The 72,089-nt window shown below is 36.1% G+C and overlaps 3 protein-coding genes across 13 annotated transcripts in view; 1 reads left to right on the top strand and 2 right to left on the bottom strand.

The window, feature by feature from the left end:
• Positions 1-8,270: 8,270 nt before the first annotated feature.
• On the bottom strand, positions 8,271-36,359 carry LOC131165912 (B3 domain-containing transcription factor VRN1-like). 9 transcript variants are annotated; one of them, XM_058124076.1, is made up of 11 exons: positions 36,087-36,337; positions 35,871-35,994; positions 29,481-29,545; positions 28,350-28,411; positions 15,088-15,200; positions 13,231-13,933; positions 10,621-10,692; positions 9,880-10,085; positions 9,450-9,711; positions 8,946-9,151; positions 8,271-8,782 (listed from the first exon to the last, which is right to left on the bottom strand). In XM_058124076.1, the coding sequence occupies exons 5-11, from the start codon at positions 15,193-15,195 to the stop codon at positions 8,495-8,497; spliced, it is 1,845 nt and encodes a 614-aa protein (XP_057980059.1). In that variant the 5' UTR covers positions 15,196-15,200; positions 28,350-28,411; positions 29,481-29,545; positions 35,871-35,994; positions 36,087-36,337; the 3' UTR covers positions 8,271-8,494. The 9 variants fall into 9 exon arrangements, with proteins under 9 accessions (XP_057980059.1, XP_057980066.1, XP_057980061.1 ...); XM_058124083.1 differs by lacking the exon at positions 29,481-29,545 and having other exon boundaries at positions 13,231-13,698; positions 13,825-13,933; positions 36,087-36,308; XM_058124078.1 differs by lacking the exon at positions 29,481-29,545 and having other exon boundaries at positions 10,621-10,686; positions 13,255-13,933; positions 36,087-36,327.
• Positions 36,360-55,675: 19,316 nt separating this feature from the next.
• Positions 55,676-68,675, top strand: LOC131165913 (putative threonine aspartase). Of its 3 annotated transcripts, XR_009139691.1 has the most exons (12): positions 55,676-55,992; positions 56,388-56,438; positions 61,545-61,665; positions 61,876-61,960; positions 62,829-62,910; positions 63,105-63,234; positions 64,217-64,383; positions 65,666-65,829; positions 66,911-67,034; positions 67,111-67,215; positions 67,968-68,114; positions 68,378-68,675. XR_009139691.1 is itself a non-coding variant. In XM_058124084.1 (11 exons), exons 1-11 carry the CDS (start codon positions 55,852-55,854, stop codon positions 68,049-68,051), a joined length of 1,254 nt encoding a protein of 417 aa, XP_057980067.1. In that variant the 5' UTR covers positions 55,734-55,851; the 3' UTR covers positions 68,052-68,339. The 3 variants fall into 3 exon arrangements, 2 of the variants coding, with proteins under 2 accessions (XP_057980067.1, XP_057980068.1); XM_058124084.1 differs by lacking the exon at positions 68,378-68,675 and having other exon boundaries at positions 55,734-55,992; positions 67,968-68,339; XM_058124085.1 differs by lacking the exon at positions 68,378-68,675 and having other exon boundaries at positions 55,734-55,992; positions 64,226-64,383; positions 67,968-68,339.
• Positions 68,676-71,620: 2,945 nt separating this feature from the next.
• The window catches only part of LOC131165914 (bifunctional protein FolD 4, chloroplastic), a 4,504-nt gene continuing 4,035 nt past the window's right edge, over positions 71,621-72,089 (bottom strand). The window contains exon 5 of the mRNA XM_058124086.1: positions 71,621-72,089. This exon is cut by the window's right edge and continues 1 nt beyond it. Coding sequence (XP_057980069.1) covers positions 71,920-72,089 — 170 coding nt within the window. The 3' untranslated portion in view covers positions 71,621-71,919.

Below are 72,089 nucleotides of genomic sequence, written 5' to 3' on the forward strand. Positions count from 1 at the left end.
TCCTTTTTCTCCCTCTTTATTATTTAATCATTATAATTTTTTCGGGTCTCTACAGGGTAGGCTAGGATGGGTGGGCAATCGTGCGTAGTTATGTCATTTTTGACTTATCTTGGTAGGTCAGCCAGCATTAAGTCCAGCCTACGGATCGCACAACCCGAGTCATGCGGGGTTAATTCATGATTTGTAGTTATACATCTAGGGTAAGATTTCAGTAATATACAGATTTAACAGATGATTTAAATGATACAAAAATTTATTATGATATAGTAAGATTATGTTTAAAAGTACAGATTTTCATGTGTTATCAATTACAGCTTGAAGATATATTACAGTTATATTATTTGCAGTATATGTTTATAATATGATAAAACTCACATTGTCACACACTGATATTAGTCTATTTTCCTTCCTGAGAGGTGTCTCACCCCAGCATTATAAATATTTCAGGAAACCCCGACAGACGAGTGGAGCGAGTTTCATGATAGAGGAGTTCATTGGTATTACCTCAGTTGCAAGGTAAGTACCAGAGGTCGGTGGTAGGATGGATTTTTTAGATATATTTGTATATATAGAAACAGTGAAACTCTGGTATTGTATATAAGTATGTTATAGTTCCGCTGCTTAGATGACATGTATGTATAAACAGGTAATTTTTCGGTACCTATGGGTCCGGGTTGACTTTGACTATGTTCTATGGTATCAGAGTATTAATAGCATGTGGAAAAAAACTATAGTAGAAATTTGGGGTCGTTACAGTATATGTCTAAGTCTTTTACGAATGAATTATTTTTTGAGCAAAAGTTATATTGGCTTCAGATGGTGGAAGGTTCAGATTTGAACCAACGCATCAATGCATTCAATCAAATTATAAGTGATTTAATACAGGTTGATGTGAAATTCAAGGAAGATGACAAGGAACTAATGCTATTGAATTCCCTACATGCGTCTCACACGTATGAAAACTTGGTTACGACTATAACATGTGGTAAAGAAACCCTGAATTTGGAAGAGATAACAAGCGCATTGTTGGGCTTTCACCAAAGAATGAAGGTCAGTGATGAAATTTCACATAGTGAAGGGGTTGTAGTGAAGGAAAACCATGAACTTGGGATAGGAAAATTCAAGAATGGTTCAAATCATAATAAGTATCGATTGCATTCCAAGAAGAAGAAGGATATCCGATGTTTTAAGTGCGATAAAAAGGGGCACATAAAATTAGAGTGTCCGGAATGGAAGAAAATGAATGATAAAAATAAAGAAGGATCTTCAAAATCAATGAATATAGTTGAAGAAGGAAACTCGAAAAGCAGTAATGGTGATATGCTTTCTGTTTCATCAAGGTCGGATCGTCTCACGGACTCTGGGGTCCTAGATTTGGCATATTCCTATCACATGACACAAAATGAAGAATAGTTCAGCACCTACAGATTAGTTAATTCTAGTTCCATTTTGATGGGAAATGATGTTTCATGTAAAATAATTGGAATAGGAAACATTAGAATTAAAATGTATGATGGTGTTGTAAGAACCTTATGTGATGTAAGGCACATATCGGATCTATGAAAGAGTCTAATTTCATTGGGCACTTTGGATTGTGACGGGTATAGTTACAAGTCTGAAAGTGGGGTTATGAAAGAGTGTAAAGGCGCTCTAACGGTGATGAAAGGGCATAAATTAGTGGGAAATATCTATGCACTGCTGGGCACTACAGTTGCAGGTGGAGCTGCAGCCGTAGATTCTGAGTAAGATGAAACTATTTTGTGGCATATGCGGTTGGGGCATATAGGTGAGCATGGGATAAAGGAACTTCATAAGAGAAATATTTTGAAGGGTATGAAAACATGCAGGTTGAATTTCTATAAGTTTTTTTTCTTGGCAAACAGAATAGAGTGCAGTTTAAAACAGTCATTCACAAGACAAAAGGTATTCTTGACTACATTCACTCGGATATTTGGGGGCCAGTGAGAGTAGCATCACAGGGTGGACATATGTGTTTTGTGAGTTTCATTGATGATTACTCATGGAAAGTCTGGGTGTACTTCATGCGGCACAAGTCAGAGATGTTTGCTAAGTTTAAATTCTAGAAAGCTGAGATAGAAAACTAGACCTGGAGAAGAATTAAATGCCTCTAGTCAGACAATGAGACCGAGTACACTGATTCAAGATTCATGGAGTTTTATGAGCAGCAGGGCATAAAGAGACGTTTCACTATTTGTCGGACACCACAATAAAATGGTGTGGCAGAAAGGATGAACCAAACTTTGGTTGAGAGAGCTCAGTGTCTCGGGTTGAATGCAGGGCTAACGAAGAATTTATGGGCCAAGGTTGTGAGTATGGCATGTTTCTTGGTTAACCGATCACTAAGGGCATCACTAGAGGGGAAAGATGCAGAGGAGGTATGGACAGGTAATATGATAGACTACTCCGACTTGAGAGTATTCGATTGTCCAGCATATATGCACATTTCTAGTGAGGAGAGATCGAAACTTGATGCAAAGTTTAGCCGCTACATTTTTCAAGGGTATATCAAAAAGGTGTGAAAGGGTTCAAGTTATGGGATCTAATGGCAAACAATGTGGTGATCAGTAGAGATGTGGTTTTCGATGAGAAAGCCATGGTGAAGCGTACTCAAGGAGAAGATGAAGAGAAACAGAAGCTAGAAAACTGTAGCAGATATGAGCATGTTGTGCAGGTGGAGTAAGAGACTCAAGGCAATGATTACAGTGTCCAAAATGCATGGACTTCTAGGTTGGGAAACCAGTAGATTGACAATGTTCCCATACGCAAATCCAAACGCACTATCAGACCACCGCCAAGGTATGCAATTGATGATCTGGTATCTTATGTTTTCATTACTAGTTGTAAAGATCCAACTACTTTTCAGCCAAGAGAAAATTAGATGGATGGGTTCTATGGTAGAAGAAATGCATTCATTGCTTAAGAACCAGACGTGGGATTTGGTAGAGCTTCCATAAGGGAGGAGGGCTATAAATTGCAAGTGGATGTATAGAAAGAAGGAAGTTGTTTCAGAAACGGAAGAAGAGAAGTTGAATGCATGGTTAGTAGAATAGGGATATTCACTGAATAAAGGAGTTGATTATAATGAAATCTTCTCACCTGTGGTTCGACATACTTCCATCAGGTAATATTGGGATTAGTGACACACTAGATATGCATTTGGAACAAATGGATGTAACGACTGCATTTTTCCATGGTGATTTGGAGGAGCAGATTTATATGGTACATCCAGAAGGATTCAGTAAACCCAGGTAAGAGCATTTGGTTTGCAAACTAAAGAAGTCTCTTTACGAGTTGAAAGAAACAGTCTCCAAGGCAATGGTACAAACTTTTTAATTCCTATATGATCTAGATAAACTACAGGAGGTGTGATTATGATTACTGCATGTATATAAAGAATATTGATGATGGTTCTCTCATTTTTCTATTACTTTATGTTGATGACATGTTAATTGCTACGAAAAACATGACTAAGGTAAATCAATTGAATACTTTGTTGAATAAAGAGTTTGACACGAAATATCTTGGTGCAGCTAAGAAGATACTTGGGATAGAGATTTGTCGGGATAGAACTACAGGGAGATTGTAGTTATCTCAGGGTGATTATGTGGAGAAGGTGTTGGATAGGTTTAGCATGACTGGTGAAAAATCGGTAAGTACATCATTAGCGAATCACTTTAATTTGTCTACCGATCAATGTCCAATGACGGAAGATGATATTCGAGACATGTCAAAGGTCCCCTATGCTAGTATTGTGGGTTGTTTAATGTATGTTATGGTATGTACAAGAACATGTGTTCAATGTGGTAAGTAAGTTTCTTTAAAATCTAGGTAGACAACATTGGAATGCTATCAAATGGATTTTCAGATACTTGCGGGGTGCTTCTCACTATGGCATCATGTTCGGCAAGCAACAAAGTGATCCGTTAGTTGTGAGATTTGTTGATGCAGATTATGCAAGGGATATTGATGATAGGAGATCTATAATAGGGTATGTATTCACCTTTGTGGGAGGACCTATTTGTTGGAGGTCCATGGTACAATCTCTGATGGTATTATCAACAACTGAGTCGAAATATATGGTAGTCGCTAAAGCTGCTAAGGAAGCGTTGTGGCTTAGAGGTTTAGTCAAAGAGTTGGCTATACAGTAAGGTAGAGTTCAGTTGAATTGTGACAAATAGAGTGCCATCAATTTGGCAAAGAATCAAGTGCATCATGCGAGAACTAAACATATAGGTGTGAGGTTCCACAGGATCTAGGAGTTGATTACTTCAGGTGAACTTATACTTGAAAAAATTCACACTTCTGATAATGCAATAGATATCTTGATGAAGTCATTTACTACGAAGAAGTTCAAGCATTGCTTGGACTTGTTGAATGTCTCCAGTTGTTAGACAGGAGGCGGTCCCAACCTATTGTCCCAAGGTGGAGCAGTAGGTTTATGTTTTTAGTTTTCTCCTAAGGGGCATATATCTGCCAAGGCGGAGATTGTTGTGATATGTGGTCCATATAGTGAGTGGAAATCATACATAAAGAGAAAACATGGTTAAAACAGAATGCTGGTGTCTGCAAGGAAAATTCATCGATGGTTACCCTGTTACCGTCAACGATTTGGTCTAGTTTTAGAGAGGTTTTGCTCTCGATATTATATCGTCGATGGTATGTCTGCAAAGCATCGATGGTTTGGCTCAGTTACCAGTGCTGACTTTTAAATTTTTGAATTGGTACATTAGTTTTGTTGGGGTTTGGAGGGAAAGTCTTTGGGAACTTTATATATACGTTGTATATGTTGTAACTAAATATTTGATCATGTCTTTGACAAAAGATAGTAAGAAAATACTGACAATTGCTCTCGTGGATGTAGGCATTTCAGAACTACGTAACTATTTGTGTCTTTGTTATTGCTTTCATTATAATCTGTGTGATTGTTGTTTGTGTATATTTCACAGTTGAGTGTTGCGTTGTAAGATCAAATTATTTTGTTGTGCATTCGTTTTTTCACAACATATTCACACCATCAAATTTAGTTTTTTAACTCCATTTAAACATTACAGTATTCTCCAATCATGCTTGAAGAATTTAGTCATTTCACCCCAAAAATTAACTAAAAATTGATCATTTGGGTCTAACCATCAAAACCTACCTTGGCACATATTGGAGTTGATGAATTCAGAGAGAGACTTGAGAGAATTCCTTTTAGAGCTTCTTGTGATTCCTTTTTCCCCTCTTTCCCTTGAATGCCTACCTAAAGATGTAGGTCTTAGCTTCCTGTCCGAATAATCCTTCTCAAGTTCCTTTTTCTTTGTTTAGAGTTATGCCCGAAGAGCCCTTTTCTTTTCAAATCCTTCTTTATCTGAACCAACTTTTCCTCATTTTTGAACTCTCTATGCCGCTTTCTACCTTGATACATTTTCTCTACTCTTCTGCTTCATGGCTTCTCTCTCTTCTAAACTCTCTCTTCCTAATCTCACCCCTTTCTTTATGCACAACTCCCTTTTATAAGAAGGCTCCTAAGCTATTAGAATTCTGCTTAGCTGTAAAATTCTCCCACACTCTCTCTTATTCTCTACGCATTCGGTTGAACCAAAATTTGTTTATTTCCTTTTTAAATTTATTATTTGGGGCTTGTAATCTATCACTTTCTTCTTCTTCTTCTTCTTCTTTTTGTAGTGTTGCCAAGAGTCAAAGGGGTTCCAACAAAAGAATATGCTGCAACTGGGGACTTTGCTAGGGCAACCAAAAGGAAAACCGAAGGTAATGAGCTAGGCCACCAAGGGTGATTGGGTCTGCATAAGCAAGGAGCTTATGCTTTCTTGGCCCAAGCTTAGTCACAGGTCCATAATGGGCCTCAAATTAAGAAAATAACTCGTATCGAGGTTCAATCAAAGCATAGGCCCACTGTGGGCCTCAATTTTCAAAAATAACAATAATAAGCCCAAGTTTGGGCTTTAAACCATGAACAAGCCCATTGTGGGCCTCAATTTAAACAATAAGCCCAATTCTGGGCTTTAAACCAAGAATAGGCTCACTATGGGCCTCAATTTAAACCTAAAAAAAAAAACACCCTAAGCATAGGCCCTCATGACCTCAAAGTGAGACAATCTAAGATATGGGCAAACTCGAAACTGCGGTGTTGGTATGTGCAGGTGGATGCGGCTAAAAGGAATCCAAGTGATCAAAAGACACCAGGCCCAAGACAATTTTTTCTTTTTTTGGATTACGCACCGGGTATCCACATGTCCGTTTTACGGTCCACGTGACTAATCTCATGCCCCTTGAAGTTGACCCCACAACTCCAAAGAGAGGGTAAATTCAGGAGTCCAGGGGCGGAAACAAACCCGGGAGGGTTTGAACACCTGACCTCGTGAAAGGCACTCCCGCAGCCTGCACTACCACCTGAACCACACCCTAAGTGTCAAGACATTTTTTTCTTGGATGTATGTTTTTTTGTTCTTCCTCTTTTTTTGGTGGGGGGGGGGGGGGGGAATTCAACATAGATGGGTGATTGCAAAAAACAAGCTACGATATAAACCTAGTGAATGAGTGTTTTCTTTATGGCAGTTGAAATGAGCGAATTGAAATACCGGCAAATAAAGTCATCACTATGCAAAGACGTTAGAAGGTACCTTCTTTTCATATTTTAAAATTATTTTTTCTAACAAACTAAGTTTGTTGATTTTGACAAAACTAAATCATTTCAATAGAGAACAAGCTCCACTTTGTTTATTTGAAAATTTTAAATTAAAAAGGGTGAAGCAACAATGTGATTTTGCTATATAATGGCAGGACAAAATAGGGTGTGTGTGTGTGTCTATATTTCCAAATTTATTTATCATTTTATTTCAAACCAAATGATTATATGAATAATAGGTACACATATCCACAAACCATTATTGTGACTATCTAATTTAATATAATATATACTTACTTTTTCATTTGCTTTGCTCATGCATGCCGTGAGATTCTAATTATCTATTTATTTTGATAAAATATACAAAAAGAATCTTCCACCTGCTTTAACAAAATGAACTTGAGCATTGATGTTTAATACCGGGCAAATGAATGTGCTTACAACTTGAATCCACGCTTAATGTAATGATATCAATCTAACTCTGGTAAATTACTATCTCTTTCGACAGGAGCAGCTCTTCCGAATATGGGATCTAGACTAATGATTTAATTAACAAATTGAGAAATGAACAGTTAAATCAAATCCCAGGGATTGAAAAGAGAGAGAGAGAGAGAGGTCATGCTCAGGTCTATAATCTATATATACATATAGGCGCATAAGCTTTATTGTGTGCAGGGGTACTGAGTATTGACACAATAACTAGTAACTATAAATAATATTAACTTTATTATATTAAAAAAAAATTAGGAGCCCCAAAATTTTTAGGACCGTAGGCAAGCACCTCAATGACTTTAATGAAAGCCCTATCTTTTAATAAATTAACGTCACAATTTTATCTTATAAAATGTGTCTCACATAACTGAAATTGAACCATCTTTATATATAGCTCTAGATTTTCTTAATATGCATAAAGGCAGTCTTGCCCATTTTTTATGAGAGAGAGAGAGAGGGGTCTCTTTTTAAATTGTCCTTTATAAAAAGTAAAAATGACAAAGGACTCTTTTAATTGTATCCTTTACAAAAAGTAAAAATGACAAAAACAACTCAATATCCAAGCGGTTAAAATTAAAATAAAAATTTTATTTTTACAAAATATAAATTATATTATTTTTACTTATAATTATTAATTAAAAGTATGAGAAGAAAATATTATTTATGTTAATTAAAAACTTTAGCTTATTTGATTACCTATTAATTTTATCAAATATTATAGTGTCAAACGTTGAGAAGGTTAGAATAGAAAAGCAACATACATTAGTTTGGAATAGAAAAGCAACATACATTCAAATATTAGTCATTAGAGATGCAAACAATTAAAATAGTTCAAACTTTCGGTGACTAATTCAAATTCAATTTAGAATTAATTCGTAAAATTATATTTGAATTTAGTGTTAAACATTTAATTTTACCAAACATTCCCTTTAACTAATGCATTTATTAAAATGATTATTTACTAATAATAATTAATTGTTATTAATTTTTTATTAGGTGTCGAGCTAATTTTGAATTTAGATTTTTATCTGGATAATAACGTCTTTAAGTTGCATAATAATTAATTAATTAATACTTAAGTAGTCTCATACTGTGTCCAACTATAGTTTCAAGGATTAACAAGTTGATATGGCAAGGAAATCTGGGGGCACTGCACCATTGCCAAAACGAAAAGCACAAAAACAAATTAAGTGAAATTTGCTAAGGAAAACTACTACATGAGCTGAAAGGAACAGAAGACAGATTTACCACCAAACTCCAGTACAATAGCTAGGGGGTAAAATTCAAAGTTCTATTTCTAGCGATCAGACTTACCAGACTCATTAACCACAAATATGGATCATGTACTCTGATTCAAATTTCCAACTTCTGCACAGTTGGGAAACAATTTGTGCCGTCTTCACAAGCTCGAAACATGACAACCTTCAGTGAATTATCAAGGCCCTTACTCTGTTCGAACACGCAAATATCACCAACTTTCAAGTGATTATCTAGCACAAATGTCTTCCAACCAGAACTCAAATGTGCTCCACATGGTCCAAGAGTGTATTTGATAGGCCAAGTTCTCCCATCCGAAACCTGAATAGTTACTTCCCCACACTTTCTGCTAAAAACACCCTGGACAGATCTCAATGGAAAACGCTGCAATATAATAAAGGGGGAAAGGTTTTAGTTCTTGAACCAAATAAAAAAAAGTACAACAAAAGGGAAAATTGAATATTCTATTCTCAAAGCAACTCACTTATCTCACTCAATATAGATATCATAAAGTGCCATGATACTACCATTTCTGCTATGAGCTTACCAACCAACATCCAGTACTAACATAAGACGGTCGCAGTGTAACTATATGGAAGGGATTTTCAGGTTTGAAAGCATTGGCTGCTTGGAGGGCTGTGAATTCTTCCTTGACAGTAGCTGGCCCGCTCCCTTCTGGGTATTTTGCTTGTGGGGATCTCGACTCCTTGTCTCTACTTCCATTGTCTTCCTCATTAACATATTTATGTCCACCTGTAAAAACCCACAAGACAATGCAACAGTGCCTTTGCATCTCTTGAATCCAAATTGCAAAAATATAAAGCCTTTGGTGTGCACGTTTTCTAAATGTAGTAGCATTGATTTTAAGATATAAACAGGTAATCTAATGGATCAGTCTCCTATCAGAAAACGTATGAAAGCCAACATGAGCTGAAAGGAACAGAAGACAGATTTACCACCAAACTCCTGTACAATAGCTAGGAAAATTCAGAGTTCTATTTCTAGCGATCAGACTTATCAGTCTCATTAACCACAAAAATGGAGCATTTACTCTGATTCAAATTTCCAACTTCACAAGCTCGAAACATGACAACCTTCAATGAATTATCAAGGCCCTTAATCTGTTCGAACACGCAAATATCACCAACTTTCAAGTGATTATCTAGCACAAATGTCTTCCAACCAGAAGTCAAATTTGCTCCACCTACTCCAACAGTGTATTTGATAGGCCAAGTTCTCCCATCCGAAACCTGAAGAGTTACTTCCCCACATTTTCTGCTAAAAACATCCTTGACAGATCTCAATGGTATACGCTGCAAAATAATAAAGGGGAAAAGGTTTTAGTTCTTGAACCCACAAAGATTCAAACAATAGTACAACAAAAAGGAAAACTGAATATTCTATTCTCAAAGCAATCATTTATCTTACTTAATATAGATATCATAAGTGCCATGATACTACGATTTTTGCTACAAGCTTACCAACCAACATCCACTACCAACATAAGATTGTCGCATTGTAACTATATGGAAGGGGTTTTCAGGTTTGAAAGCATTGGCTGCTTGGAGGGCTGTGAGTTCTTCATTGACAGTAGCTGGCCCGCTCCCTTCTGGATACTTTGCTTGTGGGGATCTCCACTCCATGTCTCTACTTCCATTGTCTCCCTCTTTAACATATTTATGTCCACCTGTAAAAACCCACAAGATAATGCAACAGTGCCTTTGGATCTCTTGAATCCAAATAACAAAAATATAAACATTTTGTACAACTAAATGAAGACTTCTGCAAAGGTTTTCTTGGTTAAATCTGGAAATCTGTCGTTGATTTCAATGACACTATTTATACATACAACTAACATATAATTACAGAACAATTCAACTAAAACATAAAACTATAAAATAATATGAATGTATTTAAAATACATAAATTAAACCTAAATTAATTGAATTTCAAAAATTACAAGAATTTCCCACGTTAAAAAAAAATTAGGCTACAATATAAACATCTAACGTTCTCCCTTGGTGGTTATCCATCACTTGGGTTTTAAAAGGCTAGATGTATCATCTAAGGAACTGAGCCACCATTGTCAAAATTTTATGCATGCTTATTACAAAACGGTTGTACTACAAATGCATGATCATGATCATGATCACAATCATACTGCTGACAACAAATGCATGATCATGACCACAATCATGATAAATTCCGCAAATGCATTATACCTGCCAAAAAAAATACAGCAGTCAATGATTCAAATGCCAAACTCCATTTGCCAAAAAGCCAATTGCCTATACCTTAGAACAATGCCAGCGGTAAACAGATTATTCGAAGAAAAAGATAATAAAAATTAAACATAATAAATTAAAAACCCAAGCAAACAACTAGTACGTTAAAACAAATGGCCAGTCATCCCAAAGTCTTCTGCCAAATCAGTATTTTAGAGTCAAAAATTAAAGGAAAAAAAAAAAGCTTTAAACCAATTTTTGAGAATGCATCTAGCACAACATGAAAATTCAAACAGTTAGATTGTAAAAGGGTAAGCTCAACACGAAAAACTAGCAATGCAACTATCATAATCCCATCCCAGATATCTCAAAATATTATGGAATAAAATGATCAAGTTCATGTAGAAAAGTACGGAAAATGACTATCAATTTTCCTATAAATTTATGCCATATGTAAAAGTTAGAAGTGCAAATCGTTTTGTGGAGAAATGATCATTTGAAAGCATGACAAAATATTCTAAAAATAACAATGTAAACCTATATTTAAGTAAATATGAGAATATAACATATTATTTTGTGGACAAGAATCTACTTTCTAAAAGTAAACAAAAATTTTTAAAATAATGAAGTTCAAATAAAAATATTGATAATGTTACTTTGTGGATAAAAATATTCTTGCCTTTTAAAATTAGGACAAAACAATCCTAAAAACTGATGAAATTCAGCTAAATATACACCATATATAACAGTACATATGGTGTAAGTTATTTTTATTTTGTGGATAAAAACATCTTAAATTCTATAAGTAGGAGAAACCATTTTGTACCATTTTGTGGTACAAAATGGTTTTACCACAAATGCATGATCATGATCACAATCATGCGGGATGCATTGATTAACATAATCTTATTTAATCATTGTCTTCTTATTCTTCTGTATCTTTTAAAGAGTTATTTTCAAACTCAAGTAGTTTAGTTAGAATTAACCCTATGTATGCAGAGGCCTTAAATTTGGATTTATATTTGGATTTGGATAAGATGCAATATAAAATTGTACTCAAATTTGTCCAAATTCATCCAAATCCAAATCCAAGGTTTGAAATTCATGCCCTCAAATGCAGCGAAAGTTCTTAATAATCTCTATACATAGGCTAGCAAAGATGATGTAAAGGTCTTATGCTAAATTCACTCCAACAATAATATATTTTAGTTTTACATTGCTTTGGCTAGGAGTCATAACTTGCCTCCTCTGCTGCGCATCCTCACTCTTACTGTCTCTCTATGTTCTTCTCTTTCTTATTCCTTTCACACCTCATCTCTAATTCCTGTCCTATTTTCTGAAGGGTGTTAACATAACCTAGTGCCTAACTCAGGATCCGAACAATTTCTTGCAGGCTATCTTCAGCAGAGAGAGTTTATTATAACACAAAGGCTCCTACTCTGGGATCAATGAACGCTCACCAACCTTATTAGAAATAGAAGCATTTGAAGACTTAAAACTCGTGTTTAGTGAATTAGGCCAGTATTTGTTCAAATCAGCAGAAGGATGTTTTGGTGACAAAGGTCGAGATGCATGGAATAGGGTTGCCATTGCCAAAAGCTTATGCATGCTTATTACAAAGGCTGCTAGTCTTTTAGTACAATGGATGCACACCTACCTTATCAGAAACAGAAACATAAACATTTGGTGTATCAAATATTTATGTAGCAAGGACTTGATGCATATCCTAAAAGAAAAACAACAGGTAAGATTGCAAGTATCAAATTCCGAATGGGAGAAGCATCTTTCTATCGCACAATAGGTGGCTTCCATTTGGCTCAATTGTAGATTGATATGGGGATGGAATAATAAAAGAGTCTAGCCTGCACAAGGATGCAATAGTTAAATTGTTTTAATGGAATGCAATTGTTGTGACAAATTCAAACTAGGAAGAGAATTGACATTGTTAACACCCTCCCATGCACAACACAAATAAAGACAGCATCCTCAGGGTCATGATAACTGAAGAGCTGAGTATATAAATAAGGGTTGGAAGTTTTTCTAGACAGCCTTTCCACTGACCCTTGCAGTCCTTTATTTCAGATTCCAAGCCACAACCTCTTTCTTCAGTTAGACACGAGGAGAAGGTTACAGACACAAGAACAATGGTTGGTACTTGCTTGATTGCTCCCTCTTTCTGAGTTTCTATCCAGGCATCAATCAGAACATATTCATTTGTTTTTTCAAATGTTTGCTATTTTGTTTACCAAACCATTTAAGGTTAATCAAATAGAAGTGTTGGAAGTTGGAAGGATGGGACTAATTGGGTTAAACATAAGCCTAGAGCTCTGATCTCTTAGCAACAGAGTGAAGACTCCTGTTTATCTTATTTGTTTGGTGTAAAAAATCGTCATATCTTTCAAAATGAAACTATAGGGGTCTTGATGATTGCCAACGCCATTTTAGAAGATAATTTGATCAGATTTGGAGATGTTTACAACTCTTACAACTTTTCATATATGCATTCCTGAACATGCAGTGGCAGAGCATAGGCTGGACTCATTATGCTTTTTAGCCTCCAACTTTCTAGATTTACTGATCTTTCCAGTTAATAAATTAGTTATTTACCAAAAATATATTGAAAAAAACCACCTGCCAAATCTTGCATGACCTGATGTCCATCCAAGTCTCTCTTTGACCCTGCGAGTTTCATCCCATTAGCTTGAAGATCTTTCTGTTGAAAGTTCATAACTGGATTTTGAAGAGCAGAAGCATTCTTAATTTCACTAGGAGGTTCAGTTTTTATCATCCGAGAACAGGGAAATCGTGATGGCTGTTTTCCCAACTTTTTCTGACTTGTGGGGAAATCTTCTAGGATTTCAACAGATAAATCATCTTCAATTTCCTTTAGTTTAGGCGCTTTCAACTTCCCAACAAAAATGGATTCTTCACAGTGACTTTTCTGGCACATTGGGAATTCACCCAGGATTTCAACAGAAGCATCATTCTCAACTTTCTCCATGTGTGCTCCCAATTCCACGGCATTATCAGAATCTTTATGGTCCGTATCACTGAATGGATATTCTATCTCTGAAGCTGTCATATCACAAATAATTACAAGAAAACGGGAAAACCCTTCATATTTGAATATTAGAAAATGTCCTTGACTTATAGAGTAATACTTGGAGAATTCTCGCCAACCATTTTGTAACCAAACCCCACCATCACATTTCATCAGTTCCACTTTCCAAATAGAGCCATTTGGAACCTTGACGAGTACAGGGTTTGAAAGTTTCTTTCCATACTTCCTAACAAACTTTGGTGGAAACCGCTGAAAAAGAAAAACAAATTATTTAGATAAAATTGACGGAAAATACAAGCAAGTGTGAGCATGCAGTCATATAACCATAACTAACGGACTGTAACAACATTGTAGTAATGTTTAGCCCACTAATTCCCTTTGTTTTACTTAGCAGAGGATAGATACTTAGGCAAGTTTTGGATTTAACCCCCACAGCCATGCAAAAGTGCCTGGAAGAGGTTAAGGAAGATACCAACCTAATCACTTCATATGTCACTGAATAAGACTTCATCTATAAGTTGTGTGAAATAGCTCCAGAATAAATTTTATAGCAATCCATGGAGTACATTGAAGCTGGCAAGATTCATATAATCTTATTAGCCATAAAGCTTGTATAGGACTAGTTCAAAACCCAGAGTAGACCAGCCAAAATGTTGGTCCAGGTGATATCATGAAACAGGTAGACCGGGATCGACCCAACCGATACCAGGCAGCTCAGTAAAAAGGCAGGGTTGACCTTGTTCCTTATAAAAAAATTTATGTGAAATGCAGGGAAAGTCAAGGTCAAACCCTGCACCCTTTTGGAAGGGAAACCAAAAGCTTACTACCACACCCAATTTCGAAAGACACAATATATATATATATATATATATATATATATATATGCATACATATTATTTTCAAAAAAAAATTAGAAATAGGAAAAGTAGTAAATATTAGTTTAGGTTTTGCTGTTATTTATTTCTGTTTTAATTAAATAATATAATGTTTAAAAAGTATCTTTGTAATTTATATATGGATATACATACACTTAGTAATTTGTATATAGATATACAAACATACATGCATACAATACATACACATACATACACAGATATTAAAATCTTATATTATCAATTTAAATATTAAATATATGACAAATCATTCCTACATTCATTAACAGCAAAACCAATTTTGAATATAAACATAAAAACATAGAAACAGCAACCAGCTGCTCCAAATCAATTCTAAAACTCGACTTTTTTGTAAGGGAAAATTGATTCTTGATTAATTAGCTGTCTAACCCATTATGCAATAGCTTCAAACACTCAAAAAGGGTTTATAAAAAGATCTAGAGGGGGGTGGGGGGGGGGGGAATGAGGAACACTACATCTAAAAATAAAATAGAAAGGAAAATAGCTTACAAGTTTTCCATCTCGAACGTCGTCAGGACTGATGATTTTAAAAAAGTTGAATGTTTCCCCAGCCGGTAAATTTGACCGGTCACCGTCTCTGCAGCTGGGAGGAGGCATTGATCCTGTGCGGGTAAACAGAGTTGTGATGGCGTATTAATTACGATTGACTGATTTGCATTTAAATGGAGTTATAATACCGAATAAAATTTAATTGAATCAGCCAGAGTGGTCGGTTAAAGGTGAGTAATTGCAATTGAAAGAGTCCCGAAGTACGAATCAAAATCACAATAATAATGGCGTATTCCCAGGTGAAGAAGGAAGGAAGCTTCAGCATTAACACTATGATTCAGTGTATTAAAGATGGTAGATAGCTCAAAACCCCTCATCACATTAATTAATCGACCCTCTGCTTTCATGGTCCAATTAGAAATCTTCTCCTGTGAAAAGTTTCTCTGCGGTCAGCCTCCTGCAACTTTACCTCTCCTCTTCCAGTTGCCTCTTGCTTTCCCAATTTCCTCCACTCTTCCTTTCTTCGGTTAACTATTAATCTTTTTTAAGCTAGCTTCTATAACCTAGGTCTCATCTTTCAAAAATGCAATCCCGTTAATAATTCATTAATTTTTTATTTTAAGTTTTTTACTTTTAGCTTAGTTAATTTTTTTTTCTCTCCCCCTTAACATTTACTTTCTATCACACTATGAATTAATTATAAATTAAAGAATGAACAACAAATATGTATTTATTATATATATATATATATAAAGTTATATAAATTTTATATTTAATAATTCACATAGCATACTATTCTTTATTTTAAATATTTTTCACGTATTTGTGTATACATAACTTTATAATAGCATTTGATGTATATGTTTGAATTCTATAATTTTAAATAAAATAAGAATTTTATAAATAACTTCCAATTTTCATACTATAATATTTGTAAACTTATTACGATAAAATATTATTAATTTATGCTTAAAATTTCTAAATTTTATTAACAATTGTAAAAATATCTTACACAAAATTATTCGTATCTAGCTACGTACACATGCAATGTATGTTACATGTTTACTGTACATATATGAACATACAAATTCATCAAACTAGTTATTTTTTTATTCTAAAACAAATTTTTAGTTGAATTACCAATTGCAGATTTGTATCATTTTTAATGATATACTTGCAACAATAAGAAATTTCAAGAATATCTTAAAATGATAAGGAAAATAGTTCAAATATTATCTTGGTGTCCCTAATAGTTATTTTTTATTTCAACTAACTAATAATTACTATGAAAGGTGTATATACCTCTACTACTACTACTACTACTACTACTAGTATTATTATACTCTCTTCGTGCATTCCTCTGTAAAATGTTGACAATCGCCTAGTTAAGGAAATCGCACCGAAGAGTTACAATAAAAAGTTATTTGGACGAGGCAAATTACTTGTTGCCCAAGCGAATGTCAAGTAGCTATCCAGGTCATAGAGGCTAGCAAAGCAACAATGGTAGTCATCAGGTAAAAATCGCCCAATCAATCATGCAACAAGGAAGGTAAACATCAGGCAATCATATCAACTATAATAAAGTTTTAGGGGGGAAGAGCTGTGTGGCTAGAGAAGGCAAATGAGAGGCTAATGAAGAACAGAGGAAGGGAGGAAGAGCTGTGTGGCTGGAGATGGTGAATGAGAGGCGAACGAAGAAGGGAGAAAGGAAGGAGGAGCTGTGCGGAAAAAGATGAAACCGTAGGAATAACAAAGGAAGACAGACACCCAACAACAGAGATGGATGACGACGATATGTTTGACTGGGGCAGTATCTGGCCCAATTTGTTAGAAGAACAAACACACGCGAGAGATATGAGTCATCAGCAGCAAAAACAGAGAAGCACCCGCCAACACTGCATGCAGATCGGCAACTCATCGGTAGAACTTTGCTTAACAACCAGATTCAAGGAGAAGCTCCTGTCAATCACAGCAAGAGGAAGAGGCTTTGCCAGATTCATACTGATCCATGATGAAGTGATACCATGGCTAGTCTCAGGTCTGCAAATGGTTGAACGAGAGAAAAATGAAGGCAAGGAAACGATTACAAAAGGCTGCAGAAGCAGAATATACTGTTGTCAATACATACGAAAATTCAGTCATCCCTTTTTGAGGATTACGGTGAAGATGAAAAACAGGGGGATTTTTTTCATCGACTTCAAGATGGACAACCAAATGGAAGAGAGTGCAAAATTGAGAGAAGGAATCAAAAAGAAGGAAAATGCAAGTAAACCAAAACATACAACGATGAGTTGCAGAACGAGAAAAGAAGAGTGCACAGATACAGGGAAACACACAGACATAAGGACCTATGCCCAAGTCTCAACGAAAAGAAATTTTCACACCAAAGGAAAATGCAAAATCACCTTTGAAGAGTCGGGTATTTTCCTGAATGACGACACGCAGAGCACCAACAAGAGAATCAAATTTCTCAAACATTGCTTGATAGGAAGTTTCAGAGACAGCTCATGGGAAATACAAAAAATAAGGGAATGGAGTATTAACAGTTGGAAAATAAAAGGCAACTTGGAAATCAAAAGATTAACATTTGATCGACTTCTCTTCATTTTGATAGTGAAGAAACAACCGAAGAAGTGTGGCGGGTTGGATCAAGGAACATTCAAGGCAACCCTTTGTGTTTACAAAAATGGAACCCAATTACGATGTGCCATAAACCTAGGGAACTCAGCAGTTAAAAATGGATCAATATAAAAGGTTTCTCATTTCAGTTGAGAAGTCAAACCACATTGGAGGCGATTGCATTAATTTGCGGGGTCCAAATGGAGGACTCTACGCATGTAGACTGGTTAGGAGAAACCGTACGAATCAAAGTGAAGATAGTGAAAGCGGCACAACAAATTCCGGAAGAATCCTTCATAGCAGACGGGGATTCTAGTTTTAAGGTGAATATTGAAGAGGAAAAACATCGGCCCGTGTACAAAAGAATCTCACGGACTCGACGCAATCAAGACCCGGAGACAAGATGCGTAGAATTCCCAGAATCCATAATCATCAACGATACAAATGCTTGCAGTGTGATTCATTGCAGCAGTGAGGGAGATCCAAAATTCATCCTAAAATCTGTATACTGTGGGGAAGAAGAAGATGAAGAATTTGGGAAGAAGGAAGACGAAAGTGTGATTCACGCAAATAAGGCGCGTGCTCTGGAGCAGCTGCTAACACAGCCTCGGGAACAACGCCAGTGCATGAAGCAGATTTCAAATTCAAAAAATCATGGCTCTAGCACATTGGAAAATGCTAACAACGGGAAAGAGAAGGGAATCCAATGGGAAGCTGGGAAACAAGAAGACAAAATACAGCTGGCCAGCATAAAGCAAGACATGGGAATTAGGCTTGGCCCTGCACTCTGGAATAACAGTGAAACACGGAAATGTTGGCCAACAGGAGCATAGCAAGCCCAAGCTTTGGAGGCCCAAAAGAAAAATGGGGGAGAAGATACATCGCCCGAACAAAACGAGTCCAGCCCGTCTGCAGTCCATCCAAGCCCAGCCCCGCAGCCACGTGCTGCCCAGCCCAGCCCTTGCTGCACCTAATACCGCTGCTACCCGAACACAGCAAGCCCAGCCACATGGCAGTACAACCCAACACAGCGCAGTCCAGCCCCTGCTGCTGCTGCCTGAACACAGCAATCCCAGCACCTCCGCAACCCACTCCACCCCTATGCAGTCCAGCCCCAATGCTGCCAAGTGCAAACAAAAATTCTGGAAACACAGCAAACAATCAGCCGAGTACTCTAAATAATTGCAATTTTGAATTATTTGTAGATTTCTCTGGCTATAATTTTAATGCAGATGATACAAAGGAAATGGATTGGGTCATAGATAAAGCAATGGAGGTTAGTGAAGATGTGGGTTGTAGACAAGAGGATTGCAACGATGAGCTAAGAAGGTTATTTACAGAAATTGAGAAGAAGAAGAACTTCACGGATAGGCAGGTTGTCTCCTCATGAATCCTAAAATTATTTCATGGAATGTTAGGGGATTGAATAATATGGTTAAGAGAAGTAGAATTAAGCTCATGTTGGAAATGTGGAAACCAGATATGTTGTGTTTTCAGGAAACCAAAATGGAAAACATTGGAAACAAGGAACTGAATTCAATCTGGAAAATAGTCAGACATTGTGCACATCCTTGGACTCAAGAGGGTCTTCTGGTAGAATTATAGTGGCATGGAATTCTTCTAATTTTAAAAGCAAGGAAATCATCAGAGGCAAGTTTTCCATCACAATTGTCTTTCAGAATGTACTAACAGGTTAGGAATGGCTGCACACAACGGTTTATGGCCCTCATGGTACATTGGAGAAATCTGCTTTATTGGCCGAATTGTCAAGTCAAAAGAAAAATTTTCCATTACCTTTGTGCATCTGTGGCGACTTCAACAAGATCAAATTCCCTAACGAAAGAACAGGTTGCAGTAAAATTTCCAAACCCACGAGTCATTTCTCTGATTTCATTTCTAAATGGGAGCTGATTGACTTACCGCTTAATGGGGCCGAATTCACCTAGGCCAACAATCAGGACACCCTCATTATGTCCAGGAGTGATTGATTCCTCATTTCTACAGATTGGATGATAAACTTTCCCCATCTTTGTCAAACGGCTTTGACCCGATGCATTTCTGATCATAACCCTGTCATGCTGGATTGCGGGGGTATGAAATGGGAAAAAGCCCCTTTCAGATTTGACAACAGTTGGCTAATGATTGATCACTTATAGGGGAAAATGGAGGATTGGTGGAAGTCCATGAATTATAGCAGCTCAAGTTTGTATGTTTTGGCAAAAAATCTAAAGAACATGAAGGTTCATCTGAAAAACTGGCGTAAAGAATACAAGACATTTGAGTCACAGCTCAAAATCTTAGGACTATCAGAGGTGGATTATTAGAATAGAAAGGCAGAGCATCGCCAGTTCAGCGAAGAAGACAAGGCCAAGAGAGAGGAAGCATATAGAAAGCTCCTTCAATTGCTTGATCGAGAGGAAGAGTCACCGAGAATCAAGTCAAGAGAAATATGGTTGAAATCTGAAGATAAGAATACCAACTTTTTCCACAGAATGGCTTCATTACACAGGAAGAGGAATCTCATCACAAGGCTGGTTATCCAAAACAAGGTATGCACAAACCAAGAAAAAATAAATATCGAGATCACAAAATATTTTCATGATCTACTTCAAGAGCCCTACAGATGGAGGCCCAGAATAAAGGAGGATGGGATTGCTTCTTTGTTAAGTCGACAAAGGAAGATCTCGAAATATTCTTCTCAGAATGCGAGATATGGAGAGCCATTGCATCATTGAATGGGGATAAATCACCTGGCCCAGATAGGTTCACCATCTCCTTTATTCAAAAATGTTGGGGATTCTTAAAGGAAGATTTCACTGCGGCTTTTAAGGGATTACACACCGAAGGAAGATTTGAAAAAAGCCTTAACGCCACCTTCATTGTCACTATTCCAAAAAAGGGTGGAGCCAAAAACATCAAAGATTTTAGACCAATAAGCCTTGTTGGTAGTTTTTACAAAATCCTTGCAAAGGTTCTTTCTGACAGACTTAAAAGAGGTTTTGGCCTTACTCATCTCCAAGCAACAAATGGCCTTTGTTTCAGGAATACAAATTCTCGACGCAGCCTTGATAGCAAACGAGGGGATAGACTTTCTGCATAAAAACAAGACTAAAAGTTTTGTGTGCAAGCTTGATATGGAAAAAGCCTTTGATCATGTCAATTGGAAATGCCTTATTAACATCCCCAGAATCATGGGATTTGGAGAAAAATGGAGTAGCTGAATTGAGTGATGCATCTCGACGGCTTCATTCTCGGTGTTGATTAACAAAAAAGCAACTTGTTTCTTCAAGAGCTCAAGGGATTTTAGACAAGGAGATCCATTGTTTCCTTTTCTCTTTGTTGTCGCAATGGAAGCTTTTTCTCAAATGATAAACAGAGGTTTGGCTATCAATATTTTGAAGGGAGTTAATCTTCACAATCCGTCTCAATCTACCACATTATCTCACCTTATTTTTGCAGATGATACCCTGGTCTTCTGCAAAAATTCCTCTTTAGAAGTCTGAAATTTACGGGCTATCCTTCTTTGTTTTGAGGCAGTTGTGGGCCTAAAGGTTAACCTATCCAAGAGTTGCATCTTCCCAATCAGAGGAGTTGAAGGTGCAGAACAAAAAGCTAGAACGCTTAAATGCAAATTAAATTCCTTCCCCACATCATATTTGGGTCTCCCACTTGGAGCCAAATCAACCTCAACGCACATTTGGGAACCGGTGGTGGAAAAGATGGAGAGGAACTTGGCCACCTAAAAATCAAAGTTCCTTTCTTTGAGAGGTAGACTGACCCTTTTAAACTCTGTGCTTTCTAACCAACCCATTTACTATATGTCTATGTTTCCCATTCCAAAAAAGGTGGTTCAAGTTATAGAAAGAATTCAAAGAAACTTCTTGTGAAGGGGAACAAAGGAAAGCTTCAATTATCCCCTCGCCAAATGGAGCACAGTTACTCAATCAAAAAAGCAAAGTGGATTGGGAATCAAACAATTAGAGAACACGAATAAAGCTCTGATGGGGAAATGGATATGGAGGTATAGCAGGGAAGACGAAGCTATCTGGAAAGTGGTGATTAGCATCAAGCACAAGTATGACATTGTAGACTGGTACCCAAAGAATAATGGCAAAGGCACAAGCTGGGGTCTTTGGAAAAATTTCAGCAAACTAAAATCCACCATTTGGGAACATATGATGATCAATGTAGAAGACAGGAGAAAAACAAATTTTGGTTGGATAAATGGGCCACAAGAGCCACTCTTCAAGAACTCTTTCCGAGCCTTTTCTAGGTGGCTTGTCAAAAGGATGCTAAGGTGGCTGATTTATTGAGATTCCCTAACAGTAGTCCTTTTTGGGATCTAACATACGACAGAAATGTGAGGGGTAAGGAGATCAATAAAGTTTTTGAGTTGTTCAAATTGCCTTACGATGCCAACATAAATAGGGGGGAAAAAGATTTGTGTTCCTGGACCCTCACTGCATCTCAAACATTCACGGTATCTAGCCTCTACAATCAACTAGCAAGCAAGAACAATTGCAACAATCTTAGAATCCCATACAATCAACTATGGAACCCTTTCATTCCTTCAAAAGTGAGTGTCTTTTGCTGGCTTGCAATCAATAATAGAATTCTTACAATAGACAATTTGCAAAAAAGAGGCTGGATGATGGCATCTATGTGTGTATTATGCAAGAAGAAACACGAAGGAGTTGATCACATTTTTATACATTGCCAACAGATTTGGGCTTTTGTGTGTCAGAAAATCAGCAGTCATATGATCATGCCGAACACCCTGAAATCAATGTTTTTAGCATGGAATTTTTCAAAATTTAAAGGGTTTGTCAGAAGGTTGAAAGCAGTTATTCCGGTAGTCATCTGTTGGGAAATTTGGAAGGAAAAGAACGAAAGAATTTTCAAGGATAACTACTCCACAGTTGTGAAAGTGTATGATAAATGTTTATCAAATCTATATCTTTGGAGTAGGTCAAACTCCCTTTTGTCTCATCTGGATTGGGGAGAGTTTTCATGTATTTGCTATGATTTAGGAGGGTAATTTTTCCCACCACTCCCCTCTTTGTTCTTCTCTGTTGTTCAGGAGGATTTAAGCTTCTTGCTTGTCCTTCCTTTAATAAAGTCATCCAACTTTAAAAAAAAAAAAAAATTTATAATAGTTGGACCATTAGTGTTATGAAACATTCTCATTCATTATTAGGTTTTAATGTTTAGAAACATTCTCTATTAGTAGGATTAAATATTTTGAATTTACTATTTGTAACCTTAGAATCGTTGTTGGTATGATTTCAAATAGGTATAAATAGGTGTATTACCTAATCAATCTCTGGGTCCTAACGGATTTATGATTAGCCTTTTCCTTAGGTGTTGGGGTACCTTTAGATTTGATTTCGTGAGGGATTTTGATGAGTTTTTTAACCATGGAAGTTTCACAAAAAGTCTCAAGCCCAACTTCATTGACCAAATTTCAAAAAAAAAAAAGGAGTTTGGGATGTGAGTTATGTTGGAGCAGGACACATGGGGCAGTGTGCAGCCCATACTGCTCACATGCTGCCCATGTCTTTTTCCGGCAGCTGCCCATGTCCATGACCCATGCTGCCCATGTGATGAACATTCAACCCATGCCTGCCCATGCTTGCGGATGAGCACCCATGCTTGCAGATGTGTGCCCATGCTTGCAGATGAGAAGCACATGTGAAGGCCATATATGAGTATGCCCGAATGCCTATAAAAGGGCATGCTTGCAGTTCAAAGATATCATCCCAAGATCAATGTAATATTCTGATAAATATTATATACCCAATTTTGTATATTATCCTGTGATAATTTATTGGATGTATTTGGGTTCTGCATTCGAGAGTGTGAGCTACCATTATTTTGTACTCTACTATTTTTTAGTTGATACTTCTTATCCGTCTTCGCCCGTAGAGTAGGCACACTGCTGAACCACGTAAATTTCTTGTGTCTTGTGTGTGCCATTTTTTTTATTTATTTTTACCATTAATTTCTCATGATCATATACAACTCCAAATTTCGATGCTGCCAAAAATATTATTTATTTCTAGGCCAAATTCCGCAACAAACTAGTATCAGAGCTATTTTAGTTTTTTTATATCTATTTGGAGTTTTTCCAAAAATATCTACCAAATATGAGATCAAGAAATTTGATGGCAAAATCAATTTCAGTTTATGGTGTATTAAAATGCATGTCATTTTGGCTCAATAAGGACTGCAAAAAGCACTTTGGCCACGAGAAAAATTGCCTGAAGAAAAAAAAAAAAACCTATAGCAAGGCTCCAACTGCGACCACAACGGCAGTCTCGACTGCAACGACCGTTCTGACGAAAACAGTGTCGACTACGAAGCTAGCAGAAGTAGACGAGAAGGCTCGTAGTGCAATTATTCTCAATTTATCAGACAAGGTGTTATGCGAGGTTGTGGAAGAAGACAATGCGTTGAAAATGTGGCAAAAGCTTGACAGTCTTTACATGACTAAGTCTCTCACCAACAGGTTATACCTTAAACAAAATCTTTACACACTACGAATGAAAGAAGGTATGTCTATTAAAGAACACATTGATGAATTTAACCGGGTAATTATGGATCTAAGAAATGTTGAGATTAAAATTGATGATGAAGATCAAGCCATTATTTTATTATGTTCATTGCCCCATTCATATGAGCATTTTGCTACTACTTTACTATATGGTAAAGACTCCATTAATATGGAAGATGTTAAGGCATCTTTAAAATAGCAAGAATTACAAAAAAAGGTTTCTAGCAATAATACCAAAGAAATTGAGGATGGTCTTATTGCAAGGGGGAGGAGTCAAAATAAGGGATCTGTAAATAGAGCTGATCTAAATCTATATCGAACAAAAATATTGAATGCTTCTATTGTCACAATAAGGGGCACACTAAGTGGAATTGTCCTAAACTTAAGAAAAATAACAAATCAGATCAAAAGGATAATAAGAATGAAAATTCTTCCGCTGTTGCCGGAGTTGTAGAAAATAAATCTTCAGATGTTGAATATGTTCTTTCAATACCATTGTTAACTCTAGCTCGGAAAATGAGTGGACTCTTGATTGTTCCTATCACATGTGTCCCAATAAAGACTGGTTTACCACATATCAATCCACAAATGGTGGTACCATCTTAATGAGTAATAACATGGCATGTAAAATTGTTGGAATAGGTACAATTCAAATTAAGATGTTTGACAATATTGTAAGAACTTTGACAGATGCGGCATGTTCCAGAGTTGAAGAAGAATTGGATTTCTTTAGGTACTCTTGATGCTATTGGCTGTAAGTTTTCAGCTCATGGTGGAATATTGAGAGTTTTGAAAGGTGCACTAATTGTGATGAAATGAAATAAAAGAAATTGTCTTTATTTTTTGCAAGGCAATACAGTTTATGGCTTTGCTTCAGTTTCTTCATCAATTGACTCAGATTCAGACACTACTCGGTTGTGGCATATACGCTTGGGTCATATAAGAGAGAGGGGCATGATCAAATTGAGTAAACATGGTTTACTTTGTGGACAAAAGACAAGTAAACTTAACTTTTGTGAAAATAGTGTTTTTGGTAAATATAAGAGAACTAAATTCCGTACTGCAGTACACGGGACCAAAGAAACCGTGGGTTATATCCATTATGATCTTTGGGGTCCTTCACAAGTTCCCTCTCTCAGTGGTTCTTGGTATATACTGACTTTTATTGATGATTTTTCCCATAAAGTCTGGATTTATACCTTGAAGAATAAAAATGATGTGTTCCGGAAATTTAAGGAGTGGAAGGTTATGATAGAAAATCAGACCGGTAAAAAGGTGAAACGTTTACAGACTGATAATGGTTTAGAATGGAAGGTTATGATAGGAAATCAGACCGGTAAAAAGGTGAAACGTTTACGAACTAATAATGGTTTAGAATTTTGTTCAGGAGAATTTAATGAGTTTTGTAGGAACGAAGGCATCGTTTGACACCGTACGGTCAAGGATACTCCACGGCAAAATGGAGTTGCAAAATGCATGAACAAAACTCTTTTGGAGAGAGCACATTGTATGCTCTTTACTGTAGGTCTGCCAAAGAAATTTTGGGTTGAAGCAGTCAACACAGCCTATTATCTAGTGAACAGGTCTCCATCGACTGCTATTGAATGTAAGACACCTGAGGAGTTATGGTCAGGTAAACCTACTGATTATTCTTATTTAAAAATTTTTTATTGTCTAGTCTATGCTCATGTTAATGAAGGGGAATTGGAGCCTAGATCCAAGAAATGCATCTTTCTTGGATACGAACAAGGGGTGAAAGGATACAGGTTGTGGTGTCCAGATCCTAAGTCACCCAAGTTTCTAATCAGCAGGGATGCCACTTTTGATTAATCCTTTATGCTTCACCGGAGAAAGGATTCTTCTGATACAAGTTGCAGTGAAAGTGACAAACATCAGGTGTAGTTACAGTTTGATGTTTCAAAGACAATGCTTGAAGCACTGACAGATCAGCATACTAAGGAGGAGGAGGTGCAACATGAAGAAACACCATCACCGCAACAGGACAGTATTGCTGTTCAAAGACAGCGCATGTAGATTAAGCCACCCTAGAGGCATACTTATGCAGATTTAGTTGCTTATGCTTTGTCTATGACAGAATTCATCGAAGAGGATAAGCCTTGCACGTACCGTGCTGCTATTATAACCAAAGAATCTGCTAAATGGATTGTTGCCATGAGTGAAGAGATCAAGTCTCTTCATCGAAATCAGACATGGGAGCTAGTTAAACCACCGAAGGGTCAAAAGATTATTGGCTGCAAATGGGTTTTCAAAAGAAAAGAAGTAATTCCAGGAGTTAAGGATGTTAGGTAAAGGCATGTTTGGTAGCAAAAGGCTACCGTCAAAGGGAAGGTGTAGACTTCAATGAAATTTTCTTACCTGTGGTAAAACACACTTCGATTCGTGTTTACTTGCTTTAATTGCCTTATATGATCTGGAGCTTGAACAGCTCGATCTAAAAACTGATTTTTTTTCCGGTGACCTTGAAGAACAGATTTACATGCATCAGCCTAATAGTTTTATTGTCCAGGGAAAAGAAAACCATGTTCGCTTGTTGAAAAAGTCATTGTAGCAATCTCCAAGACAATGGTATAAGCGGTTTGACTCTTTTATGATTGATCATAGTTATTGCAGAAGTAACTATGATAGTTGTGTGTATTTCAAGAAGCTCTCTGATGATTCGTTCATATATTTATTATTATATGTTGATGACATTTTAATTGCTACTAATAACATGTCAAAAATTTCTTAGTTAAAATCTCAACTCAACTCTGAGTTTGAGAGGAAAGACTTAGGAGCAGCTCAGAAAATTTTGGGCATGGAAATTTACCGAGACCGTCAAGCTGGAAAACTTTGTTTATCTCAAAAAAATTATATTGAGAAAGTGCTTGAGCGGTTTGGGATGGAAACTTCCAACCTAGTTGTACACCACTTGCTACGCATTTTCGCTTATCAACAAAATTGTCACCACATACCAATGAGGAGAAGGAGCATATGTCACATGTTCCTTATGCTAGTGCTGTTGGCAATCTTATGCATGCCTTGGTATGTACCCGACCTAACATTTCACATGCAGTTAGTGTTGTTGGTAGGTACATGGAGAATCCATGAAAAGAACATTGGCAGGCTGTGAAATGGATATTGCGGTACTTACTGGGCGCTTCAGATGTTGGTCTAGTATTTGAATGTAGCAACGTTGACACTTCTAGAAGTGTCGTTGATTTTGTGGACTCTGATTATGCAGGCGATTTGGACAAGAGGAGATCCCTAACTAGTTATATTTTCACCATATCAAGATGTGTTGTTAGTTGGAAAACAACTTTACAACCAACTATTGTACTTTCCACTACTGAGACAGAATATATGGCAATGACTAAAGCAGTGAAAGAAACCATTTGACTTAGAAGTTTGGTTTTTGATTTGGGCTTACAACATTTAACTGTTGTTTACTGTGATAGCCAGAGTGCAATACATTTGGCCAAAAACCAAATGTACCATGAGTGGACCAAACACATTGATGTCAAGTTTCACTTTATTCATGATAATGTATCCAACGGTTTTATCAATGTTGAAAAAATTGGTACAACTGATAATCCAGCAGATATGATGACAAAGCCTGTTAGGACAATCAAGTTTAATCACTGCTCGAACTTGATCGGTGTTCGCAAGTCTTAATTCTTGGTTGGAATTTTTGGTGAAGATTGAAACAGTGGTTTTGTTTCTCCCTTATGAGGAAGTTGTGGATTACAGCTTTCACCCCATATCTACTAGAGGGGGAGAATTGTTGGTGCGGGACGCATGGGGCAGCGTGCTGCCCATGCTGCTCACATTGTAAAGACCTCAAATTCCTTAATATAGAATGTAACATAATAAATAGAAAAGTCAACCCGAACCCGTGGATAACGGGGACACCTATCAATCACAACGGAAACCTAAGCAGTAGTAAAAATAATATCTCAATCATCCAACCATAAAACATAATACCAGAGTTTACTACATCATCAAAATACTGTAAATATATACAATCTCCAAAAAGTCAAAATAACACTAGGATCATACAACAAAAATCTCCTTATCCTAATTCAACGCTTACCCTTAGTAGGGAAGCTCAACCCACTCAACGGCGGCCTTGACCCGCCAATCCCTCTGGGTTTCCTGAAAATCATTTAATGTTCGGGGGTGAGACACTTCTCAGTAAGGGAAAATAAACTAAATACAGTTGTGTGACAACATGAATATATATTGCAGTTATACATACTCAGTACTTTTCATATATCTAAAAACATACCTCATAACATGGTGGAATAATTATATACTTTCATATTTGCTAATAAATCATATCGTTCATAAAACGTCTGATATAACTGATAATACTGAAAACATACCTAGGATGAATAGTTAGCTGATGTCAACTATTACCCCCCATGACAGGTTGTGCAGTCCGAAGGCGGGACCCGACAATGGTTGGCCGACCACTGCCGAGTCAAAAATGTCTGTAAGTACGATGGACCCGCCACACCCTGGTCCGGACTGCCAAGTGGACGTCCACACTTTACTGAAAGTCATATCGACTATCCATCTCCCACCCCTTCGTGGGGTGGTTAGTACTAATATGATCATAAATATCTGATCTATAAAGCTACGGTACCAAGCTCCTGAAACTGAACTAAACTAACATTCAGGTTCTGATAATATATAATACATGATATCTTTCATAATTTCATAAATACGGCCTCGCGCCGAACATTTCATAAAATACGATCTCGTGCCGTTCATTTCATAAATACGGCCTCGTACCGAAAACATACATAAATACGGCCTCGCGCCGAAATCATACATAAATACGGCCTCGCGCCGAAATCATACATATATGTATATCATTCTGAAAATAATCAATTTATCATATATTTTCAACATCATAATGTACTGTATTCTTTCATACTTTCTCAAAACATACTTCATCAAATTATTATCTCATGATATTTTTCCATATAAAATAATATTCATGTCACACATTTGCTATATAAAACCATACATTGTATTCTAAAATCATGGTTTTTGACATCTCATACATATATATTCATTTCAACATATTAGCAGTATTTTCCCAAATGTGCAATTCCTTTGTAATATACAGATATAACATATGCTTTTCTAAAAATAAATTTACTCATAAATAATAATAATTTGCATGGAAAATAACTGTTTTAGTTTATTCCCGTACCTGACTACTGAGAAAAGCCCCTATAAAGTCTAGTCTCACACCCGTAAGATTTCCTTATCAATACCCTGAAAATGAAAACTTGCAGAATTAAACTTTCAGTATTTTCATGTGTATATCATTTTCTATAACTATCATAAGACCAAATTTGGCTTAAAAAGTCTTATCTCAACTCAGGGATGATTTCCAATTTGCTTTCACCAATGATCCGCTCCGGCAGATTTGGAGAGAACTTTCCCAAGAGTGTCGTGGTAGCTTCAGATTGTCGAACCGGCAGAAATCCCGCCCAAAATCGAAGAGAGAGAGAGAGAGAAAGAGAGAGCCGAAGGGAAGAGAGAGAGGAGAGAGATTTCTTAGTTGTGAAGTAAAAATCCGAATTTTTTGATATTTATAAGACTGGATTCGTCGACGAACCACGTCATCTTGTCAACGAGTCCTTCAATAATTTCGTCGACGAAACCCACTCCTCGTCGACGAAATTCAGACTGCTCAAAAAACTCTCTCGATATTTCCTCGTCAACGAATCCCCTGTGTTCGTCGACGAGGCCTCTGATAATTTTCTTTCCTCTTTATTATTTTAAATACCATTTTTATTCGGGTTGTCACACACATGCTGCCCATGTCTTTTTCCTACAACTGCCCATGTCGATGACCCATGCTTCCCATGTGATGAACATTCAACCCATGCTTGCGGATGAGTACCCATGCTTGCGGATGAGAAGCACATGTGAAGGCCATATATGAGTATGCCCGAATGCCTGTAAAAGGGCTTGCTTGCAATTCAAAATATCATCCCAAAATCAGTGTAATATTATGACAAATATTGAATACCCAATTTTGTATACTATACTGTGAGGATTATTGGGTGTATTTGGGTTTTAGGTTCAAGAGTGTGAGCTGCCATTATTTTGTACTCTACTATTTTTTGATGGATACTTCTTATCAGTCATCGCCTGTAGAGTAGGCACACTGTCGAACCACGTAAATTTCCTATGTCTTGTGTGTGCCATTTTATTTATTTATTTTTACCATTAATTTCTTGTGATCATATACAACTCCAAATTTCGATCCTTCCAAAAATATTATTTATTTCTAGGCCAAATTCCGCAACAAACTGGTATCAGAGCTATTTTAGTTTTTTGATATCTATTTGGAGTTTTTCCAAAAATATCTACCAAATATGAGATCGAGAAATTTGATCGCAAAATCAGTTTTAGTTTATGGCATATTAAAATGCATGCCATTTTGTTCCAACAAGGACTGCAAAAGGCACTTTGGCCACGAGAAAAATTGCCTAAAGAAACAAAAAAAAAAAAGACAATTGCAAGGCTCCAACTGTGACCACAACAGCAGTCTCGACCGCAACAACCATTCTGACGAAAACAATGTAGACTGCGAAGCTAGCAGAAGTAGATGAGAAGGTTCGCAATGCAATTATTCTCAATTTATCAGACAAGGTGTTATGCAAAGTTGTGGAAGAAGACAACGCGTTGAAAATGTGGCAAAAGCTCGAGAGTCTTTACATGACGAAGTCTCTCAATAACAGGTTATAACTTAAACAAAATCTTTACACGCTACAAATAAAAGAAGGTATGCCTATTAAAGAACACATTGATGAATTTAACCGAGTAATTATGGATCTAAGAAATGTTGAGATTAAAATTGATGATGAAGATCAAGCCATTATTGTATTATGTTCATTGCCCCATACTTGTGAGCATTTTGTTACCACTTTACTCTATGGTAAAGACTCCAAGAATTAAGGAAAAAGGTTTCTAGCAATAATACCAAAAAAATTGGGGACAGTCTTACTGCGAGGGGGAGGAGTCAAAATAAGGGATCTGTAAATAGAGGCCAATCTAAATCTAGATCGAACAAAAATATTGAATGATTCTATTGTCACAAGAAGGGGCACATTAAGTGGAATTGTCCTAAACTTAAGTAAAATAACAAATCGGATCAAAAGGACAATAATAATGAAAATTCTTCCGTTATTGCGGAAGTTGTAGAAAATTAATCTTCAGATGCTAAATATGTTCTTTCAGTCATTGTTGTTGACTCTAGCTCAAAAAATGAGTGGATTTTTTATTCAGGTTGTTTCTATCACATGTGTCCCAATAAAGATTGGTTTACCACATATCAATCAATAAATGGTGGTACCATCTTGATGGGTAATAACATAGCATCCAAAACTGTTGGAATAGGTACAATTCAAATTAAGATGTTTGATGGTATTGTAAGAACTTTGATAGATGTTTGGCATGTTCCGGAGTTGAAGAAGAATTTGATTTCTTTAGGTACTCTTGATGCTATTGGCTGTAAGTTTTCAGCTCAACGTGAAGTATTGAGAGTTTTGAAAGGTGCACTAATTGTGATGAAATGAAATAAAAGAAATTGTCTTTATTTTTTGCAAGGCAATATAGTTTATGGCTCTGCTTCAGTTTCTTCATCAGTTGACTCAGATTCAGACACTACACGGTTGTGTCATATGCGCTTGGGTCATATGAGCGAGAGGGGCATGACCGAATTGAGTAAACGTGGTTTACTTTGTGAACAAAAGACAAGTAAACTTGACTTTTGTGAAAATTGTGTTTTTGGTAAACATAAGAGAATTAAATTCCATACTACAGTGCACAAGACCAAAGAAACCGTGGGATATATCCATTCTAATCTTTGGGGTCCTTCACAAGTTCCCTCTCTCAATGTTTCTTGGTATATATTGACTTTTATTGATGATTTGGATTTATACCTTGAAGAATAAAAATAATGTGTTCGGGAAATTTAAGGAGTGGAAGGTTATGATAGAAAATCAGACCAATAAGAAGGTGAAACGTTTACGGACTGATAATGGTTTAGAATTCTGTTCAAGAGAATTTAATGAGTTTTGTAGGAACGAAGGCATCGTTTGACACCGTATGGTCAAGGGTACTCTACAGCAAAATGGAGTTGCAGATTGCATGAACAAAACTCTTTTGGAGAGAGCACGTTGTATGTTTTTTACTGCAGGTCTACCAAAGGAATTTTGGGCTGAAGCAGTCAACACAGCCTGTTATCTAGTGAACAGGTCTCCATCGACTGCTATTGAATGTAAGACACCTGAGGAGTTATGGTCAAGTAAACCTGCTGATTATTCTTATTTAAAAAATTTTGATTGTCCAACCTATGCTCATGTTAATGAAGGGAAATTGGAATCTACAGCCAAGAAATGCATCTTTCTTAGATACGGACAAGGGGTGAAAGGATACAGGTTGTGGTGTCCTGATCCTAAGTCACCCAAGTTTCTAATCAGTAGGGATGTCACTTTTGATGAATCCTTTATGCTTCACCGGAAAAAGGATTCTTCTGAGACAAGTTGTAGTGAAAGTGACAAACATCAGGTGGAGTTACAATTTGATGTTTCAAAGACGATGTTTGAAGCACCGACAGATCAGCCCACTGAGGAGGAGGAGGTGCAACATGAAGAAGCACCATCACCGCAATAGGATAGTATTGTTGTTCGGAGACAACGATGGCAAATTAAGCCGCCCCATAGGTATGCTTATGCAAATTTAGTTGCTTATGCTTTGTCTATGGCAAAATTCATCGAAGAGGATGAGCCTTCCACTTACCATGCTGCTATTATAAGCAAAGAATATGCTAAATGAATTGTTGCTATGACTGAAGAGATTGAGTCTCTTCATCGAAATCAGACATGGGATCTATTTAAACCACCGAAGGGTCAAAAGATTATAGGCTGCAAATGGGTTTTCAAAAGAAAGGAAGGAATTCCTGTAGTTGAGGATGCTAGGTAAAGGCACGTTTGGTAGCAAAAGGCTACAATCAAAGGGAAGGTGTAGACTTCAATGAAGTTTTCTCATCTTTGGTAAAACACACTTCAATTCGTGTTTTACTTGCTTTAGTTGTCTTATATGATCTGGAGGTTGAACAGCTCAATGTAAAAACTGTTTTTCTTCTGGTGACCTTGAAGAATAGATTTACATACATCAGCCTAATGGTTTTATTGTCCAGGGAAAAGAATACCATGTTTGCTTATTGAAAAATCATTGTATGGGTTAAAGCAATCTCCAAGACTGTGGTATGAGCAGTTTGACTCTTTTATGATTGATCATGGTTGTTGCAGAAGTAATTATGATAGTTGTGTGTATTTCAAAAAACTCTTTGATGATTCGTTCATATATTTATCATTATATGTTGATGATATGTTAATTGCTACTAATAACATGTCAAAAATTTCTAAGTTAATCTCAACTCAACTTTGAGCTTGAGATGAAAGACTTAGGAGCAGCTCGAAAAATTTGGGCATGGAAATTTACCGTGACCGTCAAGCTGGAAAACTTTGTTTATCTCAAAAAAATTATATTGAGAAAGTGCTTGAGCGGTTTGGGATGGAAACTTCCAACCCATTTTGTACACCACTTGCTATGCATTTTCGCTTATCAGTGAAATTGTCACCACATACCAATGAGGAGAAGGAGCATATGTCACATGTTCCTTATGCTAGTGTTGTTGATAATCTTATGTATGCCATGGTATGTACCCAACCTAACATTTCACATGCAGTTAGTGTTGTTAGTAGATACATGCAGAATCCAGGAAAAGAACATTGGCAGGCTATAAAATGGATATTGCGGTATTTACAGGGTGCTTCAGATGTTGGTCTGGTATTTGAACGTAGCAGCGTCGACACTTCTAAAAGTGTCGTTGGTTTTGTGGACTCTAATTATGCAAGCGATTTGGACAAGAGGAGATCCCAGATTGGTTATATTTTCACCCCATCAGGATGTGTTGTTAGTTGGAAAGCAACTTTACAACCAACTGTTACACTTTCCACTACTGAGACAGAATATATGGTACTGACTAAAGCAGTGAAAGAAGCCATTTGACTTAGAGGTTTGGTTTTTGATTTGGGGTTACAACAAAATTTAACTGTTGTTTACTGTGATAACCAAAGTGCAATACATTTGACCAAAAATCAAATGTACCATGAGCGGACCAAACACATTGATGTCAGGTTTCACTTTATTCATATTATTGTATCTAACGGTTTTATCAATATTGAAAAAATTGGTACAACTGATAATCCAGCAGATATGATGACAAAGTATGTTACAACGATCAAGTTTAATCACTTCTCGAACTTGATCGGTGCTCGCAAGACTTAATTCTTGGTTGGAATTTTTGGTGAAGATTGAATCAGTAGTTTTGTTTCTCCCTTATGGGAAGTTGTGGATTGCAGCTTTCTCCCCATATCTGCTAGAGGAGGAGAATTGTTGGAGCAAGATGCATGGGGCAGTGTGCTGCCCATGCTGCTCACATGCTGCCCATGTCTTTTTCCTGCAGCTGCCCATGTCCATGACCCATGCTGCCCATGTGATGAACATTCAACCCATGCCTACCCATGCTTGCAGATGAGTACCCATGCTTGTGGATGAGAAGCACATATGAAGGCCATATATGAGTATGCCCAAATTCCTATAAAGAGGCATGCTTGCAGTTCAAAGATATCATCCCAAAATCAGTGTAATATTATAATAAATATTGTATGCCCAATTTTGTATACTATCCTGTAAGGATTATTGGGTGTATTTGGGTTTTAGGTTCGAGAGTGTGAGTTGCCATTATTTTGTACTCGACTATTTTTTAGTGGATACTTCTTATCCGTCTTCGTCTGTGGAGTAGGCACACTGCCGAACCACGTAAATATCCTGTGTCTTGTGTGTGCCATTTTATTTATTTATTTTTACCATTAATTTCTCGTGATCTTATATAACTTCAAATTCCGATCCTGCCAGAAATATTATTTATTTCTGGGCCAAATTCCGCAACAAGTTATTTTAGACCTATTTGCATGTTGGGCCCCTTATATAAAATTCTTGCCAAGACTTTAGAATCAAAAAGGTATTACCATCTGTCTCTCCTAATCAACAAGCTTTTATTTCTAACAGGCAAATCTTGGATGCTTTGTCAATGGCTAACGAATGTATCGATTTCTAGAGAAACAACAAGACCTCTAGTTTAACTAGGATTAACTTCAAAAATCATAAGGACTCAAACCTTATGACTAGATCAAGGAGTTCTTTTGTTCACGAATCAACAAACAACCATCAGAACACTCAGAACACAACCTTTGCCTGATTAACACACCCACACACACGCGCACGCACATACACACACACACACATATATATAACCAAGCACAAGTCTAAACCTCGCCAATGTTTGCGAAGCACATTGGATTTTGAAGAGGTTATGAGCAATACAGGGATCAAAATCTAGAATAATATAGGTTACAATTTAAGATATTGGATAAGAAACCAAATCAGATTCAAGAAACCTTAAGACATAGTCGAACTAAATTAGAAAAGAAGAGGGGAAGAGAGTCCGAGAGCTCACCAGAAGAAGATTATTGAGCCTTGTGTTGATATGGGAGGTTCATAAATATGGTATCATAGAAAACTAGGCTCTCATAGCAGCAAGAGCACGCGATAATGGTGGAAAGTAGTGGATCTTCATCAATCTGCAAATGAATAAAAGAGAGCAGAGCAGATCTCAGAGTAGTTAAGGGTTAAACTTTATTAATCAGAAACCCAAAGAGAGAGTGAGTCAAACCTCATTGGTGTGAAGATCTAGGTTCAACGGTGATGGTAATTTTCAGTGAAAGTGAACTTGTATATAAATATGGTACCTAAGAAAGAACTTAGACCGGAAGATACCAGGAGTAAGCGTGCTCGTAGATCAGGAAGCAAGTCCGACACTCGTATTGGAAGGGACAGGTATCTTATCTTGATTACGATTTCGCCCTTAAAAACGAAAGCACCGTGGAGTGACGAGGCTGCATCGAAGAAGTCGAAGCGCATGGCGGGACGTGAGATGGTGATGGTCAAAGGCGTTAATTTTCGTGCGGTCGTTGTGATAAGGCTAGGGTGTGTACACGTCGGATTGACGGTCCCCGAAAGAGTTTGAAGAGTTTTTTCCGTTTAACTTTTTTTTAAAAATATATATTAAATAATACTATATTCTGAAAAATATTTCTCAGAATGACTCTAACGTAATATCGTTACTTAGTGAGATTTGATTGAAAAAGTTAGACGCGTGACAAATCTCGCTAGTTTGCCCAGCGAGATTTGCTTCAAAATACTAATGGCTCACCCACCCGTCATTGGACGCGTGGCAAATCTCGTTGGTTCATCCAACGAAATTTGTTTCGGAATACTAAGGGCTCATCTACCCACCATTGGACGAGTGGCAAATCTCATTGGTTCATCCAGCGAGATTTGTTTCGTCCTTGACACTGCCATTTCTCTTTCACTTTTGTGCTCGAACAAAACAACCCTACACGCAAAGAAAACAGAGAGAATGAGAGGCTTTGCAGGTGACCGTTCGGTAGGTTGCCATTGGTGCAGGTGACTGTTCGAGCTCGAGTATTTTATAAAACTTGAAGGAATGGAGTTTGTTATTCTTATCCAAAATCTTTTTTATTTTCATTGATTCTTCAAATTAATTTTCACTACCTATTCAATAGTTATAGATTTAGAATTTACTATTTTGCTTTAGATTTTTTGTTTGGAAGTTGCATCCGAAGCCCCATTGAGGTAAGGTCTTTATTTCATTTTTTGTATTTTATTAACTTACAAAAAAAATTTTAAAAAAATACAAAACTATCTGCAAGCTGTGTTTATATGATATATATATATATATGCACACACACGCACGCACACACACACGCTTTTATGTTGAAGACGATCTGTAGGAAGCAAACGATATGCAGATCATTACCATCTGCAGGGAAACAATAAAATGCATGTAAAAAGCTTTTTTGTATTTTATTAAATTACAAAAAAAATGAAAAAAAACCTAGGATCTATCTGTCTGCAAGTTGTGTTTATATGATATATATACACACGCACATATTTTCAGCGATAATCTACTTTGATAAATTCAGCGATGTCTATTACTTGTGTAATGTAGGTTTTATAACTCAATTTAATTTATATTGCATTGTGTTGTGTAATGTATAGAACAATTATCAAATTAATAAAAATGTTGATAAAATTGTTGTTACTGTGTAAACAATTTGTAAAAATGCACAATAGTGAAGCAACAATAATAAATGTGTGGAACGATAATGTGTACATTATCTGGCACAAAAACCAATATAAAAAATAAAAAATAACGTGAAGGTTATCATTGTCTATTAGTAACATAAATAATAGTTAGTGTTATGTTTGTTAATGTAAGTATGTAATATATAACAATGAAATTAGTATAATAAAAAAAGACACACATCAATATGAGTGTGTATGTTATTGTAACAATGTGATGCAATTAAGTAATAATATTCAATGAAATGTAATAATATTATAAACAATATGCTGAATTATGCAATTTAATAAACAAATGTGAATGATGAATATATGATAATAAAAATAGCATAAAATTAAATATCTGAACATCGTACTTGTGATAAAATGTAAATGAAGAAATTGAAATGCAATTGACTTTCAATAGGATGTTAATTTATCAATAATATGACGTGAAAAAATAGTACAAAAAATTTTATTGAATTAAAACTAATTGTGTATATACAGGGAAAATATATATTTCAAAAATGAGAATAATATTTTAATTAGCATATACAAAATGAATAAATGTAAAAAATAAGAAAAAAACGTAAGATTAATAAAATCGTAAATGTGAATATTTATTGTAAATTTGTAAATAATGGATAAGAAAAACACTATATGTAATGTAATCTTACAAATGATATATGATGCAAAATAGAAAATAAGTTTGAAATAATGTTTCAACAAAATTTAATACACATAATAGTGTTAAGTTATCAAACAATAATATATATATATATATATATATATATATGTGTGTGTGTGTGTGTGTGTGTGTGTGTGTGTAACATATATAATGTAACTTTATCTAAACATGTAAATTTAACCTTGTTTAATGATACAAATGTGGGTTAGCAACAAAATGTAGTGATTAACTTTTTTTTTGTCACTTACTAGTTTATTGCAAATTCTTTTTTATATTCATCGCTTTGTTTGTTTTTGTGTTCACATAGTATTAAATTACAAATTTTCACAATTCTTCATCTTTCTTTAGTTGCTTTTACACATCATTTATTATTATAAAATGGGTTTTTTTTCACTTTTTTCTTGTTTACTACTCTATCATTCGCATATTTTCATACTCATTATTGGTTTCAATATCATAACGGATACCCATAACCTGCCGTTGGAAGTCTAACTTGTAGTAATCCTAAAAATAAAAAAATTTAAAAATTTAAAAAATTAAAATTAAAATTAAATTTAAATTTAAATTTAAATTTTAAAAATATTATATTATATAATTAATAATAATAATAATAATAATAATAATAATAATTAATATATATATATATATATATATATAAATCAGGTTTCCTAAAGGATCACGAAACAAATTATACTTTATTTTATTTCTTCTTCTTCTTCTTCTTCTTTTTTCTTTCTTTCTTTCTTTCTCTGCGTCAACACTCTCTTCAGCTCCCCTCTCCCACTCTCCTCCATCTCGTCTCTATTATTTGGCCGATTGGAAATCTGAAAATACCGTTGGGCTCTGCTCATCGCCATCAACATTTCTATTGGGGCGGATCTGTCGTGGGAGCGGCGTAGGCATATCTCCTGGGTTAAGGCCAAATTTCAAACTTATCTCAATTTCTCTTAAACTATAAGCCCCATTAACGAACAAAAATTTCCAGGAGACTCGTGGGGAGATTCTCTACAATCTAGTCGGAGTGGGTTTTCGAATTGGAGTTCCGAGGTACCAATCCTAAATCGGGGGTAAGTTTGATAATTTAGGCTTTTATTGTGCTATTTAGGGTATTCAAAATTTAGGAAAATTTTAGGAAAAATTATTCTAAGAATTATGATGAATAATATGGTGAAATTTGAATTTTAGGGTTTAGGGGTTTTTGAACACCTAGGGCATAGGTCGGAGTGTTAGTGGGCTTTTTCAAGAATCATGTAAGGGGATTAAGTTAAGTCAGCAATTTTATGAAATTTGAATCAATTAAATTGTTATGTTTATATAAATATACTTATTTATTTATTAATTCATTTGGGAATTTAAAGAATATTTTGGAAACCAACCGTTCAAAATGGATTTTACAAACCTTAGATATATGGTATGGTATTTTTGAATAAAATGAACGGTGGAAAGCTTGTTTGTTTATATGGATTTGTTAAAATGTGAAAAATTGTGTGGTAGATGATTTAATTTGTATAAAATATTGTATATCTGGATTTGAGATTTTGAAATACTGAATTGTCTGTGAAATACTGAATTGGTTGAAAAATACTGAAAATGTTTATGAAAATACTGGAACTGTTTATGAAATGTAGGTGTTTGAATTAATGGCCGGTGGCCGGGTATTGTTTGATTGGCCAAGGGCCAGGATTATTATTTGATGGCCGAGGGCCGAGTTTTAAATGATGGCTATATGCTGGGTTATATTTTGTGGCCGAGGGCCAAGTGTTTGGAATAACAGGAAATATATATGAATTAATATTTTAAATGGTGATTTCTATTATCTAAATTGCATGATATGTTTTAGGAACCCTGGGGACCAGTGTATTGTGAGCACGATATCGTTGCTAGTTAGACCACGTGCACCCACGCTGTTTGGATAGAAGTGTAGGGTGTCCAACTGACTGCCTGCGTGAAGTTGAAGTAAGGACGTCGGACCTGCAGCTTTGCTGTGGATGCCTGCAGATGTGTTTGCAGAGGATGTTGTTTTTAACTTTGTTTGGGCTGATCACTCAGGCTTAGTCCAACCTTCGGGCCACACAACCCGTGCCATGGGGATGTAAATGGCGTGTTCGTCACAGGGAGTGTCTTATATGCATATCTGTTAATTTATGTGAATACGGTTAATTAATAAGATAACTTTGAGGGCTTACTAAGAAAGGTGAGTGCCCTAGTAGCAGTAATGATACTAGAGCAGAGGGAAGCTACTTGTATGGGCGGGTAACCTCGACTAATTGTGTGTGTGAGTGTAAAATAAGAATATTTTCATAAATGTGTTTATCTGTTTAGTAAACTGGTTATTTTCTGTACACTAAATGCATGCTGGCCACACATTGACATTAACTTAATCTTTCTCTTACTAAGTTGTGCCTCACCCCTACTTTACAAACTGTCTTTTCAGGGAATCCTAGAGATCGGGTCTAGCAAGCTAAAGGAGCCGGGCTAGTGGTGTAAATTTTATGTAGGTAGTGTGTAGATAGAGATTTTATTTTTGTTTAGTTTTATGAGATGTAATTATGTGAAAATAGATATATTCGTGTATAAATATAGTTAGAACTCTCGTAATGTAATTCGAGGATTTTATATTTTATTTTCGCTGCATATGTATGTTTTATATTTGATGAATAAGGTATCAGGTATACTGACGTCACTAAAGTAGCACTCTAGGCCCACATGGTGGGTCGGGGTCGTTACAGGTGATATCAGAGCTTAGGTTTGCTAGGTTCTACAGACTTTGAGGATTGATAATTGCCGGAGTATAGGTTGATATGAGATAGGGATAGGATTGGGTAGGTTAAGATGAGCTTTAGTTTGGAAGCTTGGAGGCAGAAATCTATTGACGGACTTCTGAGATTTTCTAAATCAGTCGCGAGTTTTAGAAAACCATGGTAAATCCATCGATGGTTTCGTTTCTAAGTTGAGGGACTTGAACTCAGAAAATTTGGGTTGGAATGTTAGGATGAGTGGGTATGTGTGTGAAGTTAATGTTGGGATGGAGATTTTTACCTCAAGGGTTTGTGATAGAATTGGAGTATGAATTATTAAATTAAAACTTATATATTATATCAATTTCATTATTCCATATTTGCATTAATTATGTTAAAGGTGAAATTTCTAGGTCGGGTTATATTCTATTTACACATTGTTAGATAGTGCCATTATATTATTTGATTCAGGTGCAACCCACTCATTTGTGTCTCGGGAATTTGTTAAACTATGTGGGTTAGAGGCTCAATTGTTAGAGACTGACTTAGGAGTGGGCACACCGACAGGGTTAGTGTTAATATGTAGCAGGGAGATTAGAAATTATCCAGTAGAGATTCAGGGGAGAGTGTTGCCTGCTAGTTTGATAGTCCTTGATATACATGGTTTTGACATTATTCTGGACATGGACTGGCTAGCATCCAACTACGCAAGCATTGACTGTCGCAGGAAGGAGGTGGTATTTAGACCCCCTGGGGAGCAAGAGTTTGTGTTTGTCGGGTCGTGTGTGCTTTCGGCACCACGGATCCTTTCGGCTATCCAGGCGAAGAGGTTACTTTTGGGGGGATGCTGGAGTTACCTAGCAATGGCGAAGGAAGCGCCAAAGGAGGAACTCAAGTTAGAAGATATCTCAGTGACAAGGGAGTTCTCTAATGTTTTTCCAAAGGATTTACAGGGGTTGCCTCCTGATCGGGAGGTGGAATTTGCAATTGATTTGATCCGAGGGACAACACCAATCTCCAAAGCCCCATTCAGAATGGCTCTAGTTGAATTAAAGGAGTTAAAGGAGCAATTACAAAAGCTTCTAGACAGGGGGTTTATCAAACCGAGTGTATCGCCCTGGGGTGCCCCGGTGTTGTTTGTGAAGAAGAAGGACGGGTCGATGAGGATGTGCATCAACTACCTAGAGATTAATAAGGTAAAGGTGAAGAACAAGTATCCATTACCCCGAATTGATGACCTGTTTGATCAGCTTCAGGGTACGCAGATTTTCTTTAAAATGGATCTGCAATCTGGATATCATCAGGTGAAGGTTAGATCAGATGATGTACTGAAAATTGCTTTTCGAACTCGGTACGGCCACTATGAGTTCTTGGTTATGCCATTCGGGTTTACGAATGCTCCAGTGGTATTTATAGATATGATGAACAGGATATTCCACAAGTACTTAGAACAGTTTGTCATTGTGTTCATAGATGATATTTTGGACTATTCAAGGAGCCCTGAAGAGCATGAAGCTCATATGAGACTAGTACTTCAGGTGTTCAGGGAAAAGAAGTTATTTGTTAAATTTAAGAAATGTGAATTCTGGCTAGAGCATGTTGCATTTCTGGGTCATGTGGTATCCAAGGAAGGGATTTCAGTGGATCCGAGCAAAGTAGAGGTTGTAGTTGACTAGGCAAGGCCGAAGAATGTGCAGGAAGTCAGAAGTTTTCTAGGTCTTGCCTAATACTATTGCCAATTTTTTGAGGGATTTTCCAGATTATCAGGGTCTTTGACATGACTCACGAGGAAGAACGTGAAGTTTGACTGGACCGACGAATGTGAGTAGAGCTTCCAGGAAATGAAGCAGCGTCTAATCACTGTCCTAGTGTTGGCCCTTCCATCAGGTGAAGGTGGATTTGTAATTTACAATGACGCATCACAGAAGGGACTTAGTTGTGTTCTAATGCAGCAGGGGAAAGTTATTGCGTATGCGTCTCGCCAGTTGAAAGAGTACGAAGAACTATCCTACGCACGACTTGGAGCTAGCATCTTTAGGTTGAAGATCTGGCGACACTATCTTTATGGTGTAAGGTGCGAGATCTTTACTGACCATAAGAGTCTCAAGTACTTCTTCACTCAGAAGGAGTTGAATATGAGGCAGCGCAAATGGCTCGAGTTGATAAAGGACTATGACTGCACCATTAGCTATCACCTAAGAAAGGCGAACGTGGTAGCCGATGCATTGAGCCGAAAATCTGGGGGTACATTAGCCTCAAAAGTTATGGCTTCGCACCAGATCGTGATGGACCTAAAAAGGTTAGGTGTAGAATTGGTAGAAGGGAATGATCAGGCATTCATTTATAGTCTGGTGGTTCAATCGACTTTGCAGGAGAAAATCATAACAGCTCAATTGAAAGATGCAAAGTTGATGAAGATTATAGAGAAGATACAGGATGAGCAGCACACAGACTTTAATGTTGCTAAGGATGGAGTTCTCAGATTGCACACTCGATTATGTGTTCCAGATGACGCAGAGATAAAGAGGACAATTATAGAGGAAGCTCACTGTTCTCTCTATACTGTTCACCTAGGTAACACGAAGATATATAGAGACTTGCAAGAATCGTTATTGTGGAGTAACATGAAGAGGGAAATTGCTATATTTGTGGGTCAGTGCTTGACATGTCAGCAGGTGAAGGCAGAACACCAGAGGCCAGCGGGACCACTTCAGCCACTGGACATCCCTACGTGGAAGTGGGAGTATATCTCAATGGACTTTGTATCGGGGTTGCCTTCAGCGTTGCATGGGCAGAATGCCATATGAGTAGTGGTTGACAGATTGACGAAGACTGCCCATTTCATTCCGATTAGAACCAGTTATTCCATGGATAAGATGACAGAACTCTATGTTCAGGAGATAGTCAGAATACATGGCGTGCCCGTGTCCATCGTTTCAGATCGGGATTCGCGGTTCACTTCTCGTTTCTGGAAGAGTTTGCAGGGAGCATTTGTAACACCCTCAAAAATTCATATCATTTTATATATATATATATATATATATATATATATATATATATATACATCTGTGTATTCACAACCATACCTAAGCAGCGGAAACACATATCATACAACCATTCACATATTTATTATTCAATACCAAAATCCAGTATATACAGACTTTAACCATACAAAAATACCTCTCCAACATCATCTACTCAAAATATACACAACTCAGTCAAAAACTCACCCTATGACTAGGGTAATCAACTACTCTCTATCCGCGAGCCTGATCTACTCACCTAACTAACTCACCTGAAAAATGTTAAATTAATAGGGTGAGTCGACGCTCAGTAAGTGGAAATATGCTATTACTAGTGTGTGACAACTAAGTTAAGAATACTTGAAAATAGCAACTGAACTGTAATGCAATAAATAATTTGTAAAACATATATTTCTTTCTCAATTTAAAATATACTTTATCATCTGTATTTTCTACTTTTCATACTGATAATATCATACTATACTCATCATATACTGTAAAACTGTATATATATACATATCTTTGCTTATTCCCTGGGATTCTGTACGTCATGATTTGACCCCTCATGACAGGGTTACGTAACCCGTAGGCAAGACTTCATCTGGTCGGCCCTCCAGATAAGTCAATATACTCTACACTACCTTAGTCCGGCCAAACTACATCCTCTCCTAGGCTCGAAACTAGCTACTACCTCGTCAAAACCGGCCCCCTTTACCCAGTGAACTGGGGAGTTGCAACCTCTTCGAGCACGGCTGACGGTACCCGCCTACTATCTGAGATATGTGGTTGCACTCTATCTGTATATGGCAACGGCACCGTGCTCTTTAATCTATATCTGTATTGTATCTGTCTATAATCTTTCCACAAGGATTTGATACTATATACATATATACTCTTTTACTATTTTCGCCATATTTCCAAAATTACCATAATGCTATCTTTCTGTATTGTAATTACTATAAACTCTGTATACTGTATCTGTAGCATCTTGATGTAGTGACCCGAAGAATAATAACATTTTAATAATAAGAGGGAGAGGAAATAGATACAAAAATAGAAGGAGGCCGTAGACTTCATCGACGAACGCTCCGTGTTCATTGACGACATTGCATTTTGGTGATAATATTAAATAATCATAAATTCAGGAAATTGCCCAGCTTCGTCGACGAACATAGGGTCTCGTCAACGAAGGTCTTCAGAATTTCGTCGACGAACACAGGGCTTCGTCGATGAAAAAATACCGAGAGATGGTTCTGGTTGTTCTGAATTTCGTCGACGAACACAGGGTCTCGTCAACGAATTTTGTGAAGGGCTCTTCAACGAGGTGACGTGTCTCGTTGACGAACCTGACCCTATAAATAGTGGAAACCCGAGATTTTTTACCATTTTTCACTGAGCTCTCTCTCTCTACGTCTCCCTCTCCCTTCTCTCTTCAATTCCGGCCCCACCAATCGCCGGATCGATGATCCGAAGCTACCACGACACTCCTGGCGAAGTTCTCTGCAAGACCACTGGAGCGGATCGTCAGGAAAATGAAGTTGGGTTTCATCCCAAATTCAGGGTAAGGCCTTTTAGTCTCCTTTTGGCCTTGTGGTAGTTATAGGAAATGATACAGGCAGAAAAATACTGATGTTTAGTTCTGACAAATATTGGTTTTAGGGTGTTTAGTAGGAAGCCCTACGGGTATCGGGCTAGAGTACAGTAAGGGTTTTTCAGAGATAAGGTAAGGGATATATGCTATACTAGGAAATTTCTAAATATTATGCAGTGTATTTATTTATGAAAATTATGTACTCAAGTATGGTGTGGCTTGAGAATATGTATGTATTATGGGAGTATGTTTTATGAATTGTAGTTTCATGTTTTTATGTATTTCAGTGCTATGATTATGTGAATTACAGTACCACGATTTTACGGATTTTAATACCATGATTATACGAATTACGGATACAATATTATGATTACGTAGTTCCAGTATTATGATTTACAGAGTTTAAAGCATGCCATGTTTTTTATTATCATAACATTCAAAGTATACAGACAGAGCATTTACAGAATATATATACAGTTATACAGAGATAACATCGAGATGCTACGGTTATAGTATGTACAGAACAGAAAGATAGCTTTATGGTAATTTTGAAAACATGATGAAAACAATGAAAGAACATATATATGAATATGTATATAGTATCAGATCCTGTTGGACCATACAGTTTACAGAGCACGGTACCGTGGCTATATGTAGTATAGAGTTTACAGAGTGCAACCGCCTATTCAGATAATAGGCTGTAGGTCAATCGTATAGTGCCCTTGACGTGGACAGGCTCCCCATTAGATATGGGTAGAGGTGGGCAGATCGACCGAGGGAGTATAGTGATTTACCTGGTCGGCCAGCCAGTGTAGATCCCGCATACGGGCCGCACAACCCTATCATGAGGGGTTAAATCATGACATACAGATACCCACAAGGGAAAGTTTACAGTTATTATTATATATATTCTGAATTTACAGAGACAAGAGAGTTACTTATGTATGTTAGAAGTATTTTGAATAGTAACTTAAATACAGATGTGTTAAATGACATGAAAATGATAATGAATATTATGATTTGTACTGTATTTATAGATCCAGATATACATGATTATATGGAAAATTATTTTTATGATATGATGACTCATTTGCCACACACTAGTAATAGCATATATCATCTTACTGAGCGTTGGCTCATCCCAGTGTTGAAACCTTTTTCAGGTGATCCAGGTAGGCGAGTAGATCAGGCTCACAGGTAGAGGGGCGTCTGTAGTGCCCTAACAGCAAAGTGAGTACAGTGGAGGGTTTTTGTATTTGCCCTAGCTAGTTGAGGGCAATTTTGGGGATTTAGTAACACATGTATATATTCTTTTGGGAAACGTGATAGCACTCTGGTATTGTACAGTATGGTATATCCTTATGTATGAAAATGTTTATTTGTATTATGCTTCTCGCTGCTTAGGTTAATGTTATGGAATCAGAGTATGATAATTTTTACAGTGGAAAAAAAAAATCATGTTAATTAAGCAAGTCGTTACAATTGCTACCTCTATGTATATATTTGTCTGTATCACTGTTTATATTCTCTGTTTGTATACTCTATATGTTATGGTAATAGGGAACATGGCATATTAAGCTCTGTATATATTGTTCTGTATAAAGCTGTGATATAATACTAATTTGAATAAAACTGTATACATGTATATATATATATAGATATACATCTCTTTCATGAAACTACTCATATGAAATTGTATATGCATGTAAATTTCTCTGTATAATCTCCGTGAATATATATCTCTATCTGTATATTCGGTATGGTATGATACATTATAAAAATTGTATACTATCATCGTCACATGAAAATCTACTTAGGCCACACAAATATTTAAACTCATAATCTGTAAAAACTGTATAATAAACTGGTATAAATATGTGTCTATGAAATCTCTATTAACATCATTAAAACTCCTAGCATAGCATATTTCCCTTACCTTAGCTTTGAAAAGCCCTTATAAAATTTTGGCCCTATACCCGTAAGGCTCCTAACTTAACATCCTAAAAACACAATCCCCCATAACAAAACATCAGTATTTTCTTACCTACAACATGTCTTATAATTGGGGAAAAGGCAAATACTGAATAAAATGTCTTACCCAACCTTTCTAACGATCAACTTTAGCAGACTTGCGGAGAATCTCACCAGGAGCGTCGTGGTAGTCTCAGATCTTTGATCCGGCGGGAAATGGGCCCGGAAACGAAGAAAGAAGTGAGAAAGAGTCGTAGAGAGAGAGAGGAGAGAGAGAGAGAGAGGCGCTGAAAATGACAAAATATCCCGATTTCCCACTATTTATACTGCCAGATTCATCGACGAGACACGTCACCTCATTGACGAGTCTTTCATTAAATTCGTCGACGAAACCCTGTATTCGTTGACGAAATTCAGAGCAGCCCATATCTGTCTCTCGAGATTTTCTCGTCGACGAAACTTTGTATTCGTCGACGAATTTCTTGATGCACTTGTCGACAAAACCTACTGCCTCTTTCTGTTTCTGTTTCCATTTTTCTCTCTCTTAATATTTGAATATCAATATTTTCTAGGTCGTTACAGCGTTGGGTTCTCAACTCACTTTCAGTACTGCATTTCACCATCATACGGATGGACAGTTCGAACGAACCATTTGGATTCTCGAGGATATGCTACGGGCATGTGTAATAGATTTTGGGGGCAATTGGATCCGATATCTGCCGTCGGTTGAGTTTGCATACAATAACAGTCACTAGGACAACATTGGAATGGCACCATATGAGGCTTTGTATGGTCTCCGGTGTAGATCTCTATTGTACTAGGATGAAGTAGGCGAGCAGCAGAATTTGGGACCAGAACTTGTTCAACAGGCCTCTGCAAATGTCGAACTTATCAGGGAAAGGATCAGGGCAGCCCAGAGTCAGTAGAAGAGTTATGCAGATACTCGCCGACGGGAGCTAGAATTCGAAGTAGGTGATATGATATTCTTGAGGATTGCTCCGATGAAGGGAGTGATGAGGTTTGGAAAGAAAGGCAAGCTGAGCCCTAGATACATTGGACCGTTTGAAATTCTGGAGAGGATTGGTTCGATGGTGTACAGGATAGCACTACCCCCAACGCTGTCCAAGATACACGACGTGTTTCACGTGTCCATGTTGAGGAGTTACGTTCCAGACCCCTTGTAGGTGATCAGTTATGAATTGTTGGAGATCAGGGATACTCTGGTATATGAGGAGGTACCGGTTCAGATTTTGGATCAAAAAATATAGGAACTACGTACTAAAGATATACCATTAGTGAAGGTGTTGTGGCGAAATCATGCAGTTGAGGAGGCTTCTTGGGAGTTGGAAACAAAGATACACTAGAAGTACCCGCAACTGTTCAGCGAGGACTAGTTCTAGACAGGTAAGGGTAAGGTTGTATATAAAGGGATTAGAGTAGGTTGTGTGAGTTAGTTATGTATAGTTTTAATTAAGGATAGTCTTTGGGAAAATTTGTTATGGATATTGTAATTTCCCAAAGGTAGTATTGTAACCATGGTATTCCTCTGCCATAAGTGGGGGTAGTTAATAAATGTGGGACGGGGCCGCTATGTGGATGGCTACCGACTCTTCTATAGACAGGGGTAGTGAGTTAAGAATGTGATCGGTAATAATTAACAAATTTCGAGGACGAAATTTTTATAAGGAGGGGAGAATGTAGTAATCCTAAAAATAAAAAAATATAAAAAATTTTAAAAATATAAAAAAGTAAATTTAAATTTAAAATTTAAAAATAATAATAATAATTTATTTATTTATTATTAATTATATAATATAATATATATATATATATATATATATATCAGGTTTCCTTAAGGATCAGGAAACAGATTATACTTTATTTTATTTCTTCTTCTTCTTATTTCTTTCTTTCTTTGCGTCAACGCTCTCCTCAGCTCCTCTCTCCCACTCTCCTCCATCTCGTCTCTGTTATTCGGCCGATTGGAAATCTAAAAATACCGTTGGGCTCTGCTCGCTGCCACGGACATTTCTACTGGGGCGGATCTGTTGTGGGAGCGGCGTAGGCATATCTCATGGGGTAAGGCCAAATTTCAAACTTATCTCAATTTCTCTTAAATTATAAGTCCCATTAACGAACGAAAATTTTTAGGAGACTCGTGGGGAGATTCTCTACAATCTAGCCAGAGCGGATTTTCGAATTGGAGTTCTGAGGTACCAATCCTAAATCGGGGGTAAGTTTGATAATTTAGGCTTTTATTAGGCTATTTAGGGCATTCAAAACTTAGGAAAATTTTAGGGAAAATTATTCTAGGAATTATGATGAATAATATGGTGAAATTTGAATTTCAGGGTTTAGGGGTTTTTGAACACCTGGGGCGTAGGTCGGAGTGTTAGCGGGTTTTTTCAGGAATCAGGTAAGGGGATTAAGTTAAGTCAGCAATTTTATGAAATTCAAATCAATTAAATTGTTATGTTTATATAAATATACTTATTTATTTATTTATTCATTTGGGAATTTAAAGGATATTTTGGAAACCAACCGTTCAAAATGAATTTTACAAACCTAAGATATATGATATGGTATTTTTGAATAAAATGAACGGTGAAAAGCTTGTTTGTTTATATGGATTTGTTAAAATGTGAAAAATTGTGTGGTAGATGATTTAATTTGTATAGATTATTGTATATCTGGATTTGCGATTTTGAAATACTGAATTGGTTGAGAAATATTGGAAATGTTTGTGAAAATATTGGAACTATTTATGAAATGCAGGTGTTTGAATTAACGGCCGGTGGCTAGGTATTGTTTGATTGGCCAAGGGTCAGGATTATTATTTGATGGCCGAGGGTCGAGTTTTAAATGATGGTTATATGCCGGGTTATATTTTGTGGCCGAGGGCCAGGTGTTTGGAATAACAGGAAATATATATGAATTAATATTTTAAATGGTGATTTCTATTATCTAAATTGCATGATATGCTTTAGGAACCCTAGGGACCAGTGTATTGTGAGCACGATACCGTTGCTAGTTAGACCATGTGCACCCACACTGTCTGGATAGAAGTGTAGGGGGTCCAACCAACTGCCTGCGTGAGTTTGAAGTAAGGGCATCAAACCCGCAGCTTTGCTGTGGATGCCTGCAGATGTGTTTGCAGAGGATGTTGTTTTTGACTTTGTTTGGGCTAATCACTCAGGCTTGGTCCAGCCTTCCGGCCGCACAACCCGTGCCATGGGGATGTAAATGGCGTGTTCGTCACAGGGAGTGTCTTATATGCATATCTGTTAATTTATGTGAATACAGTTAATTAATAAGATAACTTCGAGAGCTTACTGAGAAACATGAGTGCCCTGATAGCAGTAATGATATTAGAGCAGAGGGAAGCTACTTGTATGGGCAGGTAACCTCAGCTAATTTTGTGTGTGAGTGTAAAATAAGAATGTTTTCATAAATGTGTTTATCTGCTTAGTAAACTGGTTATTTTCTGTACACTAAATGCATGCTGGTCACACACTAACATTAACTTAGTCTTTCCCTTACTGAGTTGTGCCTCACCCCTACTTTACAAACTGTCTTTTCATGGAATCTTAGAGATCTGGTCTAGCAAAACAGAGGAGGAAGGCTAGTGGTGTAAATTTTATGTAGGTAGTGTGTAGATAGAGATTTTATTTTTGTTTAGTTTTATGGGATGTAATTAAGTGAAAATGGATATATTCGTGTATAAAGATACTTAGAACTCTGGTAATGTAATTCGAGGATTTTATATTTTATTTCTACTGCGTATGTATGTTTAATATTTGATGAATAAGGTATCAGGTACACTGACGTCACTAAAGTAGCACTCTGGGCCCACATGGCGGGTCGGGGTCGTTATATAACCTTTGGTTTAACAAAACTATGGCCATCACTAGCGTAGGTCTTTTTTATTTCCTGAACACCGATCTAAATGGCAGGAAGCTCAAGTTGTGCTCCGGTGACAGTATTGTTGTATATAGGGGGACATTATAACCGGAGCAGATAGTGTTAGTTATAGTATTCCACCAGTTCGAATAATTCGAATTGGCCATAGGTGTAAATTAAATAAATTGTATATGAAGATATACAAATATTTCCATATTGATTTAGATCAATATGCATTGCAGGTGATCGCAAGATACCCTTTGCGAGGGTTTAATAATACAGTCCTCTACGAGGCTATTCCCATTTCCGATGATTATGGTCTGCGCATTGTGTTGGACATATACTGCATAGGTCTGACATATTTAACTGTGCAATTATATATTGAAATTATTCCTCAAATGGGTGTAACTGCGGCTAGGCAGCCAGAGGCGCCTGCCGAGCATTTGGATGAAGTGGAGGAAGACACCCAACAAACACGTCATATCGATATGAGTGGGGAGGTTGGTGGTATGCCTACTGTGGATTTTAACGAATATCCGAGATCGTCGCTCGATCGCTGACATACAAAACACCTGTTCCTGACACGTATCTGCAGGGAGGCTGCGAAGCAGTCTCGACAGAGGGTCCAGGATCGTTGTTCGTCATTGTGAACGAAGCATTAGACGAGAGAATGAACATTACGAACAATGTTAATCTTTAAGATGAAGACATGTACGAGCAAGAAATGGGGGAAGGGTTAAATGAGTTCCCAGATGATGTGAACCCACCCCCTAAGTGAAATGGATGATGCCACGTTCGATGCCCAGTTCATGGACGAGCCTCCGATGTACGGTTATATTGACCTAGATGCTGTAGATTTAACTATGGTGGATGAGCTTCCTATACGTGTGACTCATTGGGATGAATCCTTTGAGCTGAGTAGGGGGATGCCCTTTGGGTTGAAGGATCAGCTGATCGCGGCAGTGCAAATGTATCATGCTCAAACCCACGATGACTTCCACGTTGTGCGATCTACCCCAGATTTTTGGGTTGCTAGGTGTAAGGAGCAAGATTGCGGATGGAGATTGCATGCAATCTATAAGATGAAATGCCGATTATTTGAAATCACCCAATATGGTGGTCCACACACGTGTCTGAATGAACTTCTCTCGCAGAGCCATAACCAAATCACAGCGTCCCTCATTGCTAGGGAGATAGTGGATATGATAAGGGGAGATGCATCGACATCGATCACCACATTGAAGGAGTTCATAAATCATTGCTTCGACTATTCAATCTCGTACAAGAAGGTTGGTTGGGCAAATAGAAGGCAATTGCCCAAGTATTCTGCGATTTAGAGAAGTCCTATGAAATGTTGCCGAATTGGATGGAAATGATGTGTGCGTACAATCCTGGGACAATAGTCAGGTGGAGGTGGACTCCTGTTCGAGGTAGCGAGAACACCGTAACCTTTATATCTGTATTTTGGTTGTTTGCAGCATCTATTCAGGGTTTTCATCACTACCCTCCCGTCATATGTGTGGACGAGACACACTTGTACGGTAAGTACAAGGGAAAACTTCTAATTGCGACGTGCCCGGATGCAAATAGGCAAATATTTCCCTTTGCATTCACTATTGTCTAAAAGGAAAGCTTGGGCACATGAAATTGGTTTCTGTGGTATCTTCATTCCATTACCGATAGGGATGACATTTGCCTTATATCAGATCGACATCCAGGAATTCTCGCTATAGTGTAGTGCAATCCTGATTGGCAACCGCCACGTGCCAACCACCGATTCTGCTTTCGACACTTGGTCAGCAACTTTAATATGAAAGTACGGAGTGTCAATCTTAAGTGTATGGCCGAGCAAGCGAAAAGGCAGCATCAGGTGAGAAAATATGACATGTGGATGGAGAGGATATTCGATGTTTCGATAAGATCCCTCCTCATATATGGATTCAGTGCCACGACGGTGGAAGAAGGTATAGGAACATGACCACTAACCTTATGGAATGTTTCAACGCCGTCCTAAAAGGTGCTGGTAGCCTTCCTATAACGACCCTCGTGCAACTAACATTTTATCGCATTGCACATTATTTCCATAGCCAATAGGAGGCTGCTCGCAACCCAATATTTGGAGGAAATGCATTCACTCCGCATATATTGCTAGCGATGGAAAGAAGGAAGCTGAAGGCGACCGGACATCGAGTCACGATGTTCAACCGATCAAGGGGTAGTTTTAACATCACAACCACGCAGTTGGGACCACATAAAGGGAATAATGTCCAAACTTTGAGTATCTAGAGACGCGAATGCTCATGCGGGAAGTGGCAAGCTTTACACTTTCCTTGCTCACACCTTCTCGCCGCATGTCCGGAGATACGGCTGAATGCAAACCAATATGTTGAGTCATGTTGGAGAACTGCCGAGTACCATGCGACATATGCTACGAATTTTCATCAAATTATGCATGAGGCGTATTGACCAGCATCATCGTCGCCGAATTTGCAGGCAAATCCTACATATGCTCGACATAAAGGTCGGCCTAAGAGCTCACGTATATACAACGAGATGGACGCATGGGAAGGTAGGAAGAATATCACGTTCAACATATGTCATCAAGAAGGACATAACCGCACGAGGTGTCCGAGAAGGACACAACCTGGGGATGCAGTTGGGCTTTCGAACTAACCTATCACTTATAGGGGTTCGTGTAGAGTCCTATTATTACCTCTAATTGCCGTCCAAAGGGTGAAAATTGGTAAAATTGCTAATTTTACTTCCAATTTATCTAATTCACCTAATCCTTAATCTAACCAAACATAAATATTGCTCACTAATACTATTCTCAAATTAACACTAAATAATTGTCGCTAAAACTAAATTATAATCGGTGATCATTAAGTCACAAAATTGCTAGTTATACTTCTAATTTATCTAAATCACCTAGTAATTAATCTAACTAAACATAATATTATTACCAATACTATTCTCAAATTATAAACACTAAATAACTATTGCTAAAACTAAATTGTAGTTAATAATAACTAAGTTATGAAGTTACTATAATAATATTAACTATATTGTATGAAACTAAAATCAACAATTTTAAGTGTGCAAATTGAAAACAAATGAAGATATTTTAATTTTTAACTCAGTTAATGTAAATATTTTTTTTTCTAAAAAAAAAAAGAAGATCAATTTGACAAAATAATAAAAATAGAATTTAACTGCTAAAAATTATTTTTTTCTCAAAAAAATTTTATTTTTAACACAAATTACTTTTTTAATGAAACAAATACCTCGATAAAAAAATTTCAACAAATATTAACTTCTATTTTTTTTTTTCAAATCAACTTTCTTTCTAACAAAATTTCAACAAAAAGTTATTTTGAAGCCATTTAAAACTATTATTTTCATAATATTATCAAAGTTACAATAAAAAATTTCACGTGTAATCAAATAACGCAAAATTACAGCACAATAATAAATGTTGTGATGAAATCACAATAATAACAAACAAATCTTAGGTCACACATATAAACCATAATCTTAGAGAACACATTAACACATATATACCCTAATAATAAAATCCCTCAATAAAAATGAAATCAATGCAAGAAATCAAAACTCAAACTTCAAATGCTTGCTTTTACTATAACACTTAATACAAAATCAGAGAGAACTTCAACTCAAATTGAGAGAGGAAAGGATTTTTTGGATTACCTAATTTGAAGACGAAGGGGAATTGATATTAGTGATACTTCTTCTTCTTAGTAAAAATATTTGACAGACTATTTCTGTTGTGCTCAATGACCATCATATCAAGTGACCGTTGAAGGAGAGAGTGAGGAGGCAACAACAGGGAGGAGGGGGATGCTTTGCATAGAAGAGGGAAAAAGAAGGAAGTGGATAAGTAGGAGAAGAAGAAGAAATCGACTCTTTATAGAGTTTACTGACTTTCCATAAGTCGAGAAGAGACGCGACATTAAATCTTTGACTCCTCCATATGCGATGAGACGGACCGTTCTAATATTTTTGAATGGGAATTGACTTTTCATAAGTAGGTAATTAACTTATGAAAAGTCAATTGGATACATTTCCGTAGACACTCCCCCTATAACCATACATTTATGCTTGTTCGATTTAAATATTAATATTTTTGTAAAAACCTCGAATATCATAATAGTGTGCTATAATTTCAGGAAATTGAGAAATTCTCTTAGTTTGGGTCTGCCGGTGAAAAAAATAGGAGTTTAGTGCCGATATGAAATTAACTTGTCAATATTTTGGAGGGCGTCCTTGCATTTTCTCAGGGGTCGTCTGCACTCTGCAAATTTTGCACTCTGCCGCGTCTGAGTAGTGACGAGAGACTCTTCTCTGTTTCCGGCTGCAGTCATATGGCTAGCGAAGCAGTTCAGAGCCGTCCATTCTTTGTTGCTGTGCATGTAGGGGCAGGGTTTCACTCTCCTTCCAACGAGAAAGCTCTCAGGTCCGCCATGAACCGAGCTTGCCTCGCTGCTGCTTCTTTTCTTCGCAAGGTCTTCTTCCAATCTCTCTCTCTCTCTCTCTCTCTCTCCCTTTTATGCTGCCTCTCTCGCCGTCGCTACGAAATATGGATCAGTTGATGTTGATGCTTTTTTGGCATAGATTCTGGAATGGTTTTCTGATTAATTTGTTCATTTTTGCTGTGAACTGTTTGAAAGGCGCCGTTTATTTCTGGTTGGGATTCTTGATTGATGGTTTTTGGGCTACTGGGTTTGCAAATGGCGTTTCTTTTACAAAATGCGGGTCAATTTGAAATTTGGTGTTTTTCTGTTTGTATGGTGCCCTAGTTGAGTGCATTTTGTAATATGTGTAAAGTATACAACCATTAATTTTTTTTTTTTTTGGTTTTATTTTTGGGGTGGCGCCGTGGCGGTTGGGTTTAATTTAGGGTTCTGGTGGATGTTTGGATGCTGTTTCGGCTGCTATTAAAGTGTTAGAGGTATGTCACTATGATTTTTTTTTTTTTTTAACTTTGGAAAAAATAAATTTTGATTGTAGAATGTAGATTCCATGTAGTTCCTGCAAAATGATTCTAGAAGTAATATTAAGTTTGTCTCTTAATTTATAAAAGATGCATAGTGCTAAATGTTCGAAGACTCTCTTTCTCTCTCTGGTGTTCACGTGGCATACACCTGTTTCGTCGTGTGGACGACTTTATGGTACTCAATGTGAAGCTTATGCCTTTATGGAAGTTTTTTAATCACAGGACCATGATTTAAAATAACTTTGTCTTGGTGACGAAAATAGCTTGGCCCTGGGGAGATGAACTTCTCTATGGAACTGAAATTTGTTTGTGGAATTTTATTGAAAATTTCAATTCAAGTATCGATAAACTAATAATTATCGCATTATAAAGCAGGGAAGGAGGATGGAATAAGGAAATGATTGAACCTTTAATTTTAAATCCTGGACTCACTGTACAGTCACTGTGTTGGTCCGGGTGGTGCCATGAAACCAGAAAATGATGCAAACTGGATTCAAAACAGTCGGAATCAGCCTAATCCAACCAGACCCAGTGAGCTGCCTCTCATGAAAGAAAATTACAATTTTGATGCCAATGAGGATAGAACCCCATGGCCCCTTAAAGAGTGAGGAGAAGCCTTCCAAATGCAGCTGCTGTTGCTTTTTTCGTTCAGTAATACAACAATGTATGTATGATATAATCACCACATCTATTTAGACATGTATAGATACACACCCACATGGATACATACACGCATTTTTTTTATCTGATCAGCGAAGAGAAATTATATTAAAAGTGGCATCAAGGGGATGCCACCCTAGTACAAAAAACAAGCAACGAGAGAGAAACATCCTTATTGAAAAGTATAACGAAAAGCAAGAATTACAAAGGGGCCCCTTTCAACCAGTCTGGAATGCCAGCTAGAGACCATAGCGAACATATGGTCCATGACAGCCTGAATAGGATAGATAATTCCTTCATAGGCTCTTTTGTTCCTTTCTCTCCACATCATCCACAAAACAGCAAGGGGAAGGAGGGAGAGAGATCTTCCTTCCTTATTTGATCTGAACCCTTTCCAAGTGCACAGTTCACCTCCCACTGTAGCTGCATTGACCCACTCTGATTTACAATGGAGATGGCTAAGTTCCAAAATTTCTGGGTCTAGGAACAATGCAAAAGGATGTGATTAACTGATTCCTCCTACTGCAGACATAAAAATCATCTATTGACAAGAGGGAAACCTTTTTTTTGTAAATATTGTCTATAGTAAGGATTTTTCCAAGAGTAGCTTCCCATGTGAAAAAGGCAACCTTTGAAGGGCTTGTCATTTTCCAAATCAACTACCAAGGGAAGCTAGTGATGCTCCCAACCGGGGAACTAAGGTGTTTGTAGAAAGAGTTGATACTGAAGTTCTCATCTTTCCATAGAAGTTAGAACCCATTTGGGCTCATTGGAATTGGCTTGACAATTTGACTTATAGAGATTGCTGAAAAAATCTATAAGATTATCAAGTTCCCAATCGAAAGAATTTCTATTCAAAGGAATATCCCAAACAATCCCTTGATTAGCTAACTTCATGTGTTGGCTAATAAGAGCATCTTTGTTGCTGGCAAGTCTAAATGTGGAAGGGGAAGAGGAGCTGAGTTGGGAATTACCACATCAAATATCATGCTAGAAGAGCACATCATCTCCGTTCCCCACATAGCCGTAGATGAAAGGGAAGAAATTCTCCCATCCCCTTTTGATACATTTCCAAACACCTATGACATGAGCTTCCTTTGAAACTTTTGAGGGCCAACCATTATGATGGAGACCATACTTGATAGCAGTGACATCCCTCTAGAAGTTTTTTCCTAGTCATGAATCTCCAAAGCCATTTTCCTGAAAGGGCCTTATTAAAGATAATAAGAAATTTGAGGCCAAGGCCGCCCTTCTGTAAAGGTTGTTTAACCACTCTCATTTAACAAAATGATATTTGAAAACCTCGCCCATGTTCCCTTAAAGGAATCTTCTTTGGAAATGTGCCAATCTCTTGGCTACTACACGAAAGATAAGGAAAAGAGATGTGAAGTAAACTAGCAGATTGGACAGAGTACTTTTAATGAGAGCAAAAAGTTTATTTTCCAACCAGCGAGTTTCTTTTCAAACCTGTCAACAATGGGATCCCAAATACGCTTATCCTTACACTTTGGTCCCAAAGGGAGGCCAAGATAGGTAATGAGGAAGGAATGGAGTTTAGAACCATGGATCCTTGCAAGCAAAGGACCACAATCGCAAGTCCCCATTGGAATGATTTCACTTTTGCACTGATTCACTTTTAAGCATGAAATCGCTCTGAAACTGAGGAGGATGCATATAAGATAAGAATTTGCTCCAGCTCATCCTCACAAAAGATGATAGTGTCATCTGCAAAAAGGAGGTGGGTGATTTTTATAGAGTCATTGTTCCTTCCAATGCTAAGACCCTTTGGAAGGCTGCCTTCGTTTGCTTTAATTTTCATAAGACTCAGAACTTCGATGACCATGATAAACACTAAACAGAAAGAGAGAAGGGGGGGGGGGGGGGGGAGGGCGCCACCTTGCCTTAGACCACAAGACAATCTGAAGAAATGAATAGGACTGCCATTAACTAGAACCTAAAAATATGGTTTTTATATACACTGTCGGATCCATCTACACCAAGATTCCCTAAAACCCATTCTCCTGAGAATGCACATAAGAAAATTCCATTTAATATGGTCAAAAGACTTCTCCATATCCAGCTTGCACACCGCTCCTCTTTTCCCACCCTTAATGTAGGCATCAACAACTTCATTGGCTATCAAAGTAGCATCCATGATTTGTTTACTTGCAATGAAGGCATGTTGGTTGACAACTTCTGAGTTTGCATGTTTGAGCCTAGTTGCCAGTACTTTGGATAGGATTTTGTATAAGCTGCCAACCAAGCTGATCAGGCAAAAATGTTTGATGTTACAAGCCCCCAGTTTCTTAGGAATCAAGGAGATAAAGGTTGAGTTGATACTGGACACAAAATTGTCGATTCTACAAAATTCTTCGAAAACCCCAATGATGTCTTGCTTGAGAAGATCCCAATTCCTTTGGAAGAAAGCCATATTAATGCCATCCAGACAGGGCGCTTTATCCTCATTGCAACTCTTAAGAGCTCGAACAAGTTCCTCTTCCTCAAAGGCCTCTCAAGCCACTGGGCTGTGGAGGGGCTCAGGTTTCTAATCATAATACCATAAACTGTTGGTCTCCAAAACTCTGGTTTAGTGTACAAGGTTTTAAAAAAGTTGCAAATGCGACTCTTGTTATCATATAAAATCTATGGCGCGTATTAGCTGCACGATGGAATAAACTGTTATTTTTATAGCGCATGTGATTAATCAAATCTGAATTCTTTCACCTTAAAGAAAATTTTAAATGAAACAAATCCTCTCGTTATTATCTAGATATTAGTTTGAATCCTAATGATAATAATAATATTTATTATAATAATTATCATCATCATCATTAAACCCTCTTTTTACTATATACATGCATAAATGTGTGTATGTGCGTGTTATCTCAAAACCACCATTTTGACCGCAGGTTTGACTTACTGGTCCAACCCAGTTCAACCAATCCGGTGGCTTTATTGGGTTGGTCACTGATTAGGTTTTAAAACAAGGATTGCATCATAAGAGTTGATGCTATAAGCCCATCCTATATAATCTCTTAGCCTTCAAAATTTCCTCTTTCTTTTCCTTTCCATTTTTGATTATCAAAAGCATAGTCACTGCCCTACCCCCCACCCCCTGAACTGTGATCCGGATCGAACTTACCAGTTTGGGCGTTGATAGGTTCTGGATCGATTGGGGTCATGATCCATTTTGCCAAAATGGTGACTCAAATTAATTAACCATTTTCATATAAAAATTATATGAAAATATTTAGAAAATTTGGAACAGATTGTAAGAAAAATTGCTAATTGAGTTGTGCTTGAACCTTGAAGGTAGAACCCTATAACAGAGATGAAATTCCTGCCACAAACTGCTCTGAAGTGTGTGCCACATAGAAGAGGGTCCAACTTCCTGCTGCTGGCCTGCTGCAATGGTTGGTAGATCCCATTTGAAGAAGTTGAGAGAGAGAAAGCGAAAGAGAGATTGTCTCAGTCCCAAGAGAGAGAGAGAGAGAGATGTTTCTTGATTTCGAGAGGGTGTGCTGTTTCATTCTCGAGAGATAAAAACAGCTGTTTTGACTTTTAAGCCCTTTTTTTTTTTTACTTGTAGTGGAATGGCAAATATTCACCCTTGAAAATTGTAGAACCGGAAATCATTAATTTTAATTTTTTTATGTTAACTTTTTTATTTAAATAATCCAAAAAATATGTTTATTTAGTAGTATAATATTGTTAAAAAAATAAAAAACTAGTTTAAATTAAAATAAATACGTTAATTTACTAGTTAATTGTTGTTTATTTGAGAATGGTAGGGATACATTTATATTTTTCTCACTAATTTTGTCGAATAAATAAATTGAAAATTGTAAAAAAAAATTGTAATTGTTAGTTTGGTACTATATTTACTTAGATATGAAACTTATTCGTAATGAGTAAATAATCAAAACATACTAGGATCCAACATAGTGGTTCAAGTGTACCCACCTGTACCATGGCCTGAAACGCACCACAGTCAGTGGGCTGGACAGAAAGTGTGTTGAGTAACCATGTGCTGGCATAATAAAGTAACATAGGTTTAGGTCTTAAAAATCCTTGATACCTTTCTGTAACAATAGAGTCATCTCAAGCTGTTGTGGCTCGATTACGTTGTTGGCCCGATCTAAGAGCCTGAGCTTTTAGGTCAAGTGGTTTCTTGAACATGGCATTAGAGTCATGGCTTCCTTGAATTGGTTGTTTTTCTTATTGTAATGGGAGCCATGTAGTTCCTCTACCTCTTCCCATGGGCCACAACTGTGGGGGAGTGTCTACTGTAGGCTCCACAAGCTTACATATGCTATGGAAATTTTCCTTCTGTTGTTATTCTTAATTATGCTGCTTGGATTCTTGAATTTCATTCATGTGCAAAAAGCCATTTTGTTGAAGGATGATCCAAGCACAAATGCGGGCCGAGGGTCGAATTTGACAGAGGATGGTCATGTAGAGTGTGATGCTAGTATTATGGACGGTGATTCTGGAGCATTTGGAGCTGTTGGAGCAGTGCGAGGTACTCCTAATTCAAAGAATTCATATTTTATATCATTATCATATATTTGTATTTTCATTGAATTAACTATTATGAAACATTGAATATCATTTTTCTTTGGTTCATTCGAATTGCTTTGGCACAGTTTCAATCTTTCATTGTTACTTTATATTTCACATTTGTGTTGATGTAACTGTTTATACATTTTACATTTCATTAGTTGTAGATCAGGTGTCCGAAATCCTATTCAAATTGCTGCTGCCTTGGCCAAGGAACAAATGATGGGATCATCTTTGCTGGGTCGAATACCCCCAATGTAATGATTACTCTGCAATGTTTGTCAATATCTGTTTATTGGACAAAAATAAATATTTTCTTGATTTTTTTGTTAGTGGTGGGGGACTTCTTCATGCATATTTCCTTGTTTTTATTGTTTCCATGATCCAAAATTTAGTACATTTCTTTTTTCTGCTAGATTTCTCAATTTTATTGTATGTGAGCATGCTCATTGCTGTACTGCTTTGATTAGTAAATCTTAATGAAGTGATTAGACATAGAATTAAAAGAAATAATTTTTACATGCACGAATTCCAAAGAGGCAGTTTCCAAATTGGAAGCAAATGCCACAAAAGTTTGCATCTTAGTATTCTGAATATTATTTGGGCCACCCGAGATGCATGGTGCATGTAGGCTGATGCTGCCAAGATACATATCCGAACCATTTTGGACTAGAATTTAAAGTCAGGTAGATAACCACAGAAGGCTTGTATATTATATTTTCTCTTACACATTGTCTTAAAATTACACCTTAATGTTTTTCTCTTCTTAAGTGAATTACCAACACAATAACATAAATGGCTGACGAATGGTTTGCCTATCCTGAAATTTGCTGAATTATTAAGAATCTGTACCAATCTTAATTATGCATTAGAAAGCCCACTTATTTATAGAGCTGATTTTTTAATGGATATATTTATGGATATGCTAGAAAGTAGCATTAATAATATTGCGAATTGTTAGTGCTCATAACTTTCTGCATGAAAATAGCATTTTCCAACTTCCACATATAATTTCTTGTTGAAATTTGATTAGTGTGAAGTCCTTCCTTTCTTCATTCTACATTTTTGCATATGTTTTCTTTTTAACTTTTATTTACTTGTGGAACGTTTTCTTGCCATACCCAGCTTCTTGGTTGGTGAAGGAGCCCACACATGGGCAAAGTCCAAGGACATTGTTTTTCCAGACTCGATAATAGAGGCTGATGAGGTTATGCTCATTTCCATATTTTGTTGACCAGAGGTTTCATTTTCCTATTTGTAATATTCTCCCTTTGAGCTCTGCATATTAAAAATTGGAAGACACAAATCTTTTCGCCTGGAATCTGGGTTTTTTTTTTCTTTTATTATTATTTTTGAATGTTTTGGAGTAGGTTAATCATAGTTGTCCGTTTTTGGAAACAGTGGCTGGTGACTGAAAGGGCAAAAGCACAATGGCAGAGATATAAATCAATGCTTGATGATGCTAAGGCTAAGACAGGGATTTCTGCAGTAGAACCTTCTTGTACTCCTCAAGAGATTGTTGCAATATCAGGTATTCCATGATTGTTGAAGGGATCAGGCCCTTGCATCTTAAAGGCGTAGTCTATTTTGTTAGAAGTTTATATAATTCTTCAGGGAAGTGAACCTGACATCTCCATCTTATGCCCTCTTCCTGTATATACTGTCTAATCAACCTTTTCAAAAGGACCTAAAATAAAGAAAAAATAGAATAAGGAAACCAACTCTATTCTATTAACAAAATGGAGAGAGAATTTCAGTAGTGAGGGTCAAGTGCATATGAAAACCATCCAATCTTTTTCTGTTTTTTATTCTCTGTTGGTTCTGTATGTTAGAAGCAATTGTATAAAATATTAACAATTCGAAGCAGCACTTGGATCCATGAAATCACTCTATAACTAACATGCTTTACATTGTAGTAGCTTGGCTGGCAGAGCTCACCATGGCTTATGCCACGATTCTCACTTCATGCGACCCATTTTCTTTTAGCTTCATTCATTTGGTATTATGATGTTATGCAGATGCCGTCCTGTTCATTACAATTACACAAATAAAGTACTAACACATATTTGGCATTTTCATTTTGCTACATGAATAAATGTATCTGAGCAGTATGTAAAGATCGTATTTCAGAAGCCTGTTTCTAACTGAACTGCCTGATATAGATTCCAGAGGCTTATTAACTCTTATCCTTGAAATCTAGTTGGAAATAAGTTGGAAGCATTTTATATTCTAACCATTTTCATGCTAGTGAACAGCCACATTCTTCTTAGATTGGCACTACTTTTGAGATAAACTGTGCTATGCCTTATCAAAATTTTTGAGTTATTACTTCCCTAGATGGATATATTATTTAGTTATTTGTTATATTATTTAGTTATTTGTGTCATTGCTTCTGTTTACAATTTAATTATCGTACTAGCTGACATGCTTTTTGACTACACTGAGATTGTTGTTCGCTTGTGCAGCTTTATTAGTAAACATTTTTTCAATTGAAGTTTGCATTTATGTTTTAGAATTAGCAGCTCAACCTTTTGATCCTTCAATGGGAAATGGGGATAACCAGTCATATACACCAAGTGTATTGGAAGATTACTGTATTATGGACACTGTTGGAGTAATTTGTGTCGACGCTGAAGGACACATTGCATCTGGGGCCTCTAGTGGTGGTATTGCACTGAAGGTAGTGGATGGTTCTTATTGCTGGAATTTTTTAATGGCCGTCCCTTGTTGCCAATATGCACAATAATATTTTGTAGATATTGCATTCTATTTATAGGTTATGTTATTGTTGTCTCTATGTAGTGTGGACATTTTTTATAAAGGATCCATGTCCAATGCGACAGTGTCTGAGTGTTAGACACCGACTCTTGCACACTCCAGCACTTCTCTTTGTTTCCTTCATGCAATTTAATTTAAATTCACAAAACACTGTGTTGTGATAGGACTTGCTTTTTCATTCTTAAAAATAATTATGACGATGATTTACTTTAGTTATAAACTTTGATACTTTTATGATAGAAGAAATTATATATTAAGAAATTATTCAGATAAGGTTTTATATAAACGTTATGAGTAAAATATCTATAATGTAGTGTCTTTGTACACATGGTTATATACTTATTTATTGTCATCTTCTTGCTGTATCATTGTCCATTTCTAAAATTTTTTGTTGTCCATGTCTATGCTTCACAATGCTGTTGTGAGTCTTGTGATCATTGGTTGTGGACCTGTGGTATCATGGTGTCTCTATATTATCATTAAATCATTGTTACTTTTTCATTAATTATCTTCCCTGTGTATCCTTATTGTGCCAAGAGAAAACAACTAAGGGTTCACTGTCTAATTCTGGTCAACCTGTTGGCTTGCCTTATCAAGAAATATATTTTTTTAATTTATAATATTTTTTGAGATGTTCAGTTCAGGTTTGTTAAGTCTTGATATACATTGTTGGCCCACAACGCTATAGCTTAGTCTTTTAGTTAAAGTGGTGATCTAACATGGTATCACAGCCATGGTTGCCTGGAGGTTCTGGGCTTGATGCTTGCATTTAGTGAATGTTAAAAAATTATCATACCCCCAGTAAGGGTGTTATTTGTTGTTTGTTTATCCCTCTATGTGCAATTGGGCTGCATGTGGGTTGTGGGGTGGGGGTGGGGGTGGGGAGTGTTAAGGTTAATATATCTTGTTGGTCCACAACCCAATGGCTTAAGCTGTTAGGTAAAGTGGTAATCGAACAAGGTTATTGCTCCGTGTAGTTTTGTTTTATCATCTTCAAGGGCATTCCCCTTTTTCCATTCGTGGAACGCTTATGAAAATTTGCTTTATGAAGTTTACTTCTTAGTGGTCAAACAATGAAATAATTTAAGGTCGGAGTTTTTCAATGCTTAAAAGTAATTGTTCACTTATTTATTTATGTTGCTGTTCTTGAAGGATGAAATATATTGTTTGAATGCTTTTAACAGGTCAGTGGACGTGTTGGATTAGCAGCAATGTATGGTTCAGGTTGTTGGGCATCCTCAAAAGGTCCGTTTGGGGCTCCGTTCATTGTTGGTTGTTGTGTAAGTGGTGCCGGAGAATACCTAATGAAGGGATTTGCTGCTCGGGAGTGTTGCATCTCATTATCACTGTATGATCAGCATTGTGTTTGTATTTTCAGATCATTTTTACTTGTTGAGAAAGATTATGCCAAGTTATAACTTTTGCTTCTTGAAATGTTATTTTACCTTGGGTGGAGCAAGATGGGTTCTGGTAAATAATTTGTTTTGTTAATTGCTATATTTTGGGAAACTCAATGAAATAAGGGCCCATTTGGTTTGACAATTATTTTTGTTTCATAAAATGGGAACAGATCAAGCAGAAGGTACTATCATTTACAAAGAATTTTTTAGTGAATTTTATTCTTAAAAATTCAGAGATCAACTTTTTAGCATTCTGTGGGAATGTCCTCTTTTTAAGAACATTTTGTTAATACAGTTTGTAGATAACAGTGGAAAAAATGCATTTTCTGCATTTTCTTCATTGTTTGTGTTTTTGAAAACTTAGAACAGTATAAAATGAATGATAAATGAGCTGTTAGTACTGCCCCCCTTTTCTTTGAGTTGGGATTCAAATTTTAGATTTTTTACCCCTGTTTGAAGCATCTTGCCATTCATGGCAGATGGTTTTGAATTTTTGGTTGTCTCTTTGTGCATCAATCCTTGCCTACTCTCTGTAGGATTTTGAATTTGGGTGCAACAGCCTTGCTTGTGGCAACTGGAGAAAAAAGGACATCTTTTGTTGGGCATGTATTTTTCTACAATAGTCTAGCTGCCTCCTAGATGGTTTTTATAAGCATGGCTGCCTTAATTAGGATTTTTTTCTATGCTTTTCTTTTTATACGTATCAAATACTAAATATCTTTGTACTGTCTATGTTTAACCTGATTTTATTTTGTAGTTCTAAACTAGCAATAATAATTCTAATCGTTAATATTATATGAATGTGGCTCAATTTCATAGTTGGCCTACACCCATTTTGAGAATAGTTCTAGGTTAAATATGACAATGTAAAATGATATGGTCATTTGGAAGGAAGCTATAGCTACTAATATGTGGATTATGGCATCTTTTGCCTATGAAGTTGCGCTAACTAGAGATGGATAGAATTTATGCTTCTTATCCATCTATAGTCTAGTTTGTGAATCTGACATGGTAACCTACATGGCATAGATCACAGGCAGGTCCAGCTTCTGCTTGCATGGAAGTTCTAAGATCTGTTGTTCAAGATTGCAGTCAACAGGGTACTGATAGTAGTGCTGGAATTTTGCTAGTGCAAGCTGATGCCCTTGGAATTGTGAGCTCATTTCCGAAATCTGTCTGTTGGCCTGTTTGGAATATCCTTGTTTTTATTAATTTATTTATTGATTTAGGATTCTGAAAACTCACCAAGGCTGGAAGCTATAGAGATTGCAGCTGCCTACTCTTCCTCATCTTTTGGAATTGGTTATTTTGGGAACTCTATGGAACGGCCCAAGGTACACCATCTGCTGAATATTTCAGCTCTCATAATTTAAGAGTATTGTTCTTTTGCTAATGTTTTATGTCAATCTCTTTCTCCACCATCACCACAAAAAGATCCCCCACTCATCTTCAAGAACCAGATGCTTGCCTTATGAGGCTGGATCAATCACCTGAAGATTGTCTCTGAACTCTCTTCCAACCTCGAGACATTCTAACTTCTAATGGGCAATTAGGTCTTTTTGAGTCAGATCAAATGATTGCATTAGGCTTGTTTCTCCAATGATTCAAAATGATGGATTTTTGCATTAAATTGGTATTAGAAAGACGACAGCAAATTTATATCCATGGGATATTTAAAGGGGGCTGATTGCATGCCTCTTGCAAAGTAAAGTACCAAAACAACCTTTCTATTTATGTCGCACATTTTTATCTTTACCTGAAGTCAAGGAAAAATAGGATAACCATAATATAGAGAAGTCATCATTGATCATACTAAAGAAAGTGAAATAGAAATATCTGATACTGTCATTCACTGAAATGCAAAAATGCCAGTGTTCCTGGATAGTGTTTTGGAAACGAACCTAATTGGTGTCACTCATGTTTACTCTGTTGATTTGTTTTCTCTTTTGGATACAGACATAAAACCTAAGGTGTCCTCATTCGTCGTCCCACCCTACCCCTGGTGCAGGGGGGGTTGATTCTTGACAATGTTACAAGAACCATGCCAATATTTTATTTAATTTGCTGTCTTTTCGATTTCTTGCAGGTTTCAATTCTGAGGAGTACAAAACAGAAAAGCAGAACTGGGGTAGACCATTTTGAAGCAAGAATTGACCTTGCTACCCAATAATTATTGTGTCCGGGCCAGTACAAACAATTCTACAGAATCTACTCCAGTATTTCAATTTTTCAGGTTCAGTAAAATAATCAAACCTGTGCCTTCAGTGTTTTCATTTGACAGAGGATTATCAGTGTCCTTCAATGGGCCTTTGGCTTTTAAGTTGAATTTTTAAAAACTCTTTTAAGTTTGGTTTTTTGACATTGTAATTTTGCCGCGGAAGGAACTTTCATGTGGATAATGAATAACGAAAAGAAGATGAAATTAAAAAAGAATATATAGCTCTTATTTGAAAGGAAAGTCATGTGTCATTTCCACTATTTAATGCCAATGTGCAGGACAATTACTATTTTTCGGATGGGAAGGGGAGGGGGCTGTGGACATGAGCTTTTGATGGCTCTGCTGTTTCTTTCATAATTCTCGAAGAATAATTGCTTACCACCCTTGCTACTGGTTTGTTGGTTTGTGCATGTTATGCATACAATTCTTGAGCCTCTCTCTTTTAGCTCTTTTTTTTTCGTCTTGCATAATGGTATTTGAATGACATTTCTTTGGGCCTTGCTTGGAACTTAAAAAAATATGAAGAGGAAAATCTATTGTGGAAGAAATAAAATATGCTATAATTGATGGATAAAATTTTTATTGTACACATTATTTGGATTCTTTCACAGAGCCTTTTCCAAGTCCACGTAAAAGGAGGGTTGTATTAGGTAGCTGATAGCCAAAGTAAAATTTGTCAATTACTATGATATGAATTCTTATCGAATATGATAGTAAAAATTTAATATCCCTGAATTTGTCAAAAGAAATGATTCATGATCGCATGAATTGATAGAAAATGATTTAAATAATCAATCCCATCTAGTAAGACTTAAGACTTGATTTTGTTGTTGTTTGTTCATTATTTGGATTTTAATTTTTTCTAAACAACAATCATATTAGAAAATTTCTATTTCTAATAGTATTTGATGCAGATAGAAAATGTAATAAAAATAAAATTTTTATTTTTCATCATTTTTTTCTTCAAAGAAATTTTTTTGTGATTAGTGTAGCAATATAAAATTAGCTATACTATTTATTTGTTTTTTGTATGATGCATCCATTAACTAGGTTCTTGGATATTAAGAACAATTTATTGCTACTGGGCAACTTATTATACATTTTTTGTGTGTATATATCTATATCTATACTATATATAAAAGTACAACTAGTATAGATTATTTTATGGAAAAAAAAGTTCATATCTTTTAAAGGGAACAATTAAATCTCTTAAATGATGTAATTGTAAATCAATTTGCATTTAAAAGTGTCTTTATTTTTAAAAGTAAATTTTCTTATGACCATATCTAAAAGAAGTAAATTCATATACTATATCTAGAAATATAGATAGTATAAATTATTTTATTGACAAAAATTTTCTTTTCTTTTTAAAGCAACACCAAATATTCTTAAAAGATATATATATATATAAAGCAAACTTTGGTGAAATTACATTTAAAATGTCTAAATATTAATATTTGAATGTAAAGAAAAAAATTCCATTTAATTAAAAAAATAAATTAGCATTAATATAGATATTTATATCTATATCTATGATAAATAAATAAATAAAAGTACCAATAAAGAAAATTATTTTGTAATAAATATACCATATATTTTAAAGGCAAAACAAAATATTCCTAAAAGAAAAATAAATTTAACTAAAATTAAATAAAATTACATTTACAGAATATATTTTAGATATGCCAAAGTTTGAACCTAAAAGGGAAACTATATTTAGCAAAAAAAAAAAAAAAAGCAAAAACAAATAACAAATAAACAAACAATTAGTGTATATACAATCATATATTTTTAGTACAAATAGTATAAGTAGCTTTGCAGATAAAAATATTATTATGTTTAAGAAGTAAGGCAAGTATTTTATATAAAAAATTCAATAAAAGTATATAAATCTACATTTAACAATTTTATTTTAAATAGATCAAGATTTGGACCTAAAATTTTCATTTCATTTAGAAAATAAATAAATGCAATTTTATTATATAAATGTTTAAAAAAATGGGTAAATTAGTTTGATGTCTTCTAAAATTATTATGAAGTGTCTAACATTATTTAGATAAATTATTTAGATAATTAATAATGTAATTTCTAAAAGATAAATATCAAGATTGAAATTGTAAATAACCTCCAAATAACAATTTTAAATTTGTTTCAAATTTTGTAAAATTGTTAAGTGATAATTAGATAAACAAAAATAAAATAACACTAATTAAGTTTTAAGTAGCAAATCACAATGAGGAATTGTGAGAAATTTTTAAATATTTTTATGAGAATTCATATTTTGAGATTTTTATAAATAAAAAAGCTACTTATTAATTTTTATATATAATGTTATGTAATATTAAAATTTAATATTTGTCATAATTTTAATTAGAATATTTATGTCATATCATTTCTTATATTTTTAAACATTTTCCATATTCCTATACTTTATAGTGTTATAATTGTATCTCATGTCGATATTTTTATTTATAATTTTTAAATAGACCAGTATTTATATATATATTTTTAAATATTTACACTTTAATTATTGTAAACTAAATTATGACAATATATTTGTATTGCAAATATATTTAAAATTTATTTAAAATTAATATGCACAAATTATGCTCATTAGTATATATACAATGTGGTTTATTAGACATACAATTTTTTCTTGAAACAATTTTAAGTAATAAAATAGTAAGAATCACTCGCTCCTGGGCATAAGCTCAGGTGGTAAGGACTTGCGTCAGACGGTCCTAGAAAAAGGTGAAGTCTGGGGTTTAAACCCTACAGCTTCCAACGTACATTCGCGATTTACCTCATACATGTTGGTATTAGTTTGGTGCGTAAGCCCATGATACCATATAAAAAAAGAAAAATAGTAAGAATCACTCATTAGTTATTCAATTATTGGATAATTGATAAGCGCTTTGCTTATGGCCCAATTTCAAAGATTTTTCTATTTATTAATTCTCACACACACATACACACACACACACACACACACATATATATATATATATATATATATATATATATTAATTCAACCTTAATAGAATTATCTAAATTAAAAAATCCAAATCCAAAATCCAAATTCTACGCTCTCAAATATAAAATAATCATGTAAACAAAATGCATACCAAAGTGGGAATCCACAAATTACAATGCCCTTCTGTCAATTCTAATAAAAAATTAATCCAAACTTTTCTATCGCACATGCCACTGTATTATAAATTAAAACAAAATTCATTCATATTTTACATTGCTCCTTTTATTTTCATAATTTAACTAATTTATTGTTTATTGTATAATTTTGTTGATTTTTTTAATGTTAACTGCATAGCCAATTATAAAAAATTTTGAAAATTGTTAAATGTGATCAAGTTATATTGGATCATTTAATACAATTAAAGACTTGTATATAATATTTACGAATGTTAAAAATAACAAGTTAAAGAAGAGAGCTACACAAGTAATTGCAAATTAGTTATGAATTAATTATAAGTAGTCATAAACTAATTATGAGACATTTAATATTTGTGCATACTGTCATTAGCATTACTATTCAACTAAGATTTATATAAGAATATTTTTTGAAAAAAAAAAATACACATTGTGCTAAAGCAATCTCTTTTTTCATGTTTTAGATAGATATTTTTATTCATAAATCTTAAAAAAAAAAATACATGTAAGTCAGCCACATGATCCTTGGGGGTAGGGCAGCTCAAATATTGTAAACTGGAGACCCAGGTGGGAGCAGTCGGAATGAAGTTGAAATGGGGGGCTGTGTTGGGTCATTCCCAAAGAGTATCTGTAAAATCTCTAATGCAAAGTCTCAAAGGAAGTTGTGGATCCTCTTTGCTGAGCTGAGGGTATTAGAAAGCAGCATTGCAATGGTCATGGGACCAACACCTCCAGGAACAGGAGTAACAGCAGATGCAATCTTGCAAGCCTCCTCATAACATACATCTCCTACCAACCTGTAACCTCTAGGACTTTTTGCAT

The sequence above is a fragment of the Malania oleifera genome, chromosome 10 (genome assembly GCF_029873635.1).
Source record: "Malania oleifera isolate guangnan ecotype guangnan chromosome 10, ASM2987363v1, whole genome shotgun sequence".
Taxonomy (NCBI): Eukaryota; Viridiplantae; Streptophyta; class Magnoliopsida; order Santalales; family Ximeniaceae; genus Malania; species Malania oleifera.

What these genes read in the sequence shown, in the direction of transcription:
- LOC131165912 (XM_058124076.1), bottom strand. Translation starts at nt 15,195, where the DNA reads ATGCCTCCTCCCAGCTGCAGAGACGGTGACCGGTCAAATTTACCGGCT. An exon ending in ACGTTCGAGATGGAAAACTT is followed by an intron (nt 13,934 to 15,087) that starts GTAAGCTATTTT and finishes TTTCTTTTTCAG; the next exon opens with CGGTTTCCACCAAAGTTTGT. An exon ending in TTGGTAGTGGATGTTGGTTG is followed by an intron (nt 9,712 to 9,879) that starts GTAAGCTTGTAG and finishes ATTATTTTGCAG; the next exon opens with CGTATACCATTGAGATCTGT.
- LOC131165913 (XM_058124084.1), top strand. Translation starts at nt 55,852, where the DNA reads ATGGCTAGCGAAGCAGTTCAGAGCCGTCCATTCTTTGTTGCTGTGCAT. An exon ending in CTGCTATTAAAGTGTTAGAG is followed by an intron (nt 56,439 to 61,544) that starts GTATGTCACTAT and finishes ATTTTGTTGAAG; the next exon opens with GATGATCCAAGCACAAATGC. An exon ending in CTGGGTCGAATACCCCCAAT is followed by an intron (nt 61,961 to 62,828) that starts GTAATGATTACT and finishes TGCCATACCCAG; the next exon opens with CTTCTTGGTTGGTGAAGGAG.